This window comes from Notamacropus eugenii, chromosome 1 (assembly GCF_028372415.1).
Source record: "Notamacropus eugenii isolate mMacEug1 chromosome 1, mMacEug1.pri_v2, whole genome shotgun sequence".
NCBI classification, from domain to species: Eukaryota; Metazoa; Chordata; class Mammalia; order Diprotodontia; family Macropodidae; genus Notamacropus; species Notamacropus eugenii.
In genome coordinates this window covers 429,176,720-429,248,808 of record NC_092872.1, presented here as the reverse complement: position 1 = coordinate 429,248,808, position 72,089 = coordinate 429,176,720, and the positions used below count along the sequence as shown (strand labels likewise).

The following is a 72,089-nucleotide window of genomic DNA, read 5'->3' as shown; positions in this document are numbered from 1 at the left end:
TGCTGTTACCCTCTCATTGCCACAACCACAGCTCGCTGTGTGTTTCTTTGTCTAGCCACTGGTATATGTATCAAGGCTTGGCCTCACTGCAGGGTCCTCCTCCTAGAGGCCACCCTGGCATGCATGTCTAGTTTCTGTCCTCCAAGGGAATAAAGAATGCTTTTTGTTTATAACCACTGTCAGATCTTTGGTTTGTTTTGTTTTATTTTTCAGAGTTAACAGTGGCTGTGACATCCTCTGTGAGCTCTTGGGTTTTTTTCAGTCAACAGCCCTTTCATAATTTCTAACTCTTTGGCCATTTATTTCCCTATTCTTTCCAGGATCAAATACAAAATCCTCCATTTGAAATTCAAATCCTTCACCATCGAGATACCCCTTCCCACCTTTTCAGCTTTCTTATATCTTAATGCCTTCTCACATACTTTTCAGTTCAGTGACACTAACCTCTTTATTGTTCCATGAACAAGACCCTCCATCCCAGCTCAGACTCCAGGCACTTTCTCTGGTGGTCCCCAACATGCCTGGAAAGCTCTCCTTTTTCATCTCAAGCTCCTGGCTTCCCTGGCTTCTTTCAAGTCTCAAATACAATACCACCTCCTACAACAAGCTTTCCCCAATCTCTCTTAATTCTGGTGCCTTCCATCTGTTAATATGTCCTATATACCCTATAAATAGCTTGTTCATATATATTTGTTTACCTGTTGTCTTCTCCCCTAAAACTCTGAACTCCTTGAGAGCAGGGACTGTTTTGTTTTTCTTTGCACCCACAATGCCTGGCACGTAGTAGGCACTTAATAAATACTTGACTGACTGACTGAACCAATGATCCCATTTCTAGGTACATAAAACAAGGAAATCAAAAGCAGAAAGGTCTCATATAGCTACCTCTCTCAAAAATAATTAATCTGTGGTAGCTAAGAATTGGAACACAGTAGATGACCATCAATCAGACGATGACTACACAAATTGTGTATATTAATGTAATGGAATATTACTTTTTTCACAAATGCCAAATATGAGGACTTCAGAGAAACGTGAGAAGATGCATGGATTAATGCAGAGTATGTGGGAGGATGCACTTGATAAGTAGAGGGTGAAATGTGGATATGAATGTGATGTTAAAATCAAAAGCATTAATATAATTTTTAAAATAAAAAACAAACCTCTGAAGCATTCTGGTTCAGAAGTGTGATTTTCAAAGTAGACACTGTTGCTCTATCTCTATAAACTAAGATTAAAAATGGTTGTCTAAAGAAAGGGAATTAGCACCATCTATTGGAAGCTGTGGAGCAAAGCATGGAGGAAGTAAAGAATGTTTCGGACAAGGAAAGCAACAGAACTCAACCACTGGGAGCTGGGACATCTGCAGCAAGATCTCTGGGGCAAAGGTTGCTGCAATGCCAACTCACCTCTACAGGATTTTCTCTCCCATGCCACAGAAACCTTTTTACCCTGAAAGCTTATATTGGAAGTATCCTCCATGCCTGAAGCCTCCCCATTTCTCTATGATTGGTTCCTCCCAAAATCTTCATTTTAAGAAGGAGGGCCCTGGCCAACCAAGTTTTCATTCCTCTCCAGGTTATATTGAGTGGACTCTCCAAATTTCCCTATCCTCCCTCTCTTCTTTCCCCCCCAACTCCCTCCTTCTACACACACACACACACACACACACACACACACACACACACACACACATTTTTCAGCTTCTTTCCTCTCATTAGAACATAAGTTCATTGAGGACAGGCACTGTCCTTCCACTCATTTTCAGAACTTTGGACAGTGCCTGGCACGAAGTAAGCATTTGATAAATACTAATTAAAAGACTCTAGGAAAAATCCTGTTTCCTTTAATTTGTACAAAATACCATTAGTTTTTTGAGACTTCTATGCTCAAGGGGTCAATATGCTCATCATATGTGGGAGATTAGATGGAGAAGAGTCAGATACAGAAGATACTCAAGCAACTTGAGGACTGGGACTATTTCAATTTTATCCTTCTAACCTCAGCATCTAGAACTGTGCAGGGGCAACTAGCCTGAGAAGTAAAAATTCTTCAAAGTGTCTTGACATCATGGGTACCGCAAGAGAGTTTCTGACTCAAATGTTTTAAGACTCAACTCCTCCTCCCATTCTGATCTTATTCTTACAGTCCCTCCCAGTTCCAAGAGTCTATTTATCAGTGGTGACATAAGCACCATTTTCCACCATAGAAGGCTTTTCCTGGTTTCCTTAACTGCTTGTACAGGGGCAGAGCCAAGATGGCAGAGTAGAAAGACACATACTCTAGCTCTTCCCCACAGCCCATAAAATACCTGTAAAAATGACTCTAAACAAATTCTAGAGCAGCAGAAGTCACAAAACGACAGAGTGAAAGAGATTTCCAGCCCAAGGTAGCCTGGAAGGCTGAGAAGAAAGGTCTATTGCACAGGGTGCAGAGCTGAGTGCAACCAACAGAGCCCAGTCCAGCCTTGGCCATGTGGCATGGCAGGGACAGGACCAGAAGCAGCCTCAGGGGCAGAATCCCCAGCAGCAGTTGCAGTTCTCAGATCCCTCAACCAACAAATGACAGTCAGCTTCAAAGATCAGTGAGAAAGATTTTTCACCTGGGTGACAAGGGAGCAGGGTTCTCCCCTAGCCTGAGCCCTAGGCAGCACTGGCTGTGGCAGCAGCAACAGTGTCCAGTTTTGGAGCCCTCAGCCTAAAACCCCTGGAGGAATTGAGTTGCTGATCTAGGTCTCAGCCCTGAATGGAAGCCCTAGGATGAGGAAGAGTGCTGGCTGGCATGGTGGAGCTGGTGGAGGCTCTGGAAAGGGAATTCTACTTGCAGATCCTGGGCAGAAAAGCTTTGGTAGCTCCCAGACTAGAGCACAAGCCAGGAGAGAATTAAACCCCTCTCCCTTGATTGTGCAACCTTGGAGGAACTGAGAACTTACAGGTTCCCAGAGTATACTCCTCTCTTGACAAGGGACTCAAAAGTCAAGTAACTGTCTGGGAAAATGCCCAAAAAGGGGGGGAAAATAAGACTATAGAAGGTTACTTTCTTGGTGAACAGGTATTTTCTTCCATTCTTTCAGATGAGGAAGAACAATGCTTATCATCAGAGGAAGACATAAAAGTCAAGGCTCCTGTATCCAAAACCTCCAAAATAAATATGGAATGATTTTAGGTCATGGAAGAGCTCAAAAAGGATTTTGAAAATCAAGTAAGAGAGGTGGAGGAAAAATTGAAAAGAGAAATGAGAGCGATGCAATAAAATCATGAAAGTGAGTCAACCCCCTGCTAAAGGAGGAGAAAAATGCTTTAAAAAGCAGAATTAGTCAATGGAAAGGAGGTTCAAAAGCTCACTGAAGAAAATAGTTCTTTAAAAATTAGAATGGAGCAGATGGAAGTTAATGACTTTATGAGAAACCAAGAAATTACAAAACAAAACCAGAAGAATGAAAAATGGAAGATAATGTGAAATATCCCATTGGAAAACAACTGACCTGGAAAATAAATCCAGGAGAGACAATTTAAAAATTATGGGACTACCTGAAAGCCATGATCAAAAAAAGGCCTAGACATCATCTTTCATGAAATTTTCAAGGAAAACTGCATTGCTATTTTAGAACCAGAGGGCAAAATAAATATTGAAAGAATCCACCTATCATATCCTGAAAGAAAACCAAAAAGAGAAACTCCTAGGAACATTGTAGCCAAATTCCAGAGTTCCCAGGTCAAGGAGAAAAGCAGCTAGAAAGAAACAATTGAGTATTGTGGAAATATAATCAGGGTAACACAAGATCTAGAAGCTTCTACATTAAGGGATCAAAGGGCGTGGAATATGATATTCCAGAAGTCAAAGGAACTAGGATTAAAACCAAGAATCACCTACCCAGCAAAACTGAGTATAATTCTTCAGGGTAAAAAATGGTCATTCAATGAAACAGAGAACTTTCAAGCATTCTTGTTGAAAAGACTAGAAATGAATAGAAAATTTGACTTTTAAACCCAAGAATGAAGAGAAGCATGAAAAGGTAAACAGGAAAGAGAAATCATAAGGGACTTACTAAAGTTGAACTATTTACATTCCTACATGGAAAGATAATATTTGCAACTCTTGAGACTTTTCTCAGTATTTGGGTAGTTGGAGGGATTATACACACACAAACACACACACACATATTTGTATGTATATATATATACATACATACATACATACATACACACACACACACACACACACACACATATATATATATAGAGAGAGAGAGAGACAGAGAGCAAAGGGTGAGTTGAATAGGAAGGGATAATATCTAAAAAAATAAAATTAATGGGTGAGAGAGGAATATATTGTGAGGACAAAGGGAGAAATGGAATGGAATGGATTATCTCTCATAAAAGAGACAAGAAAAAGTTTTTTCAATGGAGGGGAAAGGGGGGGAGGTGAGAGAGAACAAGTGAAGCTTACTCTCATCACTTTTGGCTTAAGGAAGGAATAACATGCACACTCAATTTGGTATGAAAATCTATCTTAACTACAGGAAAGTAGGGGAGAAATGGATAAGTGAGGTGTGTGGGGGGTGATAGAAGGGAGGGCAAATGGGAGTAGGGGGTAATTAGAAGCAAATACTTTTGGGGATGGACAAGGTCAAAAGAGAGAATAGAATAAATGGGGGGCAGGATAGGATGGAGAGAAATATAGTTAATCTTTCACAACATGACATTTATGGAAGTCCTTTCCATAACTACACATGTATAACCTATATTGAATTGCCTGCCTTCTCAGTGAGGATGGGTGGGGAAGGAGAAAGGAAGAGAAGTTGGAACTCAAAATTTTAGGAACAAATGTTGAGAATTGTTTTTGCATACAACTGAGAAATAAGAAATATAGGTAATGGGGTATAGAAATTTATCTTGCCCTACAAGACAAGAGAGAAGATAGCGATAAGAGAAGGAAGGGATGTGATAGAGGGGAGGGCAGATTGGGGAAAGGGGTAATCAGAATGCAAGGCATTTTGGAGTGGGGGAGGGGAGAGATGGGGAGAAAATTTGGAACTCAAAATTTTGTGGAAATGAATGTTGAAAATTAAAAATAAATAAATAAACTTTACTGCTTTTGCAAGGTTATCTATTTTGCATTTTATAGCTAGATTAGATTGATAAATAGATAGATGATAGGTAGATTGATAGATAAGCAGTTTGATAAATAGATAGATAATAGATTGACAAATTATAGATAATAAGCAGATATTGATAAATAGATTGTGTAGATTGAAAAGAAATAGCTGATAGGTACATATAGTTTGATAGCTGAAGAAGAGAGAGATGAAGAGATAGAGTGAGAGTGAGATGGGGAGAGACAGAAATGGGGGGGAGAGAGATAGACAGAAGGAAAGAGACAGGGAGCAAGAGACAGAGATTAATGTTGTGTTCCCCTTTAAAATGCATGCTTCTATGAACTTACATGAAATGATGCAGGATGAAGTCAGCAGAACCAAGATAACAATGTTCATGATGACTACAACAAAGCAAATGGAAAGAACGATAACCACAAAATAATCAAAAATGACTGCTGCAGAATTACAAAGAACAAGTATGGCCCCAAAGAAAAGATTGAGAAGACTTTTGCAGAGGTAGGATGTCCATGGGTATGGGACATCACACATATTCTCAAACTATTTTCAGATCACTTTTTGCTGATTGTTTTTTTTTTTCCTCTTCCTCTTTTTTTCCTTTTTTTCTTTTTTCTTTTTTTTTTTTTTGTTATATGGCATTGATAACTCTTTAGGAGGGTACAAGGGGAGAGATGATGGGGAAAATTTTATTGACTTAAAAACAAAGATATCAACAACCAATTTTTAAAATGTAAATCCCTTGAGAGCAGGGATCATTTCACCTTTATCCTTGTATCCCCAATACCTACCACAGTGCCTCACACACAGTAGGGGCTTAATAAATACTTGATTGATTAACCAGCATTCTATGCACTAAGGTCCTTCACAGATCCAACATTCTCTGTTCTAAGCTATTACTTTTCTCTGACATTCTCTGACACAGAGTTAAACAGTAACTACATGCCAGTGTAAAAGGAGTACCAGAAGGTGAATCAGAAGACCTGAGTTCTAGTCTGATTTTTGTCAGTAATTCACTATATAGACCATTCACTTCCATAGACCCCAAACTAAAGCTATAGGGAAAAAAGTTAGTTCTTTCTCCACTTTCTAGTTATATGCTCCCTCCCCTTCTGCATTTACTCTTTGCTTTCTTACATGCTTGACACTTACTTGGTGAATCTGAATTCTACTTACTGGGCTTAGGTCTATGTGCTGGTGCCCTGGGGGACATTGGTTGTTTCCCATGGAGTCAGAGACAAAAGTCCCAATGCCAAGGGGATGGGGCATGAATTGAGGAAGAAGCAGTTTTAGGAGGGAGCATGAAAGGAAGCAGGTTGCTGACTGAGAAGGAAAGGAGACAGAAGGACAGAGCTGCTCCTACCACCATCCACCCCCATGGGGTAATGGAATTTTTCTCTTGCTCCTTAGAATCTTACCATGTTTTTGACCATCAGATGTCCAGAATCGGTGACAATGGAGTTGGGAATTATTGCCAAGAGGAACATTAAAGCATAAGAACAGCCCATTGTAACACTGATTATTGGATACAAGGGATGAATTCGAAGTTGAATGACCTGCCCAGGGAGGGAAGAAGGAAGACAAGGAAGTAGAAATCACCCTTGAGAACATTAGTCATTAGCCCATAAAGAGGCCCTGACCTACTAAGAAAAAGGGTTAATAAGAGCAAAAACGGTTATTACAGGTTGAGGGGAGGAGGAAGAGATGGATTCTGATGCTCCTAGTTGATCACAGAAACCAGTGAAAAAACTTGGTCAAATAATATCATGGAGGCAGGGGACAGGAGGGGAGCAGGAACAGTGCTGGTCTGCAGCCATCTAAAGCAACCAATAGATACTGGAAAGGAATCCTCATGACAACATACTCAATGAATGGCCTTAAAGACTTCTGCTAAAGGGAGGTCTTTCAAAGTCCGCTTTACTTTTGAATAGTTCATTTTTTTTAAATGTCCACATGATAACAATTTGGTAATGGAGGTGCCATAGAGGATAGAGGATTCATGGATTCGGGAAGGTCTGAGTCCAAATCTTGCCTCAGACATCTACTAGCTGTATGACCCTGGGCAGGTCACCTAACCTCTCTGCCTCAATTTTATCTATCTGTAAAATGAAATAATAATAATATGTATCTCATAGGGGTGTGAGGATCGAATGAGATGATATTTGTAAAGCATTTTGTAAACTTTAAACTTATTATCTCTAGTCTTCTGTACCAAAATATAAAATAAATAAGTTTCTACTCATAGTTTAAAAATAACAATAGCTGATATTTGCATGGCTAAAGGTTTGCAAAGTGCTTTGTTCACAAAAATCTGCATGAGATAGGAAATATTTTTCTAGTAAGATGTGAAGTGACTTGCCTAAGGTTTCACAGCTAGGATTCCAGGGCTCCAACCCAAGTCTCCTGACTCCAAGATCAGCTCCATAATACAAGCAGAAGTCAATGGTTCAATCTAGAATGTCAGAGCAAGAGTCAAGAGTCACTTTTATCTGGAGGTTAGAAATGTGGGGGTTGGGAGAAGGGCAGGCTGGTTCACTGGTTCATGGAAACCAAGACATTCATTAGGCATTGCTTCAGATGCAGGGGAGAGGACTGAGCACAAAATTCTGAGAAATCTGGAACCAGAAAGATATATCAAGCAATCTAGAGCACAGTGTATGACTGATCAGCAGTCAGTATACAAGGGTTTCATCCACTAGCAGGGCCTCCACCATCTTAATGAACTCTATGAGTGGAGAAGTCATTGCATTCTCACCCAACCAAACAGCATCCCTTGCCAGAATTATTGACTGTTTAAATTTCCCCATATCACAAGTGAGAACTTTTTAGCTCTAGAGAAGTGACTTGCCCAAGATGATACAGTGAGTTCTCAGGTAGTAGTTTGGTACAGTAGAAAAAGTAGTAACTCTGGAGTCAGAAGATCTGTGTTTAAATCCCATCAAAGATTCTTACTACTTGTGTGACCTTAGGCAAGTCTTTTACTTCCCTGGGCCTCTCATTGTCCAGGTTACAATTCACTCTGTAACCACTAGAATAAAATATAAATATTGAGATCAACCTGCTCTAAAGCAGGTCCTCACACTAGGAGTCTAATCTGCTTCCTTACTTACAAGCCACTTGCCTCACTTTGAAATTAAACTTCTGTCTGATATCTGAAAATAATAAGCATGTTATTGTCAATGATGGGAGTAGACTGTAACTTTGACACTGCTGATTTCATCTTTCTCTGTGTTAGAAAAGCTATTGCTTTCCACCCATATGCACTGATATATCAGGAAGTTAGACAGTAGTTCCAAATTCTCTCCCTTCCTCCACCACTGAGAAGGCAAGCAATTCAATATAGGTTATACATGTGTAGTCATGCAAAACATATCCATAATAGTCATGTTGTGAAAGAAAACACAGACAAGGAAAAAAAACTCAAGAAAAAATAAAGTAAAAAGAATGTAATATAGGATACATTTATTTAACATTTTATGGATTGTAAAGCATTTTCTCTACAACATTCCTGTAAGAAAAAGTGTGCCAGAGCCAATGAGAGGTAGTGGCAACAATGTGACAGGTTCGATTCATAGCAGGGCTTCATGACCAGGACTTGTCCCGCTTGTCCTGTATTTGTCCAAACTCAGCGAACACCTAGAGCTGGTCAAAGCAATAAAATAATTATGGGATTTTGCCAGAAGGTGAGGTCATCCAGAGGGTAAGCCAAAGGATTATTGTTATGCCAAGCTCAGGGTCCAGCCTCCTTGCTGGGCCTTAGCCCTGGAAAACAGGGTGTCTCCTAATATTCTGACAATATCAAGGCAAAAACAAATTAGTAACTGTTTTCTTTTCTTTTTTAAAAAAAGTATTTAATTTTTTCCCCAGTTACATGTAAAAACAGATTTTAATATTCATTTTTAAAACTTTGAGTTCCAAATTCTCTCCCTTCCTCCCCACCCCCACTGAGAACAATTCAATATAGGTTATGCATGTGTAGTCATGCAAAACAAACAAATCCATAATAGCCATGTTATGAAAAAAACAGACAAGAAAAAAACTCGAGAAAATAAAGGAAATAAGCAATACAACACGCATTATTTAACAGTTTACAGTTTGCAAAGAATTTTCTTTACGACATTCCTGTAAGAAAAGCGATTACCAGTATTACTGTTATTTTATAAGTGGAGAGTTACCCAAGGTTAAGCAATTCATTAATGCCAGAGCTTTTTATTAATTTTTTTAAAATTTGTTTATTTTTAGATTTCAACATCCACTTCCACAAGATTCTGAGTTCCAGATTTTCTCCCCATCCCCCCCACCCGAAGATGTCATGCAATTTTACGTAGGCTCTACATATACATTCATATTACACCTATTTTCACATTAGTCACATTGTAAAGAAGAATTGAAACCAATGGAAGAAATCACAAGAAAGAAGAAACAAACAGAAAAAGAAAAGAGAGAAAATAATGTGCTTCCATCTGAATTCAGACTCCATAATGCTTTCTTTGGATGTGGACAGCATTTTTCCTTCATGAGCTTTTTGGCATTGTCTTAAATCCTTGCAGTGCCAAGAAGAGCCAAGTCTATCAAAGTCAGTCATCTACAATGTTGCTATTACTGCGTACAAGGTTCTCCTGGCTCTGCTCGCTTCAGTTAGCATCAGTTCATGTAAGTATTGCCAGGTTTTTCTGAAATCTGCCTGTTCATCATTTCTAATAGCACAATAGTATTCCATTACATTCACATACCACAACTTGTTCAGCCATTCCCCAGTTGACAGGCATCTCCTCAACTTCCAATTCTTTGCCACCACAAAAGGAGCTGCTATAAATATTTTTGTACATGTAGGTCCTTTTCCCATTTTTATGATCTCTTTGGGATACAGACCTAGAAGCACTATTGCTAGGTCAAAGGATATGCACAGTTTTATAGCCCTTTGGGCACAGTTCCAAATTGCTCTCCCCCAAGTACTTTTGCATCTGCCATTTAAGTGGATCCTCAAAAAACCCAGTGATGGTATCAGAGCAGAGGTTTTAACTGTACCCATTTTGGAGAGGAGGAGATGCAGGTCTGTGGTATGAATTGGTTTTCCCTTAGTCCAGTTCATAGAAAAGTTTCTAAAATGTTAGCACTAGAAGAGCCTAGATATTTTATCAAGTACATTTCTTCAAGGACATTTTACAGAGGGTCACAGACCCAGAGAGGGGACATTATTTGCCAGAGATCACATTATGATTTAGTTGCCATGTCCAGATTAGGATTTAAGTCTCCTAGCTCCCAGGCCAAGGCTCTCTCCACAACATAGAGTTGCACTGGATATAGGGATCGGGGTGGGGGAGAGGTTTTAATATTAAATATCTAAATCCCATCATGGGAGTGAATGCCTCAGGCTGATACGACCGTACCAGAAGGAGATTCATGACCAGCCAGTAACAGAAAAAGCAGCATGAGGGGGAAAACAAAGACAAAACAGGAGCCAAAGTTCATTGTATCACACTGTGGGAAAAGGCTTGGGAGAGAGGGAAAGATGACGTGAGAGCTTTTAGGGGACTAAGGGGCCAGCCTATGGGGAACCAAGTGGGAGTAAAATGTGGTATGTCTGCTGGAGCAGCTTAAGGAAACAGAGTGGAGTGAGAATTCCCAAGTAATCAGTGCACCTTTGTGCTCCAAAACCCTCAAAGCCTCTCCATTTCTTGTAGGAGAAAGGACCAATCCCTGATCCTGGCATTCAGGACCCTCTGTGATTTTTACTTCAGTTTACTTTTCCATTCTAATTTCCCAGTGATCTTCTTCATATCTCTACACTCCAGTCAAAGCAGACTCCTTCCTAACCCTGATTCTCACCCTGATATCTTCTACCTCTGGATTTTTACTTATGCCATCCCCCATATCTAGACTGGGTCCTATAACCCTAACTCAGTGAGATGAAATATAATCTTTTTTAAGTTAATTTGTTTAATTTTAGTTTTCAATATTCACTTCCATAAGTTTTAAATTTTCTCCTTCTCCCTCCCCTCCTCGGATGGTATGCAATCTGATACAGGCTCTACATATACATTCCTATTAAACATACTTTTACATTAATCATATTATATAAAGAATTAGAATGAATGGGAGGAACCATGAGAAATAAAAAGCAAAACAAAAAATAAAATAGTCTGCTTCACTCCGTATTCATACTCCATAGCTCTTTCTCTGAATGTGAATGACTTTTCCCATCATGGGTCCTCTGGAATTGTTTTAGGTCCTTGCATTGCTGAGAAGTGCTAAGTCTATCAAAGTCAATCACTGCACACTGTGGCTGTTACTGTGTTCAATGATCTCCGGGTTCTGCTCACTTCACTCAGCATCAGCTCATGTAAGTCTTTCCAGGTTTTTCTGAAGTCTGCCTGTCACCACAGCAACCTATTTATTCCATGAGGAAAAAAGTTATATCATATCTACCTTTCTAGTCCTAGTGCTGAACCCAGGTTCATATATCAAAATTTCAGAGAGGTAGATTTCATCTCAATGTAAGGAAGAACTTCTTGGGGACTGAGGCTGTAAATAATAGAAGGGACTGCTTTGGGGGGTAATGGGTTCCTCATCGCTAGCATTTGAAACAGAAGATGGATGACCTCTCATTAGAAGTACTATAAAAGAGAGCCATACTGCAGATTTGGGGCAGACTAGATGAGTTCAGGGTTTTAGACTAGACAACTTTGGGAGAGAATTAGATTGGATGACCCTGAAGAAGTTAGACTAGGTGACCATGGAGGAGGGTCAAATTAAATTATGTTGGGGGAAAAGTCAAACTAAATGACCTGAGTGGGAGTGGGGGTAACATTAGATTAGATGACCTCTGAGGATCCCAGAATCTCAGCTCTGGGATTTTGATTTCATGACTAATCTCATCATTGTTTATGACTACCTTATCATATCCTCATGGAGTTGGTGCACCTAATTGCTTAGATCTTCAGGAGTTCAAAAACAAAACTTGGGACTTTTTGACAGGGGTTCTCAGAATAATAATTTGGGGCCTATATTCAAAATGGAAGGAAATGTGAAATTTCAATTAGAGCTTGAAAATAAAGATGAAATAATTTTCCCTATCCAAATTCACAGACCTGAAATCTATCTGTGGATCCTAGGTTAAGAACCCTCACTCTATGATAACTCCCCTACTCTGACGTTAACTAGGTGTCATCTTGTGCACATATGAGTTTGTATATCATTCAATCAGACACTGTGAAATAGAAACTTTGAAATTGACAAGATCCTTGACTTTTTGCTTTCCAGTAATTTACAGCCCATAAAATGGAAATGAAAGAGAATTAACTACCAAGAAGGTTTGGCTAACTTAAGAATCATAAAATCTAAGAACTAATAAGTCTGCATAGAATTAATTCCAAGGCAGAAAGGACCCCAGAGGCTACCTAGTACAATCTCCTGAATGATTTAGGAAATGCTTCTATAACATCTATAACAGGACGTCTCTCAAGCTTTCTTTGAGCACATGCCCTGACAGTGCTACTTCCTAGGGTTCTCATTCCATGTTGTACAACTATTAACCATTAGGAAGTTTTTCTTCATATTGACTTGAAAAAGAAGTTTTTGATACTGGCCCTCAGGATATAAACAACATACCGCTACCACCACCACCACCACCACTCCCCCAAAATGTCCTATGCAGGTTTGGCTTAAAAAGGGAAAGAAGTGAGATTGGCAGAAATCCTAACACTGTGTATGAATTTCTGGATATGGCTACCTCCTCTGCTGACCAAACATGGTGAAACTGGGTGAAATGCCAGTGAGTATGACAGTACCACCAATAGTGCCTGAGTATGAGATGGATATGAGGATTCCCTTCTACCTGTTCTTTTTATAATTCTCTTCCTCCTCCTTCTTAACTGGCACTTCTAGCTAGGCTTCACCCTCCTCTGATGGCCCTCTGCTTTAAACTGTGTAGGAAGAAAAATCACTCAGAACCCTTAGAATCCCCCTGGAAGCCTACAAGTTAATTCATAACCTTTAAAAGTCATCTAGAACCCTGGGAAGCCCATTGGAATCCTACCTTCCACTTTAGAATCCTCTCTAATTGTCTGACAGAGGAAATGGAGGAGATGGCCCAGGAACCAGATCTTAGAAATCCTGTCAGAGGATCTAATCTCCCTATGTGTTTGGAAAAGATCACCTTACTTCCAAAAAGTAGAATTCTCTCCTCTTTTTTATCAGGGAAACTGAAATCCAGAGAGAGAAAAGTGACTCAACAAAAGTCAAAATACAAGTCAAGAGCAGAGCCAGACCTTGAGGCCATGTCTTGCACCTCTGTTGTTATTATTTCTGTTTGTCCTTCATTCTCAAAGAGGACCATGACATCAGGAAGATGACAGTATGACCTGCAAGTGAGTAGGACTTAAGTGAGAAGAGCTGTGCAAAGTCACCACCCTCACTTTCTTCTCTGGAGTCACTTGAGTCCAGTGACAAGATGTAAATCAGGATGACTGGAGATGGCCCCACTCCAGCTCTGTAGTCCAAGGTTCTCTCTCCACCATGCCTCCTAGCACAGGAGGTATTATTGATATATTCAGGGAAATACCACCTAATCCCATTCTCTAGGCCAGTGCCCTCACAGTCTTGGAATGTGATATCTCTATGCAGGTCTAGTTAAAACTGATCATTCATTTAACAGCAAGCATTTTTCAACAAATGTTTTCAACATTTACTGGTTATCTAGCAGTGTACTAAGCACTGGGGATAACAGCTGCAAAATTAAAACATTCCGTATGCAACGAGGACAATTATTCTCTCTCATCTATTAGATTGTGACCTCCTTGAGTGCAGGGGCTGTTTCTGCTTTTCTTTGTATCTTCAGTGCCTGATGCTTAGTAAACACCTAAATGCTTGTTGAATTGACCTTCCCCAACATGGAAGTACCCAGTGTCATCACTACAGACCCTTTTTAGGGTTTCCGGAAGCAATGCTGAGTAATGTAAATAATGTTGCCCAGCTGTCTCAGAGAAGGTTTAAGATAATTACAGAAAGCTGGGGGTGGGTTTCCCCTGGAACCTCTAGACCCAGCAAGAAGTGCTGATGTAAGCCTAAGATGTACTGTGTGGAGCAGATAAATGGTTCAATGGACAGAGCACTTGACCAGGAGTTAGGAAGACCTGATTTCAAATCCTGCTTACGACCCTTACTGACTGTGTGAGACTGAGCAAATCATTCACCTCTACTGCCTCAGTCTCCTCATCTGCAAAATTGGAATAATACCAGCACGTACCTTCCAGGGTTGCTGTAAATATAAAATGAGATAATGCTTGCAAAGTGATTCACAAACCTTAAAGTGATGTATAAATGCTAGCTGTTATTATTATGAGAAAGAGGAGGAAAGGAGACAAATGATGAGTCCCCATGGGCCTTTGGGGACTTGCTGGTAAGATGTAAGGATAAAGTCTCTCTAGGTGTCCAGGAGCTGTGAAGGTGATGAAACTTATTTCTTGAAAAGGAAGAAGCGTCTTCTGCTGAAAGCTAATGAAAATCATAAAGGGCTAGTCAGCTACCTTCTTTGAGCTGAGAAGAACTGCAATAAGTATCAGGCTATGAAAGAGAGTGATTCAGCTTTTAAACAGAGCTACTATCTTCTGGGAGCTGAGGAAAGCTGCAAGAGTTTGGGCTGCATAAGAAAAACAGGAACAGTAAGAAAATGAATGCCACCTCCTGGGAACTAAATAGATCTATGGAGAATGATATCAGCAACAGAAACATGCAACTGAATATTACTGCTAAGAATGAGGCACAGCAGGAGGAGAAAGTTTCAGAGACCATGTAACATTGTGCAGATAAGCCATGGAAAATAATGACAAGGAGGAATGAGTTTTCCTGTTCTCATAGCTGCAGGGTTTACTCACTAGTGGAAATTGTTAACTATTGAGGACTCAGAGGATACTCCTATTTTCATTAATTTGTAAATTGAACTGTGCTTTGAACCTTGTGAATCTATGTTCTTGTAGGGAGGAGCTGGTGCCTCCCCTTAGAGGGATGTCATAGAACTAAAATTCTGAAATCACCTGAGTGGGGACAACAAGGTAAAGTTGTGAGGAGTCCTTAAGTGTACCCAGGGAGTTCATGTGAGAATAGAACCTCTGACATAAATTATCTGTGCTAGACAGTAGGAATACAAGTTAAAAAAAAAAAAAAAACAATCCCTACTAACAATGAGCATACATTCTAATGGGGAAGACAGATTTTGGCCCCTTGGGCAACCAGCACAAAAAGAGACCTCAAATTCACTTTGAAAATAATTCAATGAATTAGAATAAATTCAGTTGAGCATAAGGAAAAATTATTCACTAAGATAGCCTTAGATAGATTATTAACAATGGGAACCATCTGGTAGCTTACCATATTAACTAATTATTCTTGGTAATTAGGTGGTAAGCTCAGCTGCTAAAGTAATGTGCTGTCAGCATGTAAATGTAGCAAAATTTTTAATTGCACGATTATTTTAATTTTTTGAAATCTGTTGTAATGTTGACACCCTGAGTCAAAGCCCTTAGTGCCTGATTATGGCTTTAGTCTTTATACTTATTATCCCTTTTAAAAGGATACCACTGCCTGAGGTTAGGAGTGGGGGAAGGAAACGGCTAGAGAAACAGGAGGATCAACAACTCGGGTTTTTTCCTCTCTCCACCTAGAAAAGCCAAACCAGTTGTCAAAAGCTGCCTCTAACATAAGACCTTCTCTGATTCCAAACAGCTAGTGCCTCTACCCTAAAACACATTGTGTAGATGATATTGTCTGCTGCTGTTTCTCCTCTGTTCTCCAACAGGATCATGACATCAGAATGATCTTATTGTCCCCATGGGCAGTTAGGTGGCACAGTGGATAGAGGACAGGGTCTGGAGTCAGGAAGACTTATCTTCCTGAATTCAAATCTGACCTCAGAAACTTACTAGCCATGTGACACTGGGCAAGTCACTTGATACTGTATGTCTCAGTTTTCTCTTCAGTAAAATGGTCTGGGGAAGGAAATGGCAAAACGCTCCAATATCTTTGCCAAGAATATCCCAAATTTTGGACGGGGGCCACAATGACTGAACAATAACAAATTATTGTCAGCATTTTATAGGTGAGGAAATTGAAGGTGAGAAAGGTTAGGAGACCTAAAGATCCGAAGCTGGATTCATACTCAGTTCTTTCTAACTCTAAAGCTATCCACCCTATCCATTATGCCATCTAGTGTCTATTTACATAAATGGTATAAATGCATAAATGGTATGTTTATCAAATTTACAGAAGACAGAAATCTAGGGAGTAGGCAGCATGGTGAACTCAATTGAGAGACAGCCTTAAAACCAGGAAGATCTAAGTTCAACTATCTCTAACTCCTGCTGATTGTGTGACCTTGTTAGTTGCAGAGAAGGTGCCCATTTGCATTTAATGGAAGGTGTTTCCTCACCTGGAAGTTCCCTAAATCAAAGGTCTAGTCTCTATCCCTAACAAAGCCAGGAGGGATAGATAGCTGATACAATATGTGATAAGATGTTTATTGTACTGTGGGAGCCAAAGAAACAGCTGATTTCTCCTTAGCTACAAAAACATGGAACTTCAAAGCGCTAATGTTCTAGGGTCCCTTCCAGTTCTGACAGTCTCTGTTGTATGAGCCTCTAAGAATCTCAGCCCTGGAACAACAACAAAAACACATTGTAAAAAGGAACAACTTTGAAAGACTTAAGATTTGATCAGTGCAAAGACCAACCATGGTTCCAGAGCACTGATGGTTAAAAATACTCCTCTGCTCCTGATTGAACAGCAATGGATTCAAGAAACAGAATGAGACACATCTGGGGGCAGGGACCATATGGAGGATTTGTTTTGCTTAATTGCACAGATTTGTCATGACCATTTTGATTTTCCTTTTCCTTTTTTCAATGGATATAGGGGAGGAAGAGAAAATAAATGTTTGTTAATTGAGAGGGGAAAAAAAATCTCTGTCCTCAGGAACTTACAGAATAAACTGGGGAAAGCAATATTTACCCCTGTAAGGCCAGAATTTTTAATCCAGGATCCAGATATTTGTTTGTCCTTTAATATTTTGATAACTGTCTTTAATTGTTTCCTTTGTAATCCTACGCATTTTATTTTATACATTTTAAGAACATTACTCAGAGAAAGGTCTCGTAGCTTTCCACAGACTACCAGAGGTCCATGACACAAAAGAAGTTAAGAATCCCTAATCTAAGGCATTGTATAACTAAGTGGCAGACCCTACTGAATCCTACTAACCAAAGATGTCCTGCAGGTAGGTGGCACAGCGGATAGAGTGCTGGGCCTGGATCTTCCTGAGTTCAAATTTGGCCTCAGATACTTGCTAACTGTGTGACCCTGGGCAAGTCATTTAACCCTGTTTGCCTCACTTTTCTCATCTTTAAAATGTGCTGGAGAAGGAAATGGCAAGCTCCTCCAGTATCTTTGCCAAGAACACCCTAAATGGGTCACTAAGAGTCAGACTCAATGGAAATGACTAAATAACAAAATAGTCCCTTTCACCATCCCCACAGAGGGATCTCCTCGAAATACTCTCATAAGGTTCAGAATAATCTTAGAGTCCATCCCAAGGAAGTAGATAGAAGCAGATAAGGCAAGTGTGAGATCAGTCAGGAAGGGAAATGGTACCTGGATGAGGGCAGATGATAGCTGAGCAGGGTAAGAGTTCTTCCCATAGCTAGGAAGCTTAGGCTGTAACTAACCAAACTTGGGTGACCAGGAGGGTGAGGATAATCACTATCACTCTCTTATCTATAGTATCTGAATTATTACTATCATAGCCTAGTAATTGGTATCTCTGCCATAAGCCTGTCCCTACTCTGAAATATCTTCCACATGACCTGTACTCTCACCTTCACTCAATAAACTCCAGTGGCTCCCTATTATTTCCAGGATAAAACATATGAAGTCCTCTCTTCCCACCTTTTCAATCATCTTATACTTTACTCTTCTCCATACACTCTATGGTTCAGCCACTCTGGTCCACCTGCTATGTCATATTTCATCTCCATACCTTTGATCTGACTGTTCCCCATGCCTGAGATGTTGTCCATTCTCACCTCCACCTCCTGGTTTCTCTGGCTTTTTTTAAGATTCATCTCAAAGGTGATCTTCCCCCAAAAAGTAGGATGTTTTTCCAAACATTCATCCCTACCCCTTCCTTTCTAATGTAACCTTCCTTCCATCTACCCTGTAGAAATCTATTCAGTTTCTTTCCATCTACTCTATATCTTGCATGTATCTGTTTATATCAAGTTGTCTCCTCTATTAGAATGTAAGTTCTTTGAAGAAAGGAATTGCTTTTGCCTTTTTTGCATTCTCTGTTTAATATTGTGCCCAACAATGAGTAAGCCCTTAATAAATGCTAATTGGTTGCTTTCCAAATTACAAAATGCTTTTACCACAACAAAATGTGGTATAAGTAGTGTATTATTTTTCCCACTTTATAAATGAGGAAACTGAGGCTTAGAGTAGGATAGTGGTTTGATCAATCTTTTAGTTAGTAAATGACAAAGTCAATGCTGGGACTGGCACCAGTTCTCCCAGACTCAATGACTCTTGCTCCTTCCATGCACAGTACCATTTTACCTTAAAATAAGGGCAGTGAGCAGCTATAGGAGAAAAGGAAGGAGAACTTATACACTTGCTTGCTCCTTACACATCCCAGTGATTCTGAATGTCTATAGGTCATCATCAAAACCCTGTTATCCATTTCCTCACTACCTGATTCCTTAGTCTCACACATCTCAACCTTCATACCCCAAAGTTCAACTAAACACCAGTTTCCACTTCCACTGTGCCCTGTTCCGTAGGCAACAAACCTCTTCCACTCCCTTCATCTTCTAGCTATTATTGAAACCTGGCTTCCTCCAATGATACACTCTCCCAGGCCACCTCTTTTAGCCCTGGCTGCACCTTTGCTCATTCCCCTCAGATCACCAGTTGAGAGAGGAGAATTAAAATCCTCCCCATTCCCCATTGCAATTTCTAGGTTCTCCCCTTATTTCCATCACTCAGTAATCTCTCCTACTTTGAAATTCATGCAACTCAAATCTCCCACACAATTGAAATCCTGGTAGCTTTTATCTAAAGACCTCCAGGTCACTTCTTTTACTTCCTCAATGTATTTAGTATTTAGTTACAATTTTTCTCTCCTCCCCAATTTCTGCCCTCATACTTGGGGACTTCAACATACACACTGACTTTCCTTCAAACACCCTAACTATTCAGTTTCTCAACTTAATTCCAATTACTTGCTCCCCTACCTCACCTCAGCCACACACAGAGATTATCATTTCCTTGATCTTGCTATCACTTGCAAATGCACCACCTCCATGTTCAAGGATTCTGAAATTACCTTATCTGACAATAATCTATTGGCTTTTCACCTCTTTCTCTGCCTTCCTTTACCAAACCCTACATTTTGTTCACACCATGACCTCCAATGCCTCTGCTTCTTAGTTCTCTCCCAGGCCATCCCCTTTACTAGCCACTCTCTCTTCTTTTATCCATCTTGATAACTTAATGAACCATTACAACTCTACACTTTTTTTTCTCTTGAGTCTCTATCCTTTTTATCATATTATTACCCATTGCTCCCTGCCAAACCTTAGCTTCAGAAACTCCCATCATCTACTGCCTTCACTCTCACACACATGCTGCTGAATGAAGGCAGAGAAAATCATTCAACCGTTCTGAATGGGCGAACTATCAGTTTATGTTATACAACCTCAACTACTAGCAGCTCTCACTGCTGCTAGGCAATCCTACTACACCTACGTCATGAAATTACTATCTCACTCTCCACAATGACTTTTCAAATTTTTCATCTCTTTTCAAACCTCTCATAGCTCCTTCTCTGTCCACCCTTTCAACTAAAAATACAAAAAAAAAAAAATTGAGGTCATTCAACGTGAGCTCCCATTTCTCCTCTCTCCCTCATCTCCTATCACTTATGTGCTCTCTGCCACTATCTCCTCCTTTACCTCTGTTTCACATGAAGAGACCTTGCTCCTTATCAAAGTTAATCCCTCTACCTGCACAAGTTATCTCATTTTATTCCTACTCCAACAAATTGCCCCATTTGTCATCCGCACTCTATCACTTACTTTCAATTTTTCCCTGTCTACTGACTCCTTTCCTATTGCCTATGTGTCTGTGTCTCCCTAGCTCAAAAAATTCTCAGTTAATCTTTTTAACCCTGTGAACTATCATTCTATATCTCTTTTGGCCTTTTGGATAAACTCCTTGAAAAAGTCATCCATAAGAGTGCCTTAACTCTCTTCTCACCATCTTCTAAACCCCTTAATCCAGTTTCTGACCTCATCATTCCACTGAAACTGGTCTCTCCAAAGTCACCAATGGATCTTCTAATTGCTAAATCCAATAGCCTTTCCACAATCCTGATTCTCCTTGAATTCTGAAGTGTTTAACGCTGTTGACCAACCTCTTCTCTTGGTAATCTCTTCTCTATTGGTTTTCAGGATACTACTCTCTTGATTCTTCTCCTGACTTCTCCTTCTCTGTCTTCTTTGCTAGGTTCTCTTTCATATCATGCCTTCTAATGGTAGGGATCCCTAAGGGATCTGTCCAGGGCCCTCTTTTCTTCTCTCTCTATACTACTTCACTTAGTGATCTTATCAACTCCCATGGATTTAATTACCATCTCTAGACTGTTCATTCTCAAATCTATCTGTCTTGCTCCAACCTCTCTGCTGACCTCCAATTTCACATCTCCAACTGCCTTTCAGATATCTCAAGCTGAAATCTTAAACTCAGCACAGACAAAATAGAACTCATAATGTTTCCCCCTGAATCCTCCCCTTCTTATACCTTTCTTATTACCGTGGAAGGTAACAGCACCCCCAAACTTGTGATAAGGACATCATCCTCAACTCCTCATTATCTCTCAGCCCTTTCATATCCAATCTGTTACCCAGGGCTGTCAGCTTCACATTTGTAATATCTCTCTAATAAGCCCCTTTCTCTCCTCTGACACTGCCATCACTCTAGTGCAGACCCTCATTGCCTCACACCTGGACTACATACATACATCTCAAGTCATCTTCAAATGATATGAAGTCAAGATCCTTGTCCATCTTAATTATGCTTGTCTGGATACTCTTCACTTTACCAATGATCTTCCAAAGTGTAAAACCCAGAACTGAGCACATATACTAGATGTGGACTGATCAGAGCAGAGTATGGTGTAGTAGATTTCAGGGTGGTGAGTCCATCAGTGCTGGAGTTTCTAAACTGAATCCCTGAATAGGGACAGAAGCTGAGACACCCACCTCTATTTCCCTGTTTTCAGTGTAAAAACAAAACTATGTTCAGTCTCTAGCTGGAGGTACCCCACCAGGACAAAATGGCTCCTTCAAGATGAAGGGCAGAGGGAAGGGAAAGAAAAGAAATCACAGTTCAGCTTTATGCCAGCTGAGCAACAACATATCACATAACTGGGAACTCATGTATGCTTTACTTTTCCCATGGGTAAGCTGGTTTGTTCCCTGGAAAAGAGCTGTCTAGCCAGCAGCCAAGTCCATCTGTTCCTCAGTCTAGTCCCACAATTGATTCCCTGCAAGCTTTCACATTCTAGCTCCCTGGGGATCCAAATGGGCCTTAGAAATGATGCCTTACTGTCTATGAGATGGAATGCATTCACTGCTTGGTAATTAGCAAATTAGTCTCATCTCAGAGACTTGAAGGCCCATAAATGTCCCTAGGGATCAGCACTGTTTTTCAGTAATGCTCTGCAAATGAAACCCCAAATCCAAACATCTCCTAATTTATTCCCCAGCAACCCCCAATTTTCAGGGCATTCAATCAGAGAACAGTGTGCTGATATCCTGCTCCAAGAAACCCACTTGCTCTCATTTTGGTAGCTACTGAGAAACGAAAAGAATAGGAATCCTTCACTATAGTAAAGCTAACTCCCCTTCCAACAATGCTTTAAAGGATTACAAAAAAGTGCTTGCCTTTATTAACCCTTTTTTACAGTTATCTGTATTTTACAAATGAATGGAGGGATAGAGGCTGTAGTTAGAAACCACTTTAGTGATCAAGTCCAACACCCAATTTTATAGATGAGAAAATGAAACCCAGAGACATTAAATAGCTTACTTAAAGTCACAAAGATAGTTAAGTAGAAGAGTCAAGATTTAAACTCAGGTGCTCTGAGCATGGTACCTTGGAAATGAGCACTAGCTCTCAAATGAGAAGTCCTGAGTTCAAATGATGGTAAGTATGATAATATTTGTGAAGTACTTAGCATGGCCAGGAACATAGCAGGTGCTTAATAAATATTTATTCCCTTCCCTTGTTCTGCACTGCCTGTATAACTTTAGCTAAGTCACTGCTTTCATGTACCTATACCAAAAAGAGGGTTGAATTAGCTGGTTCCTCGGATTTTTAGATCCAGGATTTTTTTCCACCATTTCTACTCGGTCCTCCCTTTATTATCACCAGATATTTAGTCCTTCCCAGTCTTCCTCTGCTCCTTTTCATAATCTTTTAGCTAGCCATGACAAGACAGTCAGTTTCCACTTTCAAACCAAAAGATCACTTTCCCCTCAATAAGAAGCCTCTTATGACACTTCCCTCCCTTCCTCGATGTATTAATTGGTTTTGATAAGTTGGTGTGTTGATCAGTTTTGCTGAATTGCTTTTTTTCTATTTCTTTTTTTAAATTATTTGTTATAAAGGCTGACTGACTGGGTAAAGGAGAGGGGGTAGATATACTCAAAAATGAAGGTAACATTTTTTAAAATAGTTTATTTGAAGGAAATGCTTTGTAAAAGAATCATAAACACCGAGTTGCAGCCCTTGGAGAGCTGTCCTTTTCTTTTTTTTTCACCTGCCTTGAACAAAGGGGAAAATGGAGAATCAAATGAGTTTCACTCCAGCATCTGTGATCAGCAACTTTGGGGGAGAAAGGGAAGAGGGGAAAAGAAAAAGGAAGGTAGGGAATTGGATTGGGGAAAGAAAGATTATGAGAATCAAGAGTGAGAAAGGAAAGGGAAAGAATGAGCAGAGAACAGGAAGAGGGAACAAGAGAAGGAAAGAGGATAGAGAGAGAAAAAAGAGAAGAAAGAGAAAGAAGAATAAAGGAAAAGTAGGGGTAGGAAAGCTGCCATATATCTATTAAGGACATTGAAATCCTCCTCATAACCCTGGGTTCAAAACAGTCATCTTTGACTTTTTCCTCTCCCTCACTATCTCTCTGTCCCACTTATTAATGCAATTAGTTGCCAAATACAGCCAAATATAGCTTCTCTTCATGGTTTCTATCATAGCATAATCTCATCTCCATTCACACAGGCACCAACCCTTAATATAGAACATTGATTGTGAACAAGTGGCACAGTGGATAAAGTGCCAGGGCTGAAGTCAGGAAGAACTAAGTTCAAATCCAGCCTCAGACACTTACTAGCTGTATGACCCTGGGCAAGTAACTTACCCCTGTGTGCCTCAGTTTCCTCATCTGTAAAATAATCTGGAGAAGGAAATGGCAAACCACTCCAGTGTCTTTGCCAAGAAAACCCTAAACAGGGTCCTGAAGACTCAAACAAGACTGAAAAACAACTAAATGAGCTATCATTTCTCCCTCCTTTGACCCGTCTTCCACATAGCTGCCACAACAATCTTTCCAAAGCACAGATCTATTGGAACTTACTCAAAAGTCTTCATTAACTCTCTGCTGTCTCTAGGATAAAATATTCTATATACCAGTCACACTCATCTCCATCTTGTTCCTGCAAACCCCCATATCATCTCTTGCACCTGTACATAGTTATAAGCCTTCCCCTCATAGTTGGAATGAATGCTTTATCTCAGATTTTTTAGTGTTTTTCAAAAACTAGAAAACATAGAAGAGCACAAAAGTGGATTATTTAAGAAACCTAAATCTCCATTTCACATCACTTGCTTTTTAAAAAGCATGTAAAATAAATTCTACTTGTTACTTTCAAAACTGCCCTGTTGGTCTATGCTACCATCTGAACTTTCTTCTGTTCTCTCATTTTAGTAAATGTTGCAATGGCTTTTTTAAAAAATTACCTTTCTCCTCACCCCCTACAAAGAATCCTCAATTAACAGATAAAAAGTGGGAGAAAAGGCATGTTGCCTATGGTGCAATGATATTCCATTCACATACCACATACTCCTTAGCCTGGGATTTAAGGCCTTCCATGATCTGGCTTCAACTCTCTTTGTTTTTCTAACTAAAACAATTGAATACATATGTTTTTACAGAACCTCAGCACAAAAGAGTCTTTGATGTCAATAAAGTCACACAGCATCATACATTGAGATGTAGTATCCAAATGGAATCATTGCACGAAGTGTCATCTGGTGGAGATGCTAATGCCCTTCATTTTTGTTTTATGGAGGTAATGTTTCAGAACCAATTACTTCCAAATTAGATACCTAACTCCTAACAATACAAAACAGCACTTGGTGTAATCAAAAAAACACGTTGGATTTGGAGTCAAAGAACCTGGAACCAAATCCCAGCTGTCATTTACTGCCTGTGTGATCTTCAATAAGTCATTTAAACTTTTCCCGGACTCATCAGTGAAATGAAGGGACTGGACCAGATGACTTCTAAGGTCACTTCTAACTTTAACTATGATTCTATCATGCTCAAGATAAGCTAGTTCAAGTTCAAGGGGGAAAAAAAGTTGTGAAATTAGACTTCAAAACCTGCATTAGCTATAGTAAATTAGTAGGCTACCTATTTCTGTGCAAAGATATAGTAATAAACATCTTAAATACATGCTGGAGGGTTGGTAGCTCAGTCCTGCAAATGAACATTTGGGGCTGTTTTTGATACGCTGAAATTTGCATTGGGAGAGGGCATCATTCATAGTTCCCTTCATAATTGAAATCACTCTGCTGGGTACTAGGGATTCAAAGGCAAAGACCAAAAATGAAGATCACATGCAATTTTGTTTGTCTTATTAGAACTCTACATTAAAAAAAAAAAAAAAGCCCCTTGAAGGCCACACCATTTCATTCTTGTTTTTGTGTCCCCTGCACCTAGCACACAGTATCTGTCATGCAATTCACACAATTGTTTGCTTATTTTTTTAATTTAACTTTATTTTTTATGTTGTTGCATTTTAAGTTCTGAACTGTCTTCCTCCCTCCCTCTTCACCTTGCTCTAGAGGAGCACCATTTGATTTTAGAGATAGATAGATAGATAGATAGATAGATAGATAGATAGATAGATAGACAGATAGATAGGTAGATATGAATATAACATATAGATATATAAGCACACTATACACATGACTATTTGTTCTTTCTCTGGTGGTAGATAATATCTTCCTTCACAGGTCCTTTGTAGTTTATTTGAAAATTTTTAATACTCATAATAGCTTGTTGAAGTGAACAAAATCAGACTTCCCCTCAAGGAATTTATATTCTCAGTAGAAGTTCTCTAGTCTTCAGTTGTTGCTTGTTTTAGGGTTTTTTGTTTTGTTTTGTTTTAATAGTAACAGAGTGCTGTGCAAACTTGGTAGCCATTAAAGACAATGTAGTGAGTGGGAGACCTGCTAACATCAACTCCTAAGGACAATCGTTTCATTTGTCTAGTCTAATACTTCTTTTAACTTTACAGTCAGACTAGATGACCTATAAAGTTATGTTAATTTTCATCACAGTATTAGAACTAAAAGATTTTAATGCTTAATTGTGACATTTAGCCAATCAAATTAATGCTTGCACGGTTAGGGAACTAATTTTTCTTCTACAACACCAACAAAAGGGGTGGGGCTAATTTGAGTATTATTTTACAGTCTTCAGATTTGCACCTAGTTTTTCTTTTCCACTTTAGTAGTGTGGCTATTCCTTGAGTTTCAAAGAATCTCTCATTCCTGTCTTATTCACATTTTTTCCTTTATGCTTTTAAATCTTTCTGCACTCTCTATGCCAACCAAACTCAGCTACTTGGAGTTTTCCAACTCCACATGCCATTCCTTGCATCCGTACATGATTACAAGCCACCCTCTCCATACTAGGAATGAACACCTTTCTTATTGAAGATTTTTTTAGCATTTTCCAAAAAAGTATTTCCATATACATAGCAGAACATAAAAAGTAGATTCTTTAAGAAATCTAAATCTCCATTTGGCATCACTTGCTTTTTGTAAAGTATCTAATAGAGTCCTTTCGTTAGTTTCAAAATTGTGGTCTATGCTTCCTTCTGAACTTTATTCTGTTCTCTTCTCTCATTTTAATAAATGTTTTAATGACTTCTTTAAAAATATATCTTTTTTCCTACCCCCACAAAGAATTCTCAATTAACAGAGAAAAAGTGTAAGGAATAGCATCTTTAAATAAACAAGCACAATAAAGCAAAATGAATCTATTCTGTGGTCATGACCAAAAGTATAGGTCTCCTCTTGCATCTGATGTCCATTACTTCTTTAACATGCTTCATCATAAGTCTTCTAATCAGTGCTTTGATCAGAATTATTAAGTTGATCAAACTTTTTCTTTACAATGTTACAGTCTGTACACAAATTATTTCCATGGTTCAGTACCCTTCATTCTTCTTCAATTCATTTTATCCATGATTCTCTGAAAATTTTTTTTGTTTCTTTCATCATTTCTTGGGATGAAATAATATTCTATTCACATGCCAAAATTTGTCCAGGTATTCCCTAATTGTCTAAGAGGTAATATAAGGCATTAACTTAGCTTCTAATTCTCTTATTTTTGCTTCTCTGTAGCAGCAAGCACCCTGACACATCCAGGATGGCCTGCTGGCACAGGTTCTTAGATGTGCTTTTCTAAAAGGAAAGCAACTTTTGAGGTGTCAACAATTTTATTTAATCACATATACCAACAGAGAAAATATAAGAAGAGAAATAAAGACCAACAGACAGGGCTTCCAACTGTCTGACCATAAGTAATACATACATCATAGATCAACACACAGATCCAACTGTCTGACCATTACAGACATACATAGTTACCAGAGAGAGAAGCACCAATATCTGGGTTTTCAAAGCAAGGGATGGAGAAGTAAGATTCCTTATTGGCTACCCAGAGTCTCATCTGGCACACAAACCTTCTTCCAAAGAGTTGGCGCCCAAAGTAAAATCTCTCCTCAGAGTATATATACACTTTTCAGAACCAGAGAGTATCATGATCCAGTGCCTCATTAGAAATTAACAAAAGGTATGAGCCTTCCTACCTCCCCTAATCTGGGGCCCATTAATGATTGGGAAAGATCTTTGTATTACATTCCCCTGTCCTCACTTTAACCTTTTTTCTAGATCAAGACGCTTGCTTTGATTGTGACTATGCCCTCTCTTGTATTAGTTTTCGTCTCAAAATACTTCCTCCCCATCCTTGATAGTTTCTCTTTGAAATTTGGTGTCTTTTTACATCACACTGTTTGTGTGCATATATATGTGTACAACCCTCCTTTGTACATTTCAGGTAAGATTGACGTTCATCTGATGTCCACTCCTGCTTACCCCCCCCTTCCTCCATATTTATATATTCTACACACACACCCCAAATATGAGAAATATCCATCCTCTTCTTCCTCCTTACTATACCAATATGTTGCTTCCATCTCTTTCCCTGCTTCAGAAGCTCAGAATAGAAACAATCTAGCCCCCAAGACCTCTGATTTCTTATTTAACTCCCTCAATACCCTGTTCATTAAGGTTTTGAAAACACATATTTTATCTTCCCCTATTAGAATGTTAGCATAACATTATCATATAAATCCTTAAAATTTGCCAAATAAATTTACCTTTCTAGGTTTCTCCAGACTCTTGTGTTTCTATTTCAAATTTCCTACTTAGCCTTAGTCTCTTGATCAAAGATAACTGAAAATTCTCTATTCAATTAAAGATCTATTTTTTCCCTGTAGGATTATTCAGCTCTGTAAGGTGATTTTTTTTTTATTGTAAATCTATACCTTTTGGAAACATAATATTCTAAGATCTGTTTTCATTTAGTAGAAGCTGCCATGTTTTTATGGTCATGATTGTGGCTTCTTGGTAGATGTACTGATTCTTTCTGAATACTATATTTTTATTTATGGAGTTCTAGATTTTGACTATAACATATCTGGGAACTTTTCCTTTCAGGATTCCTTTCAGCAGTTGACCACTGGATTCATTCTATCTTTGCTTTCTAGTTCTAATAGACCTAGGCAATTTTTATTTATCATTTCTTTTTTTTCAAATCTCAACTTATTTTATTTTTTGTTTTCAACATTCACTTCTGTAAGATTATGAATTCCCAATTTTCTCCCCATCTCTCCCCTCCCCCTATATTGAGATGGCATGTAATATGTAAAGAAGAATTAGAACCAATGTAAGAAACCATGAGAAAGAAGAAACAAACAAACAAAGAGAGAGCAAATAATATGCTTCAATCTGCATTCAAATTCCACAGTTCTTTTTCTGGATGTGGAGAGGTTTTTTTTTTTGTCATGAGTCTTTTGAAATTGTCTTAGATCCTTGCATTGCTAAGAAGAGATAAGTCTATCAAAGTTAGTCATGGCATAATGTGGCTGTTCAGCCATTCCCCAACTGATGGGCATCCCCTCAACTTTCAATTCTTTGCCACCACAAAAAGAGCTGCTACTTATTTATCATTTCTTAAAATATATTGTTTGAGCTTTCAAAAATTCATAGTTTTCAAAGAGTCCAGTGATTCTTGAATTATCTTTCCTAGATCTGTTTTCCAGGTTAGTTGTATAGATAGATAGAGATAGACAGATACGTAGAGATAGAGGAAGATAAACATCTTTCTCTCTCTCTCCATATGCATATACATATATATATATATATAATCAGACACACTACATTTTCTTCTATTTTTTCAATCTTTTGGTTTTATTCTAATACTTCCTGCTATTTCATAGCATTATTATTTTCTGTTTGGTCCATGGATAAGGTTTGCTACTTTGTCTTCTGTACTAAGTCACTGTGGCCCTCTGTCCCAGATTCTGGCTTTTACACCTTGACTTTCAACGATCTAGAGTATTCTGAGTAGTTTATGGAATGTTTCATTTCTAATGCCACATTCTCAAGACCCCACTGGCTACGTTCTCTCCATTGTTTGGTTCCAGTCACTAGGACCCTCATTTCCAACAGATCTAACATCAATTAACTTTTACCAAGGGATACTTACTTCAAAGATACAAAGAAAACAAGCTTACAAATATTTTTCCTAACACATTGGAGAGACACTCTCTTCTATAACACCTTGGTCTCTGGGCAAAGTACATTCAAAACTTAGGTGACTTCCCATGTAACGTTGTCCCACCAAGTTTATGTCCAAAGATGGGAACCAAGGTTATGGAGTCAGATTTGCAATAGTTTGTTTTTTTTTTTTTAATACTAGTTGTTGTTTTTTAGTTTACTCATCTCTTCATTTTTAGTCCCTGATTTGACCCTTTGTAGCAAGTTCAGGATCCCCCTCCGGCTGGTTTGCCTTTTGTTGCACTCTTGGATGGAGTAGTCAGCACTGATTAGTCTCTTCCCAGGTTCTCTGTGTTCTTGTGCTGATCTCAAACTTCCATTGTTAAAGCCACCTCTTTGTCCCCACCCGCACTCCCTGGCCACTGTTGAGATTCAGGGCCCTCTCTGAAGGCTCAGGACAACATCAGTGATATCAGAGTCCCTGGGTCTGGACTATTGAACTCTAAGCCCTGAGCCAGTTTCAATATCATTCTGGTCACTGCCCAAGACAGCTTCCAAGGTCTCTGCCTTGGGCCTTTCTGACCACATTGAGGCATTCTGAGGGAAACCCTTCCCTCTTCCTGTTTCAGGACATAGCCTTGAAGTTCATAGGCAATCCAGGTCATGTCTGGCTGTCCTGGTCCTCACTTTGTTGAGGGGCTTACTTTTTTAATTACCCTTGGACTTTTTATTTTTCAGTTCTAGAGAAGAGGAAGTCACTTATGCTTTCTCACTGGATTTTTTGATCATTTACAGTCTGGTGCAAACTACAAGGTTCTGCAAGAATAGGTATGTGGGAAAGGAGCAATCAGGCACTTCATCTTAGCAGGATGTCCACTCCTCAGATTTTTTTCTTTCTAGAAACTGAGCTCAAGTTCTACCTCTTGGTATAGCCTTCTCTGATGGTTATGACTATTGTTCCTAGAACCAATGTCTCATTCTTCATAGGATAATCATTTTAAAGCTAGAAGGGACCTTAGGGATTATATGATACAACTTCTTCATTTTTTCACATGAGTAAACTAAGGCCCAGAGAGGTTAAAAAAAGGCCCAAATCACACAGATGACTTCCAGAGCTAGGATTAAATTCACCTTTCCTCCTTCGCTAAATATATTGTATACTTATCTGTACTGTACATCCCATGGGGGAAGAGAGAAATTCTGTAATGAAAGATGGGAACCTTATAATTGGTATATTCTGCAGGGATTTTGGTGTTTACTGAGAACACTATCTTTGTGAGTATGTTGTGCCTCCATGGACAGTATCATGCCTCAGGAGAGGCCTTGAGGGCATCTGATAATCAGAAGAGTGAGAAGGCATGGATCCAGAGAGACTTTATGGGAAATGGTGGGGAAATTATCTTGGGTAAGGCAGTGGGTAGTAATGAACAGGGATACAGGAAAATTTCAACCATGGGGCAGTATATCTATCCTCTCTATCTCCAGTGGGAGATGAGACAAAATAGATCCTGTCACAAATTTTTAGAGATGCCCTGAAATGGGGAAAACCAAAAAGTTAGGTCCTGTTCATATTTTTTTGTCTCAATATTTCTCCTTTTCTTATCTTTGCCCTTTGTCTTTCTTTGTACCTACTGATCTCTCCTCTTACCATTTTTTCTTTCTTTTCTTCGTTATGTTTCCCCTTTCCCCATTTAAAATGTCTTAAAACATCCTTTGTTTTTACACCAACTTTATAAATTCTTCCTGTCTACTCTCCTACATGATCCTAAAGAATAAATAGCAAGAAAAAAAAGGAAAGGGAAAAAACAAAAGCAGTTTAACAAAACTAAGCAACACGTCAATTAGTACAAGCAATATCTCACGCTGACTTTCCTGTAGTCTCTGAGTTTCCCTTTAGCCTCCTCTTTACCTTTCTTGTCTCCTCTACTTTCTATTTAGCAAACTTTTTAAGTGCCATCTATATGCCAGACATCATCCTGGGCACTAGGAATACAAAAGCAATAAGGAGATAGTCCCTATCCCAAGGCTTCCCCCATGGGACATTCTATCACTAAATCAAGATGCCCTTCTTTCTTTCACCCTTGTGTTATTCTAATACACTTTCCTTTAGACTTAAAGGTCTTTCTTCTGGTCATTTGCAGAATTTGTCATTAGAATTGTTCAATCTAACAACTATATGACTTGAAGTTTCCAGTATACAATTTGATTTTATTCCTCCTCTAACCCCACCCCAGCAAGAGAGTTCTTTCTATTGGCACCTTGTTTCCTGTTTTCAAAAGTTCTAGACAGTTTTTCTGGAAATAATTCATGTATTATGATGTTCAGGGCTTTTTTATTTCTTGTGTAGTTCTTAAAATGCCTCTATGCATTTTGTTTGGGTGATTTACTTGATTTCTGTGGAGATCATGCTTTCTTTTAATATTTTTACTCATTGCTACTCTTCTTCAAAATTGTCCTTTACTTCTGCATATTTATATTTCCAATCAGTAGTTTTCTCTAATGTTTCTTTAATGAGATTTGTCCCCTGTAGATTCAAGTTTTTCTATTCTGTTGATTATTTCTGCTTTTCAGGTCATAAATTTCATCTTCATAATTCTTAGTTCTCTTTCTTTTCCTTTCCTTTTCCTTTTTTGAGGCAATTAGAGTTAAGTGACTTGCCCAGAGTCACACAGTCAGTTTGAGGCTAGATTTGAACTCAGGTCTTCCTGACTCAAGGGCTGATTCTCTATCCACTGCACCACCTCACTGCTCCTTTTTAATTCTCTCTTAAAGCATTCAGGAACATCTCTCTAAGGTTTCATGCTCTCTTGGGAATTTACAGGGGCCTATGTCTCATCAGCCATTGACATATTTTCCTTCGTCTTACCATATTTATTCAGAGATAGTTGGACTTGTTTAGATGACCTGAAGGCCATATTCTCTTTTGTTTTTAGTATCGTCTCTGTTAATTTATTTGATTGTGTTCAAAGTTTTTAACTGAGTTTTTTTCCCCTGAGATTTTTGATGCTTTCAATCTTTTTTCCCCTATATTCCTCTAATACTCCCATTTTTACTTCTCCTTTGGTGGTAGTTTCATTGAGGGCTGGACTTCAAACTGTCTTGCCTTTCTCTTATGCTGGGGAATTCCCTTCCAATGAGTTTCAATCTCTTCCCCAAGTGACTTGTAGGGAGCAGAACTCAGCTTCAACTACAGGCCAGTCCTCTTTCCTTCATACCTGGTGGAGCCTCACGCACTGTTGCCCTTCCCCAGTTCTCTCTGTTCCTTAGTTCTCTGACTGAGCATGACTATACTGCAGAAAAGATGCTGCTGACCTAAGTAGAACAAACTTCCCACTTTTCCGTATCTCTACTTCCTTGTCACAGGATGGAGAAAAGGGGCAAAATTGAATCAGTTGTTGTTCTTCAGAATGGTAAAATAGGGCAGGGCCAGGGGGATAACTGTTGTCAGAAACTATACCAATAAAAAGAGAATCACTGTAGTTCCCAGAGCACAAGTCTGTGGGTCAGGTTGTGCCATTCTACCAAAGCATGGAGGGTTGTAGGGAAAGATCTGAGTGCTCCCTTTATGGATTAAAGATTTGATGTATCTGATATTAGTTCATCAAGTAGTTACTCATCAGGATTCTTGGTGTCTTCGAAAGTGGAAATAGCTATAATTGCTTTCCCTCTAATTTTTTTTTGAAGAGGTCTGAAAGATCATAAAGATTGGAGAAAATGTCTAGCCTTCTATCTTGTTGGTTACATGACTTGGAAGACCTTGTGGTAGTCTAAAGGCCAGATGCTTTGCCTAAGGAGAAGAGGTCTCAAAGCTGGTAGCAATTTTTTAATGATTTTTTTTCAACTCTGACCTTGAAAAGCACTCCCAAAATGAGAATTTCCATATACGTGTTAGACTATAGGAAGATTGTGCATGAAATTGTGGATCTCTACTAGGAAGACACTGCTTTTCTTTTCTTTTCAAGTATATAATAAATTCAACAGGTAACTTTCAAAACTGCCCTGGTTTTTTGCCAGCAATTGTTAATTCTCTCTCTTCTTCCTTCTTACCCTCAAAAAAAGAAAAGAAAAGAAAAAAAGAGCGTATTAGCTGTTCTCCTAGCGCTGGTGGATGGTAATTACTGAAATAAATGGGTGGAGGGAGAGGAAATCAACACTCAGTGTTTATAAAAATTATATTAAAAGCTGTTGATATTATGAGAGATGATTAGTAAGTAAATACTAAATTAGCAAGCAAGTAATAAAAGTCTACAAGTGAATTGTGGATGTATCTTGGGGGTCTCTGGCAATTTGGATGTGAGTCTCAAAATTCCTCAAAATATTGGGTGTACCCCTAGAAAGAACCTTTCTTTAGAGAAGATAAACTGAGCGAGATTAAGATGCTTCCAAAGATAAACGTTCTAATTTGTCAGCTAGTCAGCAAAGTTGAGTGTAGATCAAGTTAGTCAATCAGTTAACAAGTATTTATTAATGACTTACTATATTCCAGGTATTGTGCTAAGGTAGACCTACAAAAAAAGTAAAACAGTCCTTGCCCTCAAGAAGCTCACAGTCTAATAGAAGAGACAATATGCAAATAATTATGAACGTGTAAGATATACAAAGACTAACGTATACATATATATACATATATATATATGTAATTTGGAGGTAATTTCAAAGGGGAGGCACTAGAACTAAGGTGTACTAGGAAAACCTTGTAGTAGAAGGTGGGATTTTAGCTGAGACTTGAAGAAAGCCAAAGAATCCAGGAGATGGAGGTGAAGAGAGAGAGCATAACAGGTATAAGAAACAGTCAGTGAAAATTCTTGGAATAGAGAAATACCATGTCTTGTGCAAGGAACAATAATAAAGCCTATGTCACAGGATTTTACAGTAAGTGGAAAGGAACAAAGTAGAAGGCTAGAAAAGCAGAAAAAAGCCAGGCTTTGGAGGTTTGAAAAGTCCGAGGGTTTTATATTTTATCCTGGAGATAGTAAGGACTGAGTCTGATTGCCCTTCCCATAAATAGGCATTTAGCATTCTGGGCTCAGTGATGAAAAGACATGAAGTAAGACTCGGTTATTTATCCCACCCACTGAAAAGTAATCACCTTTGTTAGGTAAGAACACTTCCAGATTTTATCAGTCTCTCAAAACCATCCATGAACAGGGCTTGTACACTTTTTTATAATCAATCAAAACTAGTGTGTAAAAGACTTTGTCATTGACCATGGGATTTGTGTATCAGACTGACAAATGATATATAAATCAAGAATAACCAAGATAAAGATTCTGAGAACTGGAAGCAGAAGGGAAGGAGCCTACCTTACAGAGCTAAGCCAAGAACAGGCAGCCCTGAGGCAACCACTGAAAAACAAAGAAGGTGGAACTGAATTATGGCAGAGATGGGAGAACTCAAGGAGGGTCATTGACTCTATAGGAATCTCAAAGCAGAAGACCTGAAGAAGTTGGACTCTTTTCCAATGTCCCTTCCTGGTGCCTGTCTATCTACAGACATGATAATATAATCTACTGTTTTCTTATCCATATGTTTCTAATAATCTGAATTTTGTCTCAGTCACAAAAAGGCCAATCATGAATATATTATTAGAAAATTAGGCAGAGAGCTCAACCTTTGTCAAAATCATGATTTCTTCCTCAGGAGTCTATGAATGGATTTCAGAGGATCCATGAACTTGGATGGGGAAAAAAGTATTTATGTTCACTAACCTCAAACTGAAATTTAGCATTCAATTTCCTTCAGTTACAAATAGAGACAATAACCCATTATTTTGAAGAGTCCATGGGCATCATCAGACTGCCAAAGGTGTCTATGACACACAAAAAAGGTTAAGAACCATTGGCCTAGATGCAAGGAATTTCCCTAACTGGGGGTTGGAGTAATCGTAATTGAATCCATAATTTTTTGTCTAAAATAAACTCCTTGAAGATGGCGGAGTAGAAAGACACATATACTCTAGCACTTCCCCCACAGCCCACAAAATACCTGTAAAAAATGACTCTCAACAAATTCTAGAGCAGTAGAAGCCAGAGAATAACAGAGTGAAAGAGGTTTCCAGCCAAAAGTAACCTGGAAGACCAACAGGAAAGGTCTATTTCACAGGACACTGAGCAGAGCAGAGCCCAACCCTGGCCATGCAGCACTGGGAGTAACAGGACCTGAACAGACTTCAGGAGCAGAATTTCCAGCAGGTTGGGTCCCAGATCCCTCAACCCACAAGTCACAAAGAAAGCTCCAAAGGTCAGTGTGGAAGGGCTTTCCCCTGGGAGAAAGGGGAATGGGGTTCCCCTAGCACTGGCCCTAGGCAGTGGCAGCAGCTGGCAGGCAGCTACAATGCCCGAAGAAGCAGCCTGGATCCATTGTCCAGGCAGCTCAGTTTAAAGCCTCTGGTGGAATTGAGCAGCTGATCTGAACCTCAGCCTTGAGTAGGATACTGGGGAGAGGTGGAGCACTAGGATCCTCCTCTTGACAAAGGATTCAGAAGTCAAGTAACTGGCTGGGAAAATGCTCAAAAAAGAGAAAAAAATAAGATCATAGAAGGTTACTTTCTTGGTGAACAGGTATCTCCTTCCATCCTTTCAGATGAGAAAGAACAAAGCATACTGTCAGAGGAAGTCAAGGCCTCTGCCTCCAGTACCTCCAAAATGAATATGAAATGGACTCAGGCCATAGAAGAGCTTGAAAAGTGTGTCAACAGCCTGCTAAAGGAGAACCAAAAAAATGTTGAGGAAAATAATACCTTTAAAAAGAGGCTAACTCAATTGGAAAAAGAGGTCCGAAAAGCCAATGAGGAGAAGGAGGTTTTAAAAAGCAGAATTAGTCAAATAAAAAGAAGCTTTCAAAAGCTCACTGAACAAAATTGTTCTTTAAAAGAGAGAATCGAGTTCAGGGAAGTTAATGACTATGCGATAAACCAAGAAGTTAGAAAACAAATAAAATAAACTCCTTAAAGCAAGAGGTGAGGAACTATACCAACTTTAGAAGCCATTATGTTACCTTCTAAGGCTAAGTTGAAAATGAACTAATTTTTACAACTAATTGACTGAACAATTTGAAATCCCACTTTTTTTCACATGAGGAAGAAAGACTGCAGAATTGGTTGTGGGGGGCAGGTGTGGGAGAGAGATGGCATAGACATAAATCTGTATCCCAGAATATAAACATGATAATACTGCTAATATGAGTGGTTTCAGAACAGTAAGTCTAATTCCCATAGCACCCAATGCAATGGCCTACCTATATATTCCACTAATATGAGAGTGGACCCATATCCCATAGATAAAGAGCTGAACATTATCATAAAGGTCATCTAGTCCAATGGTCTCCAAATATTTTTTGATCATATATCTCTATCTTTTTAAGCACTAACTTCTAATATAAACCTATTTACTCATTTATAAAATATCTACATATATGTACTACCACCAAATATTTTATGTGTATTATAAAACCTACACAAAGCATGGACATTTCACAAGTGTCAGATTAAGATTAAATATTTTAAAGTGGGGTGAGGGGGGATGATAGCAGGGAGGGCAAATGGGAGAAGGGAGTAACTAGAAGTAAACACTTTTGAGAAGGGACAAGGTTGAAACAGAGAATAAAAAAAGGAGAGGAGGACAGGGTAGGAATGAAGACAATATAGTTAGTATTACACAGCATGATTATTATGGAAGTCTTTTGCAAAACGGCACATATATAACCTGTATTGAATTGCTTGCCTTCTCAGTGGGGATGGGGAGGAGGGGAGGGAGAGAAGTTGGAATTCAAAGTATTAGAAATGAATGTTGAGAATTATTATTGTGTATAACTGGGAAATAAGAAACACAGATAATGGGGTATAGAAATTTATCTTGCCCTATAAGAAAAGACAGAAGATGGGGATAAGGAAAGAGTGGGGTGTGATAGAAGGGAGGGTACATTGAGGGAAGGGGTAATCAGAATGCAAGGTATAATAGTTTGGGGGGAGGGGAGAGATGGGGAGAAAAATTGGAACTCAAAATTTTGTGGAAATGAATGTCAAAATCTAAAAATAAATAAATAAACACAATAAAAAAAGATTAAATATTTTGAAAAATATTTTACCTACTCACAGTATAGAAGACCTTTTATCTCTCACCAAAACTATTTTTAAGTGAAAGCAATGTGATTGAACATGCTTCATTATTTTTTTAAAATCTTATATATGTCCTAAGGGTAATAAAAATTTGTAAATAATGATTTTGTTAGTATATTAGAGGTTGAATTAGAGTACACCTCATGAAGCATGCACCCTGGTCACTTTCAGGGAGATGAAAAATTAATGATGAAATAGTTTTGGAAGGAGGAAGCAACCCCTTGGTCTCTGTGGCTAAAACAAGGAGATGTATCAAAAAAAAAAAAAAAAAGGATGGCCACTCAGCCAGAAAGAGATGGACACTTTAGCCCACTGAACTTAAAAGGAAATAACAAATTCTGCTCTTGTTTTCTTTCTTTCTCTCTGGAGTGTGTGATATAGAGCTTCTCTGGGCTCCCCAAGATGGAAAAGAAAGTGGCCCAAACTAGGGTGGTAACTAAGTAGAGAAAAGGGAATAGATGTGAATTGTTTTGATTTTGCTTCTCTAGATAGAAACAATAATTTCCTTATAATTTCCCTAAGGGGCCAACGACTCCCTGTGCAGAAGAAGGGAGATTGGGAGTCTGTGCAGCAGCAAGAGAAGGAGGAGTGGGGAAATGTGGCCAAGGATAGAAGGAGATGTATAGTTGTGTTCTCAACAAACCTTGCAAATCACCAAGAGTGAAGGATGTCCCCTACCCCTTACCTTCTGATTGATTGATCACACACCCTCTTGGGACCATACCAGAGCTCACTTTGGAGACCACTTTCTTGCAGATAAGGGAACAGAAGCCCAAAGAGGTTGCCCCAGGTCACAAGCGTATCAAGTAACAGTGCTAGGATTCAAACTGAGGGTCCTCCAACTCCAAATATAGTAGTCTCTCTGTGAGACATCAAATCAAAAGATAGGCTTCAAGTGTGTCTGAGGACAACGTAGACCAGAACATGGGTGAACATAGTCATTCACTATTTTATTGAGTCATTTGGAAGTAGGGGGAGGATTTATTAGATATCCACAAGGAAAAAGGAAGAGAACATGGGATTAGGAGTAGAGAGAGGGGTGGAATCAAAATGCAAACAACAGTAAGCAAACTCCGGGAGAAGCTGGTAGTCATGGAGAGCAATGAGTGCCACTGAAAAAGCCAATTCATACAGAGAAGGGCATGGCAGTCCTATGAGGGACCAGAGCCTGGAATTCACAGGCTGAGTCCCCAAGTGACACACTTATTTTCAGCAGGACCATGCCACAGAACAGAACTAGAGAGACCCAGATAATGGGAGAGGGAGCCCAACTGTGGTCTTTAATTCTCCACCAAAAATGAAGCCTTGCCTGCAGAAAAACAGCCTTCCCATCTCCATCTGCGACTCCTACTTGTCAGTTCTTTCTCTCTTTATTTTTTAGTGTACTGGACATTGGCTCCCAAAAGCAGAAAGTCCTAGAGATAAAAATGCAGAGAAGATAGAAGAGAAAGATCATCCACTGATTCCCGAGGAGAAACTCAAATTTAGGGAGAGACAAGTCATTTCCCTTGGGAACTCTTGGAAAATAGAAAGTCCCATTCTAACTAAAATGAAATCAACCCACAGATGTAATAAATACTCGCCAGACCCTGTGATCTTAGTAAAATACAGCCTCTGTCAGCTGTTTTCCTATTTATCTGTCATTTTACAAATGGATGCCTTTCTGGAGGACCAGCATAAATGTCTCTTTCTGTCACCTAAATTTTCTCTCCCAAGCATACAACAGCAAAATTGTGAGCTGCCTGGCATTACCCTCCTGCCCCCTGATTCATTTCCCTTCACACAGAAAAGAATCTATTTCTAAAACTCAAGGCAATGTCAGCTGTTGTTCACTGTTGGATAATAGCAAGTGGAGATGATTTTCATCCTCATTAACTTCATCATCATCATCATCACCATCATGGCAGTTTGGTACCATGGAAAGAATCTTGGCTATATAGTCAGAGAACCTGGGTATATATTCAGCAACTAAGGTCGAATAGCTGTATGACCCTGGACAACCAGTCAACAAGCATTTATCAAGTGCCAATTATATGACTGGGTGAAATACTGGAGACATAAAGACAAAAAATGTAATAATCTCTGCTCTTGAGGATCTTGTAGTCTATCAGAAAAGTGAAAACCTCCCTGGGGGTTCAACTTTTTCATCTGTGAAATGAGGGCACTGGACTAACTGGTCTCTAAGATCTCTTCAGCTTTATATCATCACCACCGTGAGTCTGCATCCTAAGTTTCTATTAATAGCATTCTTCCAAGTAGTGTTCCCAACACAACTGAATAATGCCAGTTATCTGACTTTTGCAAATAAGAAGTGAGAATATATTTGTTGAATTTCCTTTGGGTATTAAGCTCATATTGCCATTTCTTCATCCAGTGGGTCAGATTAGTTTGATAATGGCTACATGGCATGGAGAATTGATCAGCTTTTTAAATTATTTTTTGAGACTGAGTTATGTGGACTGGCTCTGTATATGTTCCATATTCTTCATATCATTGTTTGTTCCTTCTGTCAGTAGAAGAGTCCAGGTAGTGAAGAAGAGCTGAGAAAATGCATCTCCCTCCTTTCTTTATAGAACTGAGAGACTGTGGGTACGGTCAGATTCAAGTTATGTGTTTGGCTTGCTGAAATGCTTTCTCTTCTCTTTATCATTTGTTACAATAGATGGTTCTTGAATAGAGGAGGGATATTACCAGAAATAAAGGTGAAAATAAAAGATATCAATCAAGATGTTATTAGACTTCTGGGTACCTCCTCTGCATCTCTGTAAACAGAATGGACTAGGAGTGTAGAATACCATGTATAATGTCAGACAACTGATGGTGATTAACTTTGCTGACCTTCCTCCCCATCACCTCCTTTTTTATTGTTTATTATGAGGGATGGTTCACCAGGAGAGGGAAGAGGGAGGGAAACATAGTTGATGCTAACAACAAAAACAAAAAATGCTAATAATTTTTAAGAGTCCAAGAACCCTGGTTTGCAGTAGGTTTTAGAAGGAATTTCAAGCTCTATCCCTATCCCCACTCACTGTGTTCCAGTTCAGTTTAGAGTTCTTTTTAACAGTCTACAAGTTTGGGTTCCTAATTCTGGTTACCCATGGGAGCCCAGGAAGAATATGCCTCTGAATATGAGCCACTTGGTGGGGTCCTGACATAAGACATGGCAGACAGCATCATAGGACACAACTATGCAAATGCATTCAGATCAGTCCCCTAGTCCTCTCTGAACAGCAACCTAAACATTTGAACCTAATTCTTCCTTGAGATTTCCTGAGCTGCACTTTCCCCCCACTCCTCCAACACACATACACCCCATTCCATCCTCCACTCTGCTCCTGGCCCCTGAAAGGGGTACCACCAACCACACCCCTACACATTTTTTCTTCTTAGTTTCCAGTGTCTTCTCACTGACCTGATAAGGTTGAATAATAAGGTCATGTAGTTGAATGTTTCTTGGCAAAGGGAGAGGAAAACCTATCTCCATATTTTCTGAAAATTACCAAAGAACAGAAATGGTTGTTAGAGAATTCAAAAAGGGTAGTGATCACCATGTGTTGCATTTCTTATATAAGGTCAATTAAAGCCCACCTCCTACCCACTTCCTTACTTCAATATTTCAGAAGGTGTAAGATTTTTGTAACTATGAGTGTTAGTCCCTCCACCAATGCTGATTTCCACCCCTCCAGGTGATGAGCTTCCTCACATTTAGCTAAGCTGTGCACTGGGCCCATACTCAAAGTCTTCCACTTTGGCTGAACATGGCAGAGCCTGTGCTCCACTTTCTCAGTCTTTGAGAGCCCAGTGGATACTCAATATACCCAAGAAAGGCATCAGATTTTTCTCAAACCTTTCCCCACTCCCCGTGTCGCACTTGGTGTTTCTCAAAAGCATTCACATTCATGATCTCAGTGAATGCCAACAAAAAAAAAAAAAAAAGTTCTGAGAAGAAAGCAAGGCAGGAACGGTTCCTAAACGCATTTTGCAGTTAGAGAACTGATGATTTGCTTAAGGTAAAGTGAGAAGCAGAAAAAGGACTAGAACTGAGGTCCCTTGACTCCCTGATTGATCCCCTTTCCATTTACCCCACCCAAAGTGGAAAGACTAAAAAAGTCTTCCCAGCTGCCTCTTACCATTGACAGTAGGTAACAGGGTGTTTGTAGCATAGTAATCCAGGATTGCCTGGATTAAGGGCACCTGGGGGAGGCAGAAGATACAGAATGAGCACACACATACAATGTATGAACTAAGGCAAAGATAAGTAAACAGAATCAGGAAAATAATATTGATAATGACAAAAACAACATAAATAGACAAAAAAATCCCTTGAAATGGAACACTATATGTGTATATAATCACTATATATAGTGACTAAATTTGGTCATGAAAAAAGAATGACAGACTGCACCTCCCTCCATTACAGAAGTGAGGGACTGCAATATGAAACACAATTTCAATCGATATGTTGGCTAGCTTTGTTAAACTGCTTTTTTTCCTCTTTTATATCTCTTGTTCCTGAGTTTAAGTCTAACCTCAGATCCAAGCCCTGCCTGCTCCAAGAAACCTTCCTTGGTCTCCTTACTCAGCAATGATCTCCTTCTTCCAATCCCAGATCTCCCACAACACTTTGTTTCCACCTTTCTAACATTTAGCAGTAGTGTTGTATTAATATACAATACGTCTCTGTATTTATATTTTGTGCCCTCCTAACTGTGAAGCTCACTGAGGGTAAGGACCAACCACAGCCTTTCTAAACCCATTCCCCCTTTTATATTACTCTGCATACAGCAAGCATTTAATAAATATATGCTGAATAAATGAATATACGTGTTCATGTATTTTTTTTAACTCTTTATCCTATACAAGTTCATGTTATTACATAACTTCTTCCTGCTTCTTGCCCTATCTGCCCAATTCAACTGTGAAGCTGTTCCCAAAAGGAGAGAGTAAATCTCTTTCTCCTGGCTTCCCCTTACCATAACCCAGAACAGAAGTGGGCACTGAAAGAAGCTCAAGAAAGATGTGTAGAATGAATGACAATGAAAATAACTTACATTGATTGGGCCAATGTCTGAGTGTTTTAGTTTCATGGTAAGTGAACTATGAGAGGAAAGAGAAAAGGATATGAGTTACCACACAATGCAGGTTTTGCTACTACATGAACTAAATATATATTATGTGGGTAACCTCCCTGCATCCATCCCACCCCTACAGAGTGCCTGGTATGTCTGGCATTGTCAGATCAGAATGCTTGGAGTCCTAGGAATGAAACTTTCTTGCTCATGTTAGCTCTTGCATTCCCCGAAGAGTTCTATACTTTAAGAAAAAGGCATCAACATTTGAGGATGGAACAATGTTACATGTGCTTCAAGCGAAATTAAAATTTACTTAGAAAACCCTAGTGAGTAAACTAAAATTTAATTGAAATAATTTAATAACTTCAGCAAAGTAGGAAGGAAGTGGCTATAGTAGTGATTAAGGCTTGATACGAAATGAGGCAGAGAATAGTCTTTTTATTTAGTAAAAAAAAAAAAATCAATGTGAAAGGAGAAGACCCTCAAGTTCTGGCCAAAACAGAAATAGTTCAGATTTGCATCCATTCTGAGATAATAGGGCCAACAAACAACCAAGTAGGGCTTGGCCTGGGACCTACTTTTGGCCAATCAATGAGAGCCAGAGTAATCTGAGGTTAAGTCTGGTCTTTAAGAAAGGGGAAAAAAAGTTTCAATTAAAATTTACATTCTCTTTGGGCAGAGCACCCACAAGTAATAATGTGACATCATATGTATACAGGAAGAAAGGAAGGAAGGAAGGAAGGAAGGAAGGAAGGAAGGAAGGAAGGAAGGAAGGAAGGAAGGAAGGAAGAAAGGGAGGAAGGAAGTTTCTTTCCTATTCACAGAGGCTATTATTTGTCCTTCATTCTTGAAGAGGACCATGACATCAGGGAGGTGATGCCATAACATGCAAGTGAATTGGATTTAAGTGAAGGAGGGCTGTGCAAAGTCACCAGTCTCAGTTTCTCCTCCTGAGCCATCTGGGTTCAGACAGAGATCAAGACAGCTGAAGATGGCCCAGGATGCAGGGAAGGACCTTGCTTGTCTTTTTCAAGCTAAAATCTTTAACAGGTCTCAGAGATTAAAGCTTGATAAGAAATGAGGCAGAGAATGGCTTCTTTACCTAGTCAAAAAAAAATCAATCTGGGAGGGGAAGACATAGTAGGCACTTAACAAATCTTCACTGATTATTGATTAATTGATTGGTTTTCCCTTACTATGGGACTTCAAAAGAAGGCTGAGTATACACTTATCAGGAATGCTATAAAGGGGATTCCTGTTCAGGTACAGTTTATACTGGATGCTATATGAGGTTCCTTACAATCTCAAATTCTAAGATTAGGATCTAGAGTGGTAGAATAAATCCAAAGAACTTAAATTTAATTAATTAAGTTTTTACTGGCACTGAACTTGTCCATCTTCCTAGAGGAAATTTTGCTGGTTATGAAGTCTTATTGAAAGCATGCTTCCTTTTCTTGAAAGAGGGACTATTCCAGAAAATTCAGGATGTATGGTTGTTAAGCCTTCCCCTCCCTGTCCATCCATCCCACCACTACTAGAAGATATTGATCTATAAAATTCCAGAAAGAGCACAGAGGCTGGTGAGACATAAGGGAGGAAGATTACACTTGCATTGAGATCAGAAAGACATGAATTTTATTCCCCACAGCAGTAACACTATGAAGTTATTTACACTATCAAGTCTCCACTCCAAGGGAATTAGCCACAATTTTCCATAACAAACTGTGGAAAGCTAAAATTATGAGGTTAGGGAATAAAATGAGAGAACCATCAGAAAACCCCTTGCTTCTTACCTCCCTGGAGTCACAGAAGAGACAAGTCTACTGCCATTCACGCCCATGGTGGCCCAGACAGTTGTTGTCTAGGAATAAAGAACAATATCATTAGAACCTACACCTAACCTATGATGAAAAAGCCAGCAGAGGGATCTGGTGATTCCTCTGGGCATGGAACTTAGAAAATCAGTGAGAAGGGAATGGGGCAGATAGTAAAGTAGCATCCATATAATCCTAGAAGATTAGAACAGAAAGGAACCTTAGAATATAACATAGGTATGGATGGAAATAAATAGCTATATAGATACAAATGATACAGATACTTAGAAAAATGGATAAAATCTTAGAACATAGAAAGTCAGGGCTAAAAAGGATATTAGAACACAGGACTAACTTTATATATTTTCACTAATCTTTAACTGAAATTTAGCATTTTCTTCAATTACTAATTTTAAAAAAAGCATGATTCTGAAAAGGGATCCATAGCCTTCACCAGAGTGCCAAAGGGATCCATAACACGAAAAAAGTTAAGAACATGCAATCTAGTGTTTTTATATTTTACAATATGCTCACTTTAAAACACGTTTTACAATATTTTTAGAGACTAGCCTGCCTGAGGTCTCAGTGTAAATTAGTGTTGGAACCTGGACTAAAACTTAGGACAGAAGCACTAGATTTAGAATGACAGTAAATAGAGTCCAATACTGGTTTGGCAATTTCCTATGTGATCTTGGACACATCACTTGACTTTTCTGGATTTCAGTTTCTTCATGTATAGAATAGGAGAGCTGAATTAGATGATGTATAAGGTCCCTAAAAACTCTAAATGGGGCCTTGTATTTAGAGGTCTTGAATGCCTGTCATCTCTGCTGTTGGGGGAGGCTAAGGCTGGTGAATCATATGAGTTGGGGAGTTCAGAGCTTCAGTGGAACTAAAATTGATGGGGTGGCCACACTAAATCTGTTGCTAATATGGTAAACAGAGGAAGGAGGGTCAAATGAGCCTAGGTCAAAAATGAACAGGTTGAAGATTCCATGCCACTCAACAGTGGTGCTGTCCCACGAGAGGCTACTACACTCCCAGCCTGAGATAAGGAGAGCCAGTATCAAAATAAACAAAAATTCCTCTAAATCCCATGATCCTATGTATATCAGACCAGTGTCTTTTTTCTCTATTGTGCTGTCTACAGATTAATAATCATTTATGTGAAACTCTTTTTAATACAGAAATATTTTGGGGGACATTTCAACAAAATCATAATTGAGGAGGTAAGCATACTCTGATTCTACAATTAACCATACATATGGAATCCAAGTAATTCAGACAAGAAGGGCAAAAATTGAGACATCTCTGTCTATCCAGTAGCAGCTTACCCAAACAATAGGAATGATGCCTAGAAGAAAGTAATTTCTAGTCCAGAAACTTTGCAAACCCAAATTGGTGACAGCAAATGTCACTACCATTGGGTAGTGCCTCACACCTAATCAATTTGTGAACCAAACCTTCCCATATTGACTAGCCCCAGACTGACCACACTGAGCAAGAAGAGAGGTTGCCGCAGGGAATTGGGTAGGATGACAAAGGCCTGGAGGTCCATCACTGGTGTGAGGGTCACATTCCCTGGACTGAAGACCATAACAGGAGGAGAAGAAGATGATACCTGAAGTTCCATTGGCATATTGGGATACAGCTTGCCCAACTACAAAGGTAAGAGGAAACATTAAGAGGAGTCAAGGACAAGGGCAAAGGAAAGGGATGCATTGCAGGCCTTGGACAGATTCATCCCTACTAGTTCTCTATACAAGTAAATCTTCTTTTAATCTTTTAAAGCAAAATAATAATATCATATCTTTGACTATATGAGCCCATATTCCAAGATTTAGCTACTGGTAATGGAGAGGTAAAGAAAAAGGGAATTATCATTTATATAGTGACTACCTTGTGCCAGGTAGAAGATTTAGGCACTGTACTAAATGCTTTATAAATGTTATCGCAACATATCCCTGCAACTTATGTACTGTTATTTTCCCATTTTACAGTAGAAAAAACTGAGGCAGATGATGAATGACTTGCCAGGGGTCACACAGCTGGATCTGAACTCAGATCTTCCTGACTCCAGGTCCAGCTCTTTATGCACTGTACCACCTAGCTGCTAGCTCTTAGTAGTGGACAAGGAAGAAAAAATTAGAATTAGAATTCACACCTTACCATTGATGTCTGCCTATTGTGCCTACTTCTAGAGTCAACCTTGGTCACATTAGTCAGGAGAATTTTGTAAAGTTTTCTCTTGTGCAATGACCTGCATTCAGATCCCAACTTTGCTACTTATCTTCTGAGTGACCTTAGGAAAGCCACTTAACTTCTCAGGGCCTAGGTTTCGTCATGTATAAAATGAGGGGACTAAACTGAATGAACTCCAAGGTGATTTCCAGCTCTATCTCCGTAAAGTTCTCTACTGGAAATGAATTCTTTACAACAATAGCCTATTCCCACAGAATTATGGGTGCCTGGGAGGCAGTGGAGAGAGAATCAAGCCTGGAGTCAGGAAAACTCATCTTCTTGAGTTCAAATTCAGCCTCAGGCACTTCCTAACTATGTGACCTTGGGCAAGGCATTTAACCCTGTTTGCCTGAGTTCCTCTTCTATAAAATGGGCTGGTGAAGGAAATGGCAAACTACTCCGGTATCTTTGCCAAGAAAACCCCAAATGGGGTTATGAAGAGTCAGACATGACCGAAAAACAACTGAATGAAGGAGAATAAAGGACTTTCTTAGACTTTCTGGGACCACCAAAGGCTTAAAAGGAAATGAAATTGTTTTGAGGTTACATGAGTTTGTCTTATTCTTTCTGAAACAGAGGGGGAGGGCTTACCTGAGGGACCAGAGCTCGGAAGGAGGAGGTGATCAGTCGAATGCTAAAACTGGATGGTATCTGAACCAAAAGAAGCATAATAGAAGTTAGAACTGGTAAAGAACTCAGAGCACTCCTGGTAAGAAGGCGAGATTGTCAGTTGGCTAGAGTGGAAGGAGTTGGAATCGACTGATGGTAAGCAGCCTACCTCTCTCCCCCCTCAATCAATGAGTGTTGCTGTGGTAACTGGGGAACAGCACTGAAATGAAGGGAAGGGAAGGGGAGGGAAGGGGAGGGGAGGGGAGGGAAGGGGAGGGGAGGGGAGGGAAGGGGAGGGAAGGGAAGGGAAGGGGAGGGAAGGGGAGGGAAGGGGAGGGGAGGGGAGGGGAGGGGAGGGAGGGGAGGGAAGGGAAGGGCAGGGCAGGGAAGGGAAGGGCAGGGAAGGGAAGGGAAGGGACTTTCTACCAAAATCCAATATGTTCTCTCACCCCCACCTTAGTCTTCTGGCTGACTCTCTTAAAGGAGATAGATGGTCTAGAGAGAGACATCTTTCCATGAGTCTATGGACACTTTTCTTTGCACTTTCTTTGACACATAGCCCTGGAGTTTATTGTGAGCAATAAGTCCTTGGAGGGAATCTTTAATCAGCCACTCCTTCTGAGAAGCCCTAAAGCCAAGACACCAGAAGCCTTCTCCCTCAGCCTCCCTATCATGGTCTACCCCATCCTTAGGCTGCTGGATAAAGTCAGATTTTCTGTGTGAAAAAAGAGAAGGCCCTTTGCTACTACCTCTTTCTTAGGAAAATGTTGGGAATAATTTCCCAGAGGCCATAAAGATTGCAGAATTGTGACCAGCTAGGTTCACCCCACCTTGAAGGTCCCATAGCCCCTACTCCAACTCAAATTTACCTTCTTACCCCAATCCATAGTGATTGCAGAATCCTAGAACCTCAAGGATATAAAGAAATTTCAACTCGCTTAACTCCTGCCTGATACATACATACATTTATGTATATATAACTCTGTGTGTGTGTGTGTGTGTGTGTCTCTCTCTCTCTTTCTGTCTCTCTCTCTCTCTTTTTTTCTGTCTCTCTGTCTCTCTCTGTCTCTCTCTCTGTCTCTCTCACTTTCTCTCTCTCTGTCTCTCTTTCTCTCTGTCTCTGTCTCTCTCTGTCTCCCCCATACACACACACACACACACACACACACACACACACACACACACACACACACACACACACACTCCTTGCTGTCTCTCTCTCCTCCCCAAAATAGCACACAGGACTGAAGGTCAAGTTTACCCACAGCATAGGAATCATCATGGACCGACCTGAATGAGGGAAAGAACTGCCTTCCTTTTAAGCCATGTGACCCTGAGAAATAAACATGGGGTTTGGTTTAGTTTAATTTGTCCTTTGTACAGTTCTAGCTGTAGGTTGTGAAGTTCCTGGTTCTGCACTCAAGCCATGGTAATCTTAGAAACAGGATTCAAGGCTGAGTATTGCAGCTGGCCCAACAAGGAAGCCTGAGAAGACAGGCTTACTGGGATTCAGTCACAAAGAAAACTTTGAACTTGGAAAATAGTGAGATTAAACTGTGTAGGATCTGAGTTAATCCATGAATCTAATCCTCCTATCCTTGCTCAGATAGTGGGGTGGTGCAAGAGTACACCACGACATAGAGGCATGTCTATATTTATTTTTATCATACTTGTGAAGTAAATATTCCTTTGTAAAAGTTAATCTGACAGTTAAGTGGTTAAATGGAATAGTATCAATGGGGGCTTGGGACAACAGCAGAGAGACTACACTAGTGGTGGGAAACCTGTGTCCTTGAGGCCACATGTGGCATTCCAGGTCCTCAAGTGAGGCTCTTTGATGGAATCCAAACTTCACAGAACAAATCTCCTTAATAAAAGGATTTGTTCTATAAAACTTGGACTCAGCCAAAAGGTGGTACCCAAGTCTGTGGCCTTAAGACTCTGGGTTCCTCACTCCTGGAATAGCTCTCAGCCCCTCTAAGAGTACCAGTGAACCCTGGGGTAGGGGTGAAAGGTAACATACCTGATCTTCAGAGTCACTGTTACTTACATCTTCTATGTACATAGCTGTTCACTTATGATCTGCTCCCATTAGAATGAGAGACCTCCATGGGCAGGGACTGCTTTTGCCCTTCTCTGCCTCTCCAACACTTAGGAAAATGCCTCATAGTTAGTACTTAATAAACACATTTGACATCAATTGTTTTTTGTACGTTTCCTTCCCCCTTAGACTGTAAGCTCCTTGAACAATGTGTACTGTAACATTAACATTGCAAAAATGAAACAGTTTTGAAAGACTTAAGGACTCTAGACCAGCAATGGTGAGCCATTGTTCCAGAGGAGCAGTGATGCACCTTCTGACACGGGTGGAGCGGGGTAGACTCCATATAAAGAATGAGACATATTTTTGTTGTTATTGATCATGGCCAATATAAGAATCTGCTTTCCTTAAGTTGGAAAAAAGGGGCAGGTAGGAGGAAGAAAGTATAATCCTGATAACTGGAGAGAGAAAAAAATAAACAACTAAGAATGTAAAGTGCTTTAGAGCCAATGTCCTAGCTATCTTTGTTCCTTCCAGATCTGTAATTCTGTAGACTTGCTGTTCCCTGCTCCTGGTGGAAGGATAGCAGGATGTTAGTCTGAATACAATCAAGCACTGGTTGTACCTTGTGACTCCAGAGGTCACTTCCTCTAAACCTCCTTCCTTACCATGTCATCTGTGATGATGTAGTTCATGACTCCTGCCTCCCAGTAAACTTTGCTAGCTGTATTGAAGACTCTGTCAGAAATCCCAAAGTAAACCATGAGGTCATGGGCTTCAGGGAGTTTCATGGCAGGAGGTTCAAAGGGAACAGGGGATCGATGACTTTGCCTGAAAAACTCACCCTGCAAAGAGAGAGAAATATCATTAGCCAAGGGCTCTCACCTGAAAAGAGAAAGTACCTTACTCAAATCCAGGGATTAGCTTTCTAAGGTCATACAAAAACATAGGGTAGGTGGTCACCCATATTGTGTGATATGAAGGTTGCCTTAAATGACTGCCAAAATCTCTGTACTCCCAAGTCTTCCTCCCTAGTGTCCTAGGATTCCAACCATTAGAGATTCATTCTTTTAAGCTAAAGTGTAGTCTTGCTGCCTCAGAGCTTCAGTTTTCTCTTCTGTAAAATAGAATTTGAACTGTCCATCTCACAGGATTGCAGGGAGGAAAATATTTCATAAATCTTAAAGTGCTACAGAAATGTGAATTGCTGTTATTGATATATCCTGAATGAATGCAACTACCCCTAGAGGTCATTATATGCCTAATGACAGCATGCAGATAGATACTTTTTCATACTCAAAAGGTCAGAACTATCTGAAAAATAATTCATTTGTATAGTGCTTTAAGTTATAAAGCCTTTTCTTCAAAACAGCCCTTTGAGGTAAGCAGTACTAGAACCTTTTACAGATGAGGAAACTGAGGCTAACAGAAGTCAATTGCCTTGCTCATCACATAGCTAGTAAGTTCTGGGTCTAGGATGGGACGAATGTCTTCTGACAAAATTTCCAGTGCCATTTCCACCATGCCTCAGCTCCTGAGACCCTAAAGAGGAGATGAGCCTGGGGTTACAAATGGTATCTGAGAGGCCACCAAAGATCTTGATCTGCTCTGGTCCCATGACCACAAAACAAGTCAGTGAGCAAGTAAGGAAGTCTGTAACCTAGGTCTCCCAACTGCTAGGATAGCTCAATACCTCAAAGGCTGTAATGTACCTTGAGGCTGAGCTGATAACAGATAGTTTCCCAGAGTGGAAAGCACTTAAAGATGGAATGGCCTCCGAAGTCACCTAGTCTAACTCATACCTAAGTCATGAATCCCATATTCAACATTCTTAACAGATGTATGATGTACAGAACTTGTTTTGTCTTGCTTCAACTAACATTTCTTATTAAAGTTAATATGTAACCACACAAAACTCAATGCAACAAATATTTAAAATTCAATGTAAACATGTAAATTTCAATTCAACAAATATTTATGTGCAAGATTCCATTTGGGGTATTGGGGATAAATCAAAATTTATCAGTCCCTGCCTCCAAGGAACTTATTTGTACTGGGGATGTGGAAGAAATGATGCAATGCAAACATAGATAAATATGTTAAAGTGCAGGGATTGAAGAAGGCAGTTAGGTGGCACAGTGGATAGAACACTAGATTTGGCATCTTCATGAGTTCAAATCTGGCTTCAGATACTTACTAGCTGTGTGACTCTAGGCAAGTAGTTAAGTAGCTACTTAAACCTGTTTGCCTTGGTTTCTCATCTGTAAAATGAGCTGGAGAAGGAAATGGCAAAGCACTCCAGTATTTTTTTCCAAGAAAACTCCAAAAATGGGGTCACGGAGAGTCAGATATGACTGAAATGCTTGAACAACAAGAAGAGATTGGTGAGACCAAGAGCACTCAGAATATTTAAGAGCGGCAATGGCCAGGTGGATTAAAGAAGGCTTTACACACACAAAGAGATGCCTGAGCTTCAACTTTAAGGAGGATGCTATGATGTAGAACAGCAAAAATAAAAGAGGGAAACATTACAAGTAGAAAGGACAGCTTATATAAAGATACGGGGGAAGAAGATGGAATGTTAGATTTGGGCAATAGCCAGGAGTCCAGTCTGACTAAAGTGTAGAATTCATGAAAGGGAATAATATAAAGTAAGTCTGGAATGTCAGTTCGTGTCTAGATTTTTTCAGAGGATCTAAAATGTCACGTTAAAGAATTTATATTTAATGTGGGATCATAGATTTTGAACTAGAAGTGATCTCAGAGGTAATCTAGTCTAAAGCCTTCATTTTACAGATCAGGAAATAGACCCAGGGAAGTTAAGTGCTTCGCCCAAGGTCACACAGCTAGAAAGCATCAGAGGAGGGATGTGAAGCCAGGGCCTGACTTCAGAGTCAGTCGTCTTCACGCTGTAATTTTGTTAAACCAATATTTCAGGCTCTCTGACACTACTCTGTAGAGATGCTCAGTTTCCAGATTCTTCTCTTCCCTCCACAAAGGCCAAAAAAAAATCACATACACACACATACATACACACACACACACACACACACACACACACACACACACACACACACACACACACTGAAACAGAGAGATGCATGAAATCCATGATAGCTGTTTTTCAGAAGTACACTGGTCAGGAGATAACTAACTCCCCAAACATCCTCTCCAAGACTGAGGTCCTGACTTTCATGATCTGGCTTCCTTCACACACAACTAGAAGGACCCCTGTGTTCTGGACCAAGTAAGAAGAAACTGGTCCTCAGGTATGATGAGCAGTTAGACTTTCAAGAGTTCCTTAATCTAATTAGAGGCTTGGCACAGGCTTGCCATGCCTCCACAGCATCTGGCCAGACCATCAAGAAGATGTGAATGGGCCTCCCAGCTCATTGTCCAAATACATCCTTCCTCCAAACCAGTAAATGTGCACCCATTCCTCATAGTCACACTCTGAACCCTAAGAAGCCCAGGCTACAATACAGAGCCATTCCTTTGCAGCAATAAAACATGATTTAAAAATAATAAATACATAATGGAGAAAACATAAATCAATATTTCTACCACCGTCTTTAAAATGGTTCTACTTTACAGACAAAGACATTACTGACTCATCTCTCTATTCACATCTAGTCAAACAAAAACAGTCATACCTGACATTTATATATTTTTAAAATGTTTCATACGCATTATCTCATTTGATCCTTACCACAATCCTAAGAGGGAGACACTATAGTACAAGTGCTATTATGCCCATTTTGCAGATGAGGAAACAGAACAATTAAGTGACTCTCCTGTGGTCACATAGCAAGGGGGCATAAAGGATAAAATTCAGACTTTGTTTTTGTTTTGTTTTTTGTTACTCCAAATCCAATACATATAGATCCTATGCTACCCTAATCAGACATCACTAGCTGTGAGAAAATTAGATCTAAAAATATATCGTTAATAATAGTATTAATTAACATTATTAATTAATATATAATTAATAAACATATAATTAAAATTCGATCAGAAAATATAGTCCTAGTTATATGTAACGTATCAGTTGTGTGACCTTGGGTAAGTCACATACTGGCTACTAGGCTGTTTCCTCCATGCCTTGAGCAAATTCTCCCACCACTATCGCCCTGCTATCCGCCCTTATTTCTTGATTAAGTCCTTCTTATCTTTCTAGATTCAGTGTAGATGTTACCTCTTCCATGATGCTTTCCCTAATTCACCTAGTTTGACCTTTTCTTTGTACATAATCACATTGTAATGTATTCTGGTTAAATGCCTCATCTCCCTGCTATCCAAGGCCTGCCAGATTTCTAGGCCTAGCTTACATCCTGGGAGCTCCCCTACTTGACTGTGCACACTCTGACGGGCACCACTAGGCTAACAGCAGACATCTGTGTGTGTTCTCTAGGAAGGATGCTGGGTCGTGACTTCAGAAGACTCACAGTAAAGCATTTCTCTGACCCCCTTGGCAAATAGGGAAGGAATTATGACTATAGAATGAGGGATACTCTCAAAGACATGGCAACCATGCTTATTTGTTATGAGAAGGGATTTTTGAAGCAGCTAGGTAGCACAATGGATAGAGTGCTGGACCCAGAGTGAAGAAGATTTGAGTAAACTAAATGAATTAACATTGGTAAAGTGCTCACTACAGTATCTGACACAGAGAAGGTGTTTGCTCCCTTCGTGTGTGACCCTAGATGAGCCATTTATCTTCATCTGACTTAGTTTCTTCATCTGTAAAAAAACGGTCATTATGAGGATTAAATGAGATAATAGTTTACAGTGTTTTATAAACCTCAAAGTGCTATGTAAATGCTCTTATCATCACCATTTTTGGAGAGTCTTTAGTAAATAACCAAGATGTAAAAAATAGAACATCAATAAAACTTTTCTTTTTTGGAAAGAAAGTGGGAAACAATAAGGCACAAAGACTGTGTCTTATGTCTACCCCTATAGTGCCTAGTTCCAGGCTCAGCATACTGCAAGTCCTCAATCAGTGATTCAAACTGAAGGATGTGTAGCAAGGTAGCCTGGTAAATGGAAATATAATTTCCCCAGCCATGCTCTTTAAGGACAGGTCCAATATTCAGGAGGATTCTCCTACCACCTTAGCTTCTCAAAGTCTGCTGAATGGGGCTCCTTACCTTAAAGGGTGTATCCAGACTGTAAGATGTAGCCTGGGGTGGCCCAGCCAGGGCATAATCCATGCCAGCAATTTCGTCAATCTTGGCTATGACTAGAAATCAAGAAAGAGAAACGTAGTTAAGGGTCTACCTCTCACTCCCAACATTCTAATATGCTGTGCCTGACCTGTGGGTCCCACAAGTCCCCCCAGATCTTAGATGATCTCTGTTAGGTCAAAAGTAGCCAGTGCATCATCAATATTCCAGTTTCCCATTCTATATATTATCCCTGGAAACTTTAAAGAATTGTAGACAGATTTGTTAGCTGTCTATCCTCGTCTATGCAAAATAACTGCTTCTCCAGGCCTAGCTGTGCTGGATATGATGTGTCTGTCTGAAGTCATATGATGAAGAAGAGTCTCCACTGACCACTTCTGTTTAGGAAGAGCTGGGTGCTAATTCCTCCTTGAAACCTTCCTTAACTCCTCTTGGGAAAAGCAACATCTCTACCAGAGTTGAGGACATGCCTTTCCTTCCCATCAATGAAGGGATAGGAGACTATGGATATAGGATAGTGCATATACTTTCAAATTTGACTGATGCTTTGGTCAATTTTGCCAAGTTTTTTCTTTATTTTTTTTTTTAAATCTGTGTATATTTACATATGTATAGAAAAGAAATGTAGAGCAATCGATAGAGATCTGGTCTTGAAGCCAGGGAAGTCTAGGTATGAGTCTTGCCTCTTACACATACTGGCTGTGTGACTCCAAACACGTCACTTAACCTCTCAGTGATCTAGACAACTCTCTAAGATCCTAAGTTTTAGAGAAGGTGCTGACCTGCACTGGTAGAGGGCATTTCCTTATTGAGAAGTCTCCTATATCAATGAAATCACAGGTCCAGTTCTTGTCTCTATCATAGAGTCCTAGATTCCATAATCCTTTGCAAGGACCTCCCTTTCTGCCCAAGTTTATAAGAGATATTATAATTAATTATTATTATTATAACATATAATATAATAAAATATATATTATACTTAATAAAATATAATCAATAACAATAGTTATAACTGTTGTATCCTCAACAATCAATGGGCAGGAGAGTTGAACTCATTATTTAAACCAAACATAAACAGAAAGAGAAATCTGGTGGGATTTAATTCCCAAATACATTACAAATGAGCTTTGGTATTCTTCATGGTTTGTCTCATCTATGCCCCAGTCTCAAATGATATGAATAACTTGGAACTTGATACTGTAGTTTCCACTTCTTGCACAGAATCAAAACATGGTCCATAGAACTAAATGGGATCTATACCTGGGAGAGTCTGAAGAAAAGGCTGGAGGTCTGAAGCAACTGACTTCTTGACTATCTCGCAGATCTATGGAAAGTGAAACAGGTAACGGAGTCAAAAGCAGCTGTGGGGAATTATCTAGAGACCTGTCCTGTGAGCAAGAGGACGAGGTTTCAAGTACCTAACACATACTGACTGTGTAATCCAGGTAAATTAGTGCTCTGACTTGCTCTCAGTGCTCTAATATGAGTTGAAGAGAGGGGAACTGACTGAGCAGAGGAACTTTCCTCATCAGGAAGTTCCCTATAACAATGAAATCATAGATCCAGGCCCAATCATAGATCCAGGGATGATTAGAACCTGAAGGGACCTTAGAGTCCAATTACCTCACTTTACAAATGGGGTAATTGAGAAAGTAATTTGCCTAGGTTCATTCACATACCATCATCTGTATAACTGGGACTAGAATCTGAGTCTTCTTACTCCCTTTACAGAATTTTTTCTATTAGAACTCTCATCCAATCTCTTCAGCCCTTTGCTCTCCATAACAGTATTTTCTTTCTTTCTTAAAAATAGTATTTTTCCTGATTACAGCTAAAGACAATTTTTAACATTCATTTTTTTTATTTGGTTATTTTCTTAGAGCAATGCTGAGATACAATGACTGAGGTATTGGCCCCCACTTCCAATGAGTGCATAAAGAATTCTAGCCTAAACCTATTCATATCCATGCCCATCTCTGTCCTTTAGTGAGAGGCAGCAAGTGGAGAGAACATGTGGCAACTGTGGGGGAAGGGGGTTCAAAGGTCATCAGCACCATCCAGACACAGCATGGATGCAGGCAAAAGAACACTAACTCTGGTGTGAGGAGATCTAGATTAAAAACTCACCTCTAACATTTGCTACCTGGGAAACTTTGGGCAAGTCATTAACCCTTGGGCAAGTCTTTCCATCTGTAAAATGAAGACTTAGACAAGATGGCCCCCAAGGTCCCTTCCTGCCCTAGGTCTGTGATTCAGTGACTTTGGTACTTTGCCATCTCATTCTGATCTCTGTTTGGGTCATCCCAAAGTATTTGAACAGTAAAACAAAGAGTCCTTGTTCTTTTAACATGGAGTATTCCTGGAAAACACATCATAAAGCGGATTGTTCTAAGGTTAAATAGAAGTAGGTAGGTGGCACCCTGGATAGAGCACTGTACTGAGAGTCAAGAAGACCTGAGCTCAAATCCTAGCCTCAGATATTTTCTAATTGTATGACCCTGGTTAAGTCACTTTCCCTCTGCCTGCCTCAGTTTCCTTATCTGTAGAATGGAGATAATAATAGTATCTAACTTCCAAGGTGGTTGCGAGGATAAAATGAGATAACATTTGTAAAATGCTTTACAAATTTAGAATTCTCCTCCTCCTTAATGCTGCCTCCTGGCTTCCTTCAAGTCCTAGCTAAAACTGTAAGAAACCTTTCCTGATATCCCTTCATGGGAATACCTTCATTCTGTTGGTTATCTCCAGTTTATCTTGTTTCTTTCTTGTTCATACCTAGATGTTTTATGTTGTCTCTCCCATTAGATTGTAAGCTACTTGAGAGCAGGGACTGTCCTTGCTTTTCTTTCTATCCCCAGCACTTAGCCCAAGTGTCTGACACATCTTATTGTTTGGTTTTTGCAGTCATTTCTGACTCTTCATGACCTCTCAGGGTTTTCTTGGCAAAGATACTGGAGTGGTTTGCCATTTCCTTTTCTAGTTTATTTTATAGATGAGGAAACTGAGGCAAATAGGGTTAAATAACTTGCCCAATGTCACACAGTGAGTGTCTGAGGCCATACAACTCCAGACTTGGCACTATATCCACTGAACCACTCACCTGCCCAACAGGCACATAAGTAAACACTTAATGAAAGATTGTTGACTTTACATGCCTTACCCTGATAGAGAAATCCCAGCAATGGGACAACGGGGAAGCATTCCAAGTCCTTCCCATAAAGGACCTAGGCTACAGAGGATCAAAGAGCATGACAGCTCACATTTCTATAGCATTTTAAACATTGCAAATTATACTTGGAAGTAAGTAGTACAAGCAGGATTATTCCCATTTCAAAAAGGAAAATGAGGTTCAGAGGGAATCATAATGATGTATATTTTACTTAGCCTTTTAAGGCTTACAAAGGGTTCTCCTTAGAAGAAGACTGCAAGGGAGGCAGCATGGGAATTGTTATTCCCATTTGGCAGATGAGCAAACTGCAGCTGAGAGAGAGGAAGTGACTTGCCCACACTCATAAACAACTCGTGGTACGGGAAGATCTTCAGCACAGTTCTGTGCTCTTTCTACCATACCAGCAGCCTTACTAGGTGGCTGGGCCTAGAGTCAAGAAGAGCTGAGTTCAAATATCACCTCAGACACTTTGTGACCCTGGGAGGGTCACTTATCCTCTGTCTCAGTTTGCTCAACTGTAAATTGGGGAAAATAGTACGTACCTTCCAGAACTGTTGTAAGGTACTTTGTAATCTTTAAGTACTATATATAACTATTAGCTGTTTCCAAGAGGCAGTGAGAGAGACAGGAGAAATCCTAGCATTCATTTGTGGTTATAGTGTCCTTGCAATTATTGCAATAATCAGCCTTGGAGCAAAGTGTTTAAAAGAGCCCGGTTATGGTCCAGGGCTTCCACTTCCTGTTACCTTATCTTCCAAGATCTTTCTGAACTTGGACTCAATTTGGTGTTGGAAGAGGTTCACCAGCCACCTGAAGCAATAAACACAAGGACAACAAGTCAAACACAGATCAGAAAGACCTACCACGACTGGCATTGCCCTGGGTATGAGAGAGAAAAAACCCAAACCATCCCCTAGCTGTGATGGAGCCCTATCCAAAATGGAAGAGCATCCAAAGGAGTTTTCCCCAATGTGACAAGTATTTGCCACCTTCTACTGTATACAGCAGTGGTGACACCTGGAAGAAGGGAAGGGGCCATAGTTCTGTATGTGTAGGCTTTGGGACAGGGTAATAAGGGGACACTGAAACTGGGAATATAGGCCAGAGGCAGGTCGTTCTGATCCTGACAATCTTCTAAATGACATTTCCCTGAAATGTCCCAAAAGTGACTGTGAGATCCCAACCCTTGCCCAGACAGAAACCACATCAGTTGGCAAAGGTGTCCAGCTTGATGCTTTGGATTCGCATGGGATTTAGAGACAGAAGGGATCTTAGAGATCATCTAATCCAACCTTCTTATTTTACTTAAAAGGAAATGGAGGCTCACAGAGGAAAAGTAGCATATAGGAGAAGATCCACATTAGGCATTGTGTCAGTATCTATAGGATTCCCACTCAGGCCCTCTGACTCTAAAACTGGCATTCTTTCCATTGGAATGTGCAGAATGACTGACTAAAAAATTCATTCTTAATTTTTTTCATGAAGGTGAGATATAAATCTGTGGATTAATTGGTCACCAATCCAACTACCAAAACTTTCAAGGAACACAATATTGACTCAGTCAATTTATACTACCTGTACTGGAAGAAGATTCTCCCTCTTTAACACCTTCAATAAATGGTCTTTCAGTCTTTGTGTGAATATTTCAAATGAAGGGATAATCTACCACCTCATAAGGAAACTAATCCACTTTTGGACAGCTCTCAGGAGGGTTTTTTTCCCCCAGATATTCAATTTCAATTTGCCTCCTTGCAAATTTCATCATTCTGTTTGCCTTTCTTTTCAACCTAACAACATGCCTAAAATGTGCTCAGAACCGAGCATAGTACTTCAGATGTGATCTTCCTAGGGCAGAATATAAAAGGACCATCATCCCCAGAAGCTTTGCCTCTGTTAATGTAATCAATTTACTTTCTTGTCTTTTAGAACTTCTAGTCTGTCAAAAACTCTAGACCTTTTTCAGAAAAATTAATGTCTAGCCATGCCATTTCTATCTTGCATACGTGAGGTTGTTTTTTGGAACCCAAGTTTAATACTTACATTTATCTCCATTTTACCATATTAAAATTGGTTCAATATTCTACCCTATCGAGACTTTTTTAGATTCTATCATCTACTATCTTAGCAACCAACATCAAAAAGGACAATCATAGATGACCTTTGTGCCCCCATTAGAGGTAGAATCGTGAGGTGGATAGATCATGACATGAACCCAAAGGATGATTCTAGAGACTTTTAAGAGTCTTACCCAATTTTTCCAGAAACATCGAGATCAACATCAGCAATGCGGCTTCTACATTGTTTGCTGGTGACTGTGGGTCTCCCAGAACTGTCACTGCTCAGTTGCAGAGACACTGAAATGGAAATACCTCTAACACGCAAATCAAAGGAACCACTTACTCTCCTAGTAGAGAAAAAAGAAGAGATAACATTTGGAATCAGAATTGGTTCTGCCCAGAGAGGAAGGACGTGGTTGTACACATTGTGTTTTGAGTGTTGCTCAAGAAAAGTAAATTCCTTGTTAAAGCAAAATTTTGCTAATTTCTTCAGGGCATGGAAATGACCCCTAGGTTTTCAAAAGCCATACCAGGCAAGTGCTGGGGAGCCTCAGGCAGGACCAATCAAGTTAGAAAAACTTTGAGTGCAAGCCCAGCAATGACCTTTTGTCATCATTGGAGGGCCAGACTAAGTTTAGAGATGCTCTTTGCCATCATACTCTTTAGTCATCATGGGATGATTTTTAAGTGTAAAGGGATTGGTATCTTCATTAGTAGAGGGAGGATCCATTGTAGTGACATCTTGCAGCCTTGAAATCCTGCCAGGGACATAACTATAATGGACCCACTCAAACTGTGCCCAAGGCATTATCAAGGAGAGATAACATGACTCTCCTCTGCTGTAGGCATAACAGGCAATACAGTGGTCACTTCCTCCAGGAGGAAGAAATGTGTTTGCTCTTGAACCACCACCTCCAGCTTCCCTAACTCTAGGGGTCCTACCACCATTATGTCTGTCTTTCAGGATCACCTTTCTCTATTACCATATCAGTGCACCTGTATGCTCAGAACATCGATGGTGATGGGGATGCTAACCCTGGAGAGCTTTAAGGCTTCTGCTTTTCCCCATTCTCTACCCCTCAAAGATGAATTTGGTTGATGTGCCAAGAATTCCTAGTTGTGGATTACTATAGAAAGAGTCTTTGTCAGACTGTGCTTCCTAATTTTTGTTTCAAAAAATATGATTATCATAAAATCTAGAGATTTCACAAGCTTCTCAGCTTCACCAGTCTGCTTTAATTCCTTTCCCTCTCTTACTTGGTTTGGAAGAGCCAGGGGAAGGGGAGAAAGTGGAGGAAAGAGAGGGAGAGAACTGTTCTTATAGGCATAGAAAGGGTGAGTTGGTGACTTAGATAAACTCTGTTAATGAGTATTAGGAGGGTCTAAGGTTCATTATCAAGAAGCCAGGCCTGAAGCAAAGGCCTAGAGTGATAAATGGTAAAGTGTAGGTAAGCTCTAGGAGGGAAATAAGATGGAAGAGAAAGGGACATGCTGGAGATCAATTTTATGGATTTGCTATGGGTACACCCTAGCTGGAACCTGGGGCCCTGCAGCCACAAGGCCCCATCAGGAATGATGCATCCTACTCAGCAAGGCACTTATTCTAGGAAATGATGGTGGGCCTGAGCATTTCAGAACTGGGACCATGTGAAGTGCTCATATGATATTATAGAGTTGTGAGTCCAGGATTCTGGTCCAAGCTCTGTAACTATCAAGCTGTGTGACCTTGAAGAATTTTTTTTTTGTTGAATCTATTTCTTTATCTGTAAAAAGAGGGTACTGGACTAGATGAGCTCAAAGGTCAATTCCAGTTCTGACATTCTTTTCTTAGATCCCTTTCAACTCTGATATTTTCTGTTCTGTTTTCTGAGGTCCTTATCAGTTCTGACATCTTAGAATTCTATGACTATGAATCCTCACCTCATAAAAGAAAGGAAGGGTCACTGGAATAGAAACTACTGTGAAACTACAAGTTTGCAACAACACCCAACTTACAAAAAAGACTTGCGTGCTTTCCAATCCCCATCTACATGGATAAAGGCATTGGAGATAGATGCCTGTAGGCCTTCACCAGGTACCAGGTCCAGTTTGGAGTTCTTTAGTTCAACACTTTGTATATTAAGACTAGAAAAGAAAAACACGTATGATGAAGTCAAGGGAAACCAAGGCACCAGGGAGTGGGACCTGAGCAGGGATACCAGGATCCTGAATTAGTCTTTGGAGGCTCATTCTTCCTTAAAAGGTTTTCCTTAGGGGTTACAGAGCTTCAGTCAAGTCATATGCACAGCATATCAATCACACATATGCACAGCATGTCAATCACTCAAATTTTTTTAGAGCTTTAAAATTTATGAAATGAACTCTACTTAGATGGTACTAGCATTACCATTACCATTTTACCAATGAGGAAATTGAGTATAGGTGATGGGAAATGACTTGCTCAGAATGACACAGAAGGCCAGAGCCAAGATATGAGCCCAGGTCAACTGAATCCAAGGCCAGTACCTGGTTCATGCTGACCCTCAACTCTATTACCCAAGCACCTTAAGTGTACATCATTTTCCACTACCTGGCCTCCATTGTTATCACTTTGAAATCAGATCAGAATGAACATCTCTGAATGGGAATAAAGAAGAAAATAACTCCTAACAATGAGAACAGTTCACATTGACATTCACACTCTCATACTACAAAGTACTTCTCTTAAAATGATAGTCTCCTTGAGTATAAGGAAAGGGGAATAGTCCCATTTCACTAACTCTGGTGATGCTAGGCCTGTAATTGGTAGGAGGCATTTGAACTTAATATTTTTTATAAAACCCCTCCATCCATTTTTTTAGATTCTTCTTACACCTCATTCACTGTCTCTTCAAAGTTTCTATCCTACCATCAGTAGGATTCCCCAAAATGAGGGCAGGTGATTACCCTCATTCAACATCACTGAGGGTGACACTACTTTCCAGAGCCCAACCTCCCTGAGTTGGGAATTAATTACTGTGGAAAGATAAGCATATTTCTACAGCTTCCTCTGAATCTATATTCAGATCATGACACTGGAGAGCTCCCAGCCCCAACAAAGAGCAGGATCTTTAGTCCTCTCTCTTCCCATGGCTTCCTATGGCTGTCCAATACCACCCACAGGTTTGTACTCATGCCTCTGGGCTCCAAGATTCCCACCTCACCTCTTGAAATGATATTCCCCACGTCCAAGATGTTTAATCTTGAAATCTCCTTTGAAATCAGGTAGAGTGATCATCAGGAGTTCCTTTTCCAAGGTGGTCACTGCCTCAGCACAAGCTACAGAGACAGAGAAAGAGTTGGATGGTATAGGAGGGCCAGTAGAGCGGAGTCATGAAGAACTGTAAATGCCAATCAGAGGGGGTTTATATTTGATTTTAGAGGGAGTAGAGAGCCACTGGAGTTTATTGAGTAAGGGTGTGTGCGTGTGTGTGTGTGTGTGTGTGTGTGTGTGTGTGTGTGTGTGTGTATGCGTGTGTGTGTGTAAATGACATCCTTGGACCTAACTGAGCTTTAGAAAAATCACTTTAGCAGCTATGAACAGGATGGTTTGGAATCAAGGCAGACTTGAGGTATGGAGACCGATTAGGGGGTTACTCCACAAAAGATGATGAGGATCTGAGTGTATGTGTGGTGATTACCAGAGCAGAGAGAAAGGGGCCTCTTTGAAATTGTGGGGAGCTTGGTTATCTGACTGGATAGGTAGGATGCAGGAGAGCAAGGAGGTTACACATCCAGGGGACTAGAAGGATGATGGTGTCTTAAATAATAACAGGAAAGGTTTTGGAGAAAGATATAAAGACTAGAGTTGGAGATATATATATATATTTATATATGTGTGTGTATAATATTATCCATATAGAGAAAAACTGGGTAGAGTATATTATATATGTGTGTATGTGTATGTATATATGTGTGTATGTGTATGTATATATGCATGTGTGCAACATACATGGGTATATACATGCATGTGTATATACACACATACGTGTATAATATGTGCTAATATACATGTAATACATAGGGTTGGACATATATCTAGCTTTAGGCTAGATTAGATAGATAGATAGATAGATAGATAGATAGATAGATAGATAGACAGAGCCCTTCCCCTCAGAGAAATTATTTTTGCTTTCCATTTAATTATGCATGTGTAGGAGATTTCCTTCAGTAGAATGCAAGCTCCTTGGGGACAGGGAACTGTTTCTCTTCTGTCTTTTCATCTCCAGTGTCTAACACAATACTTTGCACATAGTAAGCACTAAATAAACATTTACCGTATTGAATTAAATTGAGGATTCAACTCAAATTTGTCCTAGAGTTGAGAAAGGATTTGAGGAGATAAATAAGAAATTTTGAATCAATCTGTTACCAACAAACATTTATTAAATGCCTACATGTGCCAGGAATGGTGCTGAGTACTAGGGATACAATGATATAACAGGCCTTGGTTCTCAAGGTTGTTACTTTCTCTCTGGGGAGATTTTAGTAATGAAAATAGCATAAAGGTCAGGAAACCTGGGTTTCTAGTTCAGGCTGGTTGTATAAGCCAGTTAACTAGTTATATAGACTTAACTTACCTGTGCCTGTTTTTCCCATCTTTAAAATGGGATTAAATAATGATACTTATACTGCCATCCTTACATTTGGAAAACTGTAAAGGGCTTTGGAAATGTGAGCCACTGTGACTGCTGTGATAACAATAATGATACTTATTTATATAAAGCCTTAAAATGATTCTGAGCAAGGAACCCAATCATTTTATCCATCCTGAAAACATGGATGTGCTGCCTCCCATAAGGAAGAAGAAAGGTCAGGAGAGAAGGAAAAGGATAAGGACACGCCATAAGAGTGGTATGGAGGAGGAGATCTCCATGACCAGTTCTGTCCTACCTGATTGTTGAACAAATTTCACCCTGTCTCTCTTCACCATTGGGATTGCTGTCTAACAAGGCTAATATTTAACTGTTCAATCCCACCCATTTTGTATCCTAAAACTGTGGTTCAAAGTATTCTATACCTTTGACAATCTAAGTTCATGTCCATTCAGATCTCAGGGCTAAAAGTCAGAGAATCTGGGTTCTAATCCTGCCATTAACTCAGTGTATGACTTTGGACAAATCCCTTCCTCTCTCCCAGGCAAAGTTTCCTCTTTCTGTAAAATGAAATAGTTAGACTACAATGATCTCTAAATCCCCTCAAACTCTCACAATCTGTTTTCTAAGGTAGTAAAGACAAACTGCTAGTTAGCAATTGGGAGGAACTAGGTCATTGCTGGGGCTGTTACCCAACTACTGCCTTAGAACATGGCCTCCTCCTATTCCTCCTTCTTCTCTTTCTCCTCCTCTTTTTCCTCCTCCTTTTCTCTCTCTGGCTGTCTGTCTTTCTCTCCAGACTCTTCTCTTTTTCTCTCCCTTCACCTAGTCATTGCTTTATTTCAACAAAACTCTCTGGGAGGATTCATCCTGGATTTTCTATCCCTCTGGTTAGCTTCCCTCACAAAGCAGTTCATGAGAATTGCTAGTATTTATATAGCCCTTGAAAAGACTGCAAAGTGTTTTCCATGTCATCTCATTTTATTCCTCCAGTGGTCTGTACTCAACAAAATAGCTTCCCTGGAGTTCTTAGACCCTCCCTATTTCTCCTCCCTCAACATGTCACTTCACAGCTTATCAATCTTCATGTGACAGAAGGAGAAACTCAGAAATGAGGAAGTGACTGATAGAGGACCGTGAGATTTAGAGTTGGAAGGGCCTTCAGAGATCATCTAAACCAACCCTTACAGATGACAGAACTGAGGACCAGAGAGAGAGAGTCAGGGAACCAGTAAAGACAGTACACAAGTGAGCAGAACAGCTGGGACTCAAATCCAGGCCGTCTGACTCCAGAGTTGGATCTCAGTCTAATTTGCCATGCTACCTTCTAAAGATGCTAGCTAGGTACTTGGGGTTAAGGAGGGAAAGGAAAGAACAAGCATCTATTAGAAGCCTACTATGTGCCAGCCACTGTGTTCCATGCTTTACAAATATTATCTCATTGGAGCCTCACAACCCTGGAAGTTAAGTGCTATCATTATCTCCAGGGTCACACAGCTAGTAAGTGCTTGAGGCTGGATTTGAACTCAGGTCTTCCTGGACCACAGCCTTATGTTCTATCCATTGCACCACCTAGCTGTGCTAAGTTAGGCTATTAATTACCTGGGAGTGCTATTAAAGGACCAGTTGCAATGTCACACACTCAGTCAAGCTTCTCCACGTAATTTGTTCAGTGAAGTAGCCCCAGAAATTTACCGTATATTTCTATAACGACCTTGTAGGAGCAGGTATTATAACCCCCATTTTACAGATGAAGAAACTGAGGTTCTGAGAAGGCAAGTGGTCTACTTTAATCCTATCATGAATTAAGCTAGTAAGTAGCAAAGCTGCGATGAGAACCCAGGCCTCCTGATGCTATCCCTACCACATCCCTTAACAGAGTTACCTGTGTGAGTTAGATGTGGGAAGCCCTGAAAGATAAGATATTCCAAGTCCTTACCATAATTCAGGCCCTTCTGAGTGATCCTGGCCACGATTCCCGGATTGCTGGCATCAACCCTAGAACACAGAACTTCCAAGAGCAGCAATAAAGACACCGACACCCAGCTCTGGACCCTCATCATCATTTCAAGGTCCTTCCTTATGATAAAGAAGTTAAGAGACTGCTGGTGTCTCCCTCAGTGTAAGGGGAAGCAGGAGAGGACTGTCATTTATAGCAGGGTGGAGGAGGGAGGGGCCTTCCCAAATTACTCTGGAAGTTCCAAGGTTCCGAAATGAAAGGGAAAGGGTGAGAAGAAAAGGAAGAATAAGGGGAAAATAAAGCGAAAGCATGTATTTATGCTTGAAGAGTTTACTTAGCACCTTGCTAGTTTGGTCCTGAGGCCAGAGGCTGTGTTTGCTTTGGCGGAAATAATTCCCATAATCCTCCTGTCTTTGGGCAATTTCCCGTTAGCAGCAGGGAGGGAAACTAGAGAACAGAGCAATGAAATCCAAAACTTCCCTGGAAACATCAGAGCCTGTTGGAACTCCAGCCCAGGTCCCCTGCTTCAGAACTGGAATCTCAGAATCTCAAAGTTGGAAGGGATCTCAGAGGCCATCTCTTGTAACCAAAATGAGAAAGAATTCTCTGGCAAATTTGTCTTGCAGTCTTTGCCTGAAGACCTCCCACAATGGGGAACTCATTTCCAGAAGCCTATGGTAGTCCATTATACTTGGATAGTTTTCATTTGTAAGATTTTATTTTTGTCTCCATGAAGTCTAAATCTCTCTCCTCCCTCCCTCTTTCCCATCTCCTATAAAATGGAAATAACACAATTCCCAAGGGCTGCTGTGAGGATCCAATGAGATAACATGTACAGTGCTTTGCTAACCTTAAAGTACAATACATAATGCTATTATCAGCATTTCTATGTATCAACATTATCTCTTTGCTTCCCCACAATAACTCTGGGAGTTAGGTGCTATTGTTATCCCCCTTTTCCAGTTGAGGGAACTGAGGTAGATAGTTTAAGTGACTTGCCGAGGGTCACACAACCAGGAGGGTTTGAAGCCTGATTTGAAAATCTCCTCTCTCCCTACCACCACCACTCTCACATCTTCATTGTTCCTAATTCTGAATTTCGGCCAAACTTAACAATTCTTCCCCACAAAGTCCCTTCAAAATCCTTGAACATAACTAAATGTCCCCTTAGCCAGGCTAACTCATCCAATTCCTTCAGCTGTTTCTCATTGAGAATGGACTCTGGGTCCTTCATCATTATAGTTCTCCTCGAGATAGCAACAATAATATTGACATTTACAAAGCTATAGAACTTTCGCAAAGTACTTTACATGGGCTATCTCCTTTAATGCTTACAACTTTGCATCCTCATCTTACAGTTAAGGAAACTGAGGCTGAAAGAGATTAAGTGACTTGCCAGGGTCATCCAAGTAGAAAGTGTCTGAAGGGGATTTGAACTCAGGTCTTTTTGACTCAGAAGTACACCACTCTGTGAACTTCACCACCTCAGTAATAATAGCAACTGCTAGCATAATTACTCTCCAGATATTTGACTTTTTGCTCTTCCACATGGATTTTGTTATTACTTTTTCTAGCTCTGTAAAAATACAATTTTGGAAGTTTGGTATGGCATTGAATAAGTGAATTAACTTAGATAGTATAGTCATTTTCATTATATTGGCTTTAGCAATTGATGTTTCACCAATTACTTATTTCTTCAGTTTTTGAAGTGTTTTATAGATTCATAGAGTTCTTGGTTGATCTTTGTAGATCTACTCTTGAATATTTTATAGTTTCTGTAGTTATTTTGAATGGAATTCCTCTTTCCAGATCTTCCTGCTGGGTTTTGATTGTTTTAGATAGGAATGCTGATGATTTATTTTATATCCTACAATTTTGCTAAAGTTATTATTTCAATTAATTTTCAAAGACTCTCAAGACTTCTCCAAGTATACCATCATAACATCTGTAATAATAATAGCAATAATATACAACATTTGTGTAGTATTTTAAGGTTGGTGAAGCAGTGTACATGTCATCCCATTGGATCCTCACAACAGTCCCTGGGAGGTAAATGATATTAAAATTTCCATTTTATAGATGAAGAAATTGAGGCAAAAAGAAGTTAAGTGACTTGCCCAGGGTCATAAAGCTACTATACATCTAAGGCAGGACTTTAGGTGTAGCTATTCACCCAGTTCCAAACCCACTGGACTATATTATGTCTAGCCCACATCCCTTGATCTTATCCACAGGAATGAAATAAACATTTCTTGTAAATACTTTACCACCAGTGTGTGTGTTTGTCCTTCGTTGTTGAAGAAGACCATGCCATCAGAGAAATGATGACATGACTTGCACTTGACTTTGTTTTGAGTGAGGGAGGGCTGTGCAGGTCACCAGCCTCACTTCTCCTCCAGAGCCATCTGAATCCAGTGACCAGATATTCATCAGGATGACTAGAGATGACTCAGAATGAGGCAATTGGGGTTAAATGACTTGCCCAAGGTCACACAGCTAGTGAGTGTCAAGTGTCTGAGGTGAGATTTGAACTCAAGTCCTCTATACTCCTGCACTGGTGCTCTATCCACTGTACCACCTAGCTGCCCCTAAATACTTTGCTAAAATCCAAATAAACCCTATCCAACCTGTACCAGAGCAAGAGAGTCTTCTATTATGTTGCAACAAGTAGTCATCCAGCCCTTATCTGAGAACCTTTAGTGAGAGGGAATTTCCAAGGCCCTCATTCCACTTCAGGGCAGATCTCATTGTTCTGAAGCTTTTTGTTCCTTTTACCTGTAACCTCCTACTCTCTGGTATTGTCCCCCCTCCCCAGCTTTCACTCAAAGGTTGGGTCTCCAGAGACTGTAACTACCTGGGATTCAAAGTACTCTGTGGGTCCACACTCTAGCTCATGAGCTTCTCCCAATTACCTTTTAATAGTCAGTCTTTGGACACAGCCCAAAGCAAAGGAATTTGCTGAGCTAGCACCCTAAGAATAATTAGAGATTGAACATCCCCCACCCCTCATAAATCAGGGCATGCTTTCCCACAAAGTCACACAGAATCAATGGAAAAGAGAAGCCAAACCCTCAGAGTATCATAGCAGACAGGTACATACTTGGGGAACACATGTAACTCTCAAGGTAACACTCATCTTCCTATCACTGTGGGACCCCAATAGTCTTTCTCCACTAGTGACATCCTCTTGCTGCTTCACCTCGGCACTACATTTCTACTGGTAAGGTCCCTTAGCTCAGCTCTCAGGGCCATTTCTACTCTGTGGTTCCTGAGGTCCAGGGCTGGCTCTCCTCTTGAGTCAAGAGGAGAGGTCACACATGTCAGAGCCATCTCCTGCCTTGACTCTGGGGCTGCTCCCTGCTGCATGAGGTGTCTCCCATTAGAGTTCACTATTAGCTCCAGGATCAAATATAAAATCCTCTGTTTGACCTTTGCAGTCTTTTTAACTTCTTAATTACTTCCACATAGTCTACTAACCACCTACACTAGAGATCAACCTCCACTGTTCCTCTAACAACACATTCCATTTCCCAACTATAAGTGTTTTCATTGGCTATCTCCCATGCTTGGAGCCTCATCATCAACCCCTCCCAGATTCCCTGAATTCCTTCAAGTCTCAGCCAAAATTCTACCTCATCAAGAAGCCTTTCTCGGTTCTCTGGATCCCTGGGAGATTACTGGGGGCCCCTCCTCAACCAACTTATCTGGTGTATAGATCTTATTTGCATCCAGTTGTTTACAAGTTGTCTCTCGCTTTAGACTGTGATTCCCATAAGAACTGAGGCCTTTTTTTGCCTTTCTTTGTACTTAATGCTTTGCACAATGCCTGACACATAGTAGGTACCTAATAAAAATTAGTTGACTGACAAAAAATAATGATAAAAATATCATTTTATATTATTATGATTGATTATTTTTGTTAACTAAAATATTATTATCCTTATTTTAAAGATGAAGAAACTGAGGTTCAGGCTAGTGAGTGTCAGAGCCAGGATTCAAATCCAGACCTGTTTTGCTGTTCCAGATGGCCTCTTCAAAAGTTAACAATAATAGCTAGCTTGATAGAACTTTAAGGCTTTCAAAACACTATATCTGTTATCATTTTGGTCATCACAACAACTCTCTGAGATAGGTGCTATTATCCCCATTTTACAGATAAGGAAACAGAATCTGAAAGACATCAAGTCTTTTGTAAACCTATGCAGGAAGAGGAGTCCTTGCCAGTTTACTGATTCCTGTCCAGTCCCTTCCCCCGTGCCTGTTTTTCATGGTTTTCCAGTAGTACAGACAGACTTCTCAGAAGAGTCCAAGTCACCCTGCCTAAACCCTGATAGTCACACATAACACCTGGCTGGACCTGGCTAGAGGCCAGAGATCTTTGACCTTTGAACAAAGCTGAAACCAAGGGACAGTCTTGCACAGACTGACTAAGGAAAAGGCGAAACAGCTACTGAGAACACTCTTAAGATAATGCCCAGATTGCCTAGAGTCTTAAAGGCCTTTCATTTGGCTCCACCTGGTGCTTAGGGAATCAGTCAACCTTTTCATACCTTTTCTTGAAATCAGTCTCTTACTTTCATTAATATTTAATTCATTAATTGAGTCATTACTCTTTATGGTTATAATATATTAATATTCATTAATATTTATGGTTGCTCCAATTTTTAGATCCGATAAGAACTCACAAGGATGAGTCCAATTCTACTCATAGACTATAGGATGTCAATGCTGGGAAGACCATTAGAGTGTAGAGTATAGAACAAAGAATTTTGGAGCTGGAAGGGACCTCAAAATTTAGAATTCCAGAGCTGAAAGAACAATCAGAAATCCCCTAATCGTGTCCATTTCCCTCATTTTACAGATGAAGAAAGGAAGTGTCATATATTAGAAGTGACTTTCCTTGACACAGCAAGCCACCAGCAGAGATAGGACTGGACCCTGAATCCCCCAGTTTCAAGCCCAGTGCTCTATCCATTACACAAAGCTGCTGGCTGCTCCCATCTCCTTTGCCTTGCCACTCCTTCAGTTAAGGCTATTTCACCCTAATCACTGCCAGTCCAAAGTACTTCACAGAATGGCTGGGAAGAATTGGGGTTCAGAGGAGTATGATGGCAATCAAAATAGAATTTTATGCTGTTTTTGTTTTGCTGTAATAAAGAAATATAATGCCTCTGATTGAATCTTACCTTTATCAATCAAGAGTCTTTACAAGGAGTAAAGTAAAGAAGCAAGAGTTTCTTTAACTGGAAACAATATATGTATTTGTATTGTTAATTATTTTTATAGGATTAAGGATCTTCCCCACCCATTAATGAGCCTGCCCATTAAGAGGAATTTGATTAGGGAAGATCTGTGGGAAGGCCTAAGACTTTGTTAATGAGACACTAGTTCTCAAGGGTTGAGATGCCCTCTGGCTCTAAAAAAAGGTATAAATACTCTGAGTTGAGGTTTTACTTCAGGGCTTACTGACTGGAAGGGTTTGTTTGGCCACAGGAGGACTCTGGGAAGCCTCTTTAAGGAGCCCCCAGGGTTTTAAAACCCAGATGTCAGTGCTTCCTTTGCTGGTAACTATGGTCAGACAGTTGGGGTCCAACTGTCTGTTGAATTCAAGCAGAGGAAACCATGTCTGTTGATCTTTAGCTTCTCTGTATTTTCTTTGACATTCAGAATTCTGACTTCCCTGAACTAGGTGAATGATATACATGCTTGGTTAAAGGAATGATACATGTGTTTGCTTAAAGTTAACCCCTCAAAAGTTGCCTTTCCTTTTATGAATGTAAATCTAAGATCCTGTGATAGATAGCAGGTCCCCCTGCATATTTTGGGATGCTTACTTATACAAGGAGAGACAAAATCTCTCAGATCACAAAGCTACTCCATAAATATAGACTCTGTCTTCATAGCCTCCT

At 39.8% G+C, this 72,089-nt stretch overlaps 1 protein-coding gene across 1 annotated transcript; it reads right to left on the bottom strand.

Annotated features, from left to right (window-relative positions):
- Window positions 1-38,347: 38,347 nt before the first annotated feature.
- LOC140518962 (lipopolysaccharide-binding protein-like) lies at window positions 38,348-66,481 on the bottom strand. Its single transcript, XM_072631565.1, has 15 exons — window positions 66,160-66,481; window positions 62,790-62,904; window positions 61,603-61,731; window positions 59,799-59,954; window positions 58,297-58,360; window positions 55,642-55,705; window positions 54,346-54,437; window positions 49,864-50,040; window positions 47,137-47,196; window positions 45,797-45,964; window positions 44,284-44,351; window positions 42,470-42,515; window positions 41,549-41,612; window positions 40,831-40,907; window positions 38,348-38,833 (listed from the first exon to the last, which is right to left on the bottom strand). The coding sequence occupies exons 1-15, from the start codon at window positions 66,284-66,286 to the stop codon at window positions 38,789-38,791; spliced, it is 1,452 nt and encodes a 483-aa protein (XP_072487666.1). The 5' UTR covers window positions 66,287-66,481; the 3' UTR covers window positions 38,348-38,788.
- Window positions 66,482-72,089: the final 5,608 nt, after the last annotated feature.

Coding starts and splice junctions, on each gene's coding strand:
- LOC140518962 (XM_072631565.1), bottom strand. CDS start 66,286: ATGATGATGAGGGTCCAGAGCTGGGTGTCGGTGTCTTTATTGCTGCTC. Junction 62,905..66,159: donor TCAGAAGGGCCTGAATTATG/GTAAGGACTTGG, acceptor CTGTCTCTGTAG/CTTGTGCTGAGGCAGTGACC. Junction 61,732..62,789: donor GGGGAATATCATTTCAAGAG/GTGAGGTGGGAA, acceptor TTTCTTTTCTAG/TCTTAATATACAAAGTGTTG.